We start from the raw sequence: 72,089 nt of genomic DNA, 5'->3' as shown, positions 1-72,089 counted from the left end.
TTATATTTCTGTATATAGGATAGATTTTCTATTTTTGGATTTGGTTTGCATTTGCCCCTCTTGCTAGCACTTTTGAGCCATATACCTTCTTTTCTCTAGCCATAATACAAGCCTTGAAGCCTTGGTTTCACTTTCTACCTTTAGTTTTGTGAAGCAATTTAGTTTTCGAGCTTGTTTTATTGTTTATGGGGCAAGTTTAGAATTATGAGTTTATTTGAAAAGCAAGTATGTGTTGTATATAAGTTTGTGCATAAAAGCAAATACATTTTGAGAAAGTCGTCCAAAGTTAAAAGAGGCAAGGACATTAAATGAAAAAAGGAAAAGCTTGAAAAAAAGAACGAAAAAAAAATAAAAGAAGAACGAAAAGCACAAAAAGATTTTGTTATAGTTGTTTTTTTTTTTCCTTTTTTTTATTATTTTGTGTTAAATAAGCTTGGGGGAATTATTTTATGAGACATAGTTGGTACTTTTGTTTTGGATTCATTTGGATCTTGTGGAAAAAGTTCCACCCGGGCTTCACATGTAGGTTTACCACCAGTTTAAAAAGTTTTCCACACCTTTACTCTCTTAGCCTGTATATTACAACCTTGAAAGTTCTTTTGATCCTAGAGGGTTAAGTCATTTAATGGTGGCGGGAAATAGGAATCAAGCCTATAGAGCGAGTTTGCATAGCCAAGATGTGTGGTAACCTTCTCGTGTTTTGAATTTCTTACTTATTTTCCGGTTCCTTCGTGGAATCATGAGAAGCTAACTTGAAAGTGGATTTGAAACTTGTAGAGAGGACGTGGTTTGATTGGTTGGAACAAAAGGTGGAATGTGTTTCCGTTAGTTCTCTATGCTTAGCATATGTTATGTTTCAATCAACCTTGGACATCTTAGAACGTGCATACCTTTATTTTTTTAGAAACATTGACATTCTTTAGTGCTTGTTCCATCATAAAAGTCAACTCAAGAACGCTTGTAACCTCTCTTTTACTTCGATTTGTTTTATTTATTTATTTATTGCTTTGCCTTGATTTTTGTCAAGAGTTATGGGTTAAACTCTTAGGATACCCTTACGAGAGCGTACTCGTCCTCTAGAGCGATCTAAGGGGTTTAAAGTGCTTCATGCATACGGTAAATGTATTCGTGATTCCTACGAAAGTGAGTTAGTGTATATTATTTCTCTTCTAGTTTTATTTGTTTAAATAAAATACATCGTTTTCCCTTGTGTTTGTTTTGTTTTGTTTTGCTCGAGGACGAGCAAAAGTTAAGTTTGGGGGAATTTGATAAGTGTCATTTATGTCACTATTTTTTTAGGAGTTTCTAGTTAGTTTTTCATTGTTTTGATATCTTTTACTTGGTTTTAATAAGGTTTTATTTAATTAGTTGTGTTTGCATGTGAAATGTCATTGTTGATCAATTTTGGCTTTTCTTGCATATTTTTGGTTGCTTCTTGCATTAGATAAACTTTATTGGTTTATTCTTATGTTTAGGAACACTTGGATAAGTTCTTTGCTCAAGATTGAAGAAATGTAAAACATAAAAGAACAAATAATGAAGAAATGTGCATTGATTTGCAAAGATCAAACTTTAAACAACTATATATTTTAATCTAAAAAACATTTCTAAGTAATTTTAATTGGAGATGAAAGCTTATCTCAAGAGCTTTCCAACGACTGGTCACATGCCTTATTCCGACGAGTAACAAAGAAGTTATGGTCTTCTGAAACGAAGCTGCTTCTAATAGGAAATTCTGCACGCCCGTGCTAGATGTTGCACGACCGTGCAGATTGTGCACGCCCGTGCCAAATGTGGCACGTCCGTGCAGGACTCTGTTTTAGCTTTTTGAAATTTCAGCTCAGTCTGCACGTCCGTGCCAACTTTGGCACGTCCGTGCAGACCTGTATCCGGGTCTTTTTCCTTGTTATCTCCGTCCTTTCTATTTGGGGTTGTATAAATACCCCTTGGCTTCATTTGTAAAAGGAGAGACATTTCATTCTTAAATTTTAGTAGTTTAGGGTTTTAGCGAGAGAGACTCTCAAATTTTAGAGAGAGAAAGTGAGAAAAACAATGGTATTCATGGATTTTGGATAATCAAATGAGGAATTTGATGATTTGAAGACCATGTCTTATCAATGAGCATTTCTTACTCTCTCTTCTCTTTATGCTTTCTTTAATTGCTTTGTTTATCATGTTTGAGTAGTTTTCCTTCTACTAGGTGTTGAGTGAAGCTTTGTAATGATTAATTGAGTTATTTGAGATAAATTTGATGATAATTGTGTGATTAAATTGATTGAATTGATGATGGCGTGTTGTTTGTTTTAGATTGAATTGATCTCCCATGATAGCAAACTTAATTGCATATTGGCTCTAGTTTTACAAGGGAATGTGAATTAGAATTGATATATTTGATTGCATTTTGGGTAAATTTCTTCTATGCACCTAGTCAATGAGGGATCTAGGCTAGGAATTTGAGAGATTACTTTTGAGTGAAGTCAATTCCTATTTTAATTCTTTCTTTGCGTGATTGATTATCAAATGGACTCTCATTTGCTTAATAGTTGTTCAAAGTGGATCTTTTCCCCTAGTAGACTTTATCATACCTTGTTCTTTATATGTGCTTTAGTGTAGTTGTAGTGTCCTCTATCCATAAACCGACTTCGACATAGCTTAAGATTTAGATCAAGAACAATCTAGCATTACCGTTCCTTGTGGTTCGACTTCGAACTTACCACTAGACTTGTTTAGGGGTTAGTTTTAGGATTTATAAATTTGTTTGTTCGTAGGGAGGTTAGCCAACGACCTAATTTCCCCGCGCTCAATGGGCCATTCACATATAGTGAATGGATGAATGGAATGAATACTCTATCATAGATTTTATGAAAATGGCAACTAGTGGGGCCCGATTAGGATAGTAAATACGAACTGCGTTCCGTTATGTATTTTTGTAAATCTAAATACGGTCTGCGTACCGTTGCGTATTTTTGTACCTTAATATTTAGATTAGTCCTAGTCGTAATTACTAGTAGTTGCATTATTAATGGTGATGTCTTGAAGATGGTGATTCTTATTAGACGAGGCCGAGATGATGTGATGAAGACCCTTGAAGACTCAAGGGGTCATGATAGTTGCAAAATGCATCTTGAATTGTTCTTTATATATTTTTGCTTATATAATTGCGATGTTAGATGCATGTTTAAGATTTCGAATGTTGTGATGATTAGTGTAATTCACTTAAATCAACCAACATAGAAACCCTAAGTCCCAAAGAAAATTGAGTTAAATTTGTCATTCCAAAATGACACTTACAGAACTAATGAGAATAGTAATGGGTTGTGCCAAAGTACATCATTACTACTTTCCTAGGGAAGTAAGGTATGTTGGTGGGCTTGCCAAAGCAAGGCATCGCATACATGTTAGTTTTGGTTAGACTCAACAATATCAGTAAGGAGTCCTTAAATTTCGTGGCAATGGAGATAAGACGTCAAGAAAGCATTAGATGCGACGTTTTATCGATCCAAGAGTAGCTTAGAGCTATTAGCAATTGGATTGCTTACCTTAAAATATTAAGTGTTAAGACAAGCCAAAGCATGCTTAATCACTTTTTGATTTTTGGGGTCTTGGAATCGTTTTATTCTCGCCTAAATGGGACAATTTTAAATGTGTGGATAAAGCGCTCAATAAGATTAAAAATTTTGCATTTATGCTTTAAATTTCAAACTTATTGGTCTATGAATGGTTTTTCATTGTAAATTCTTTTAATTGTAGAATCATGTCTGCAACTAATAACAACAACAACTTAATGTGCCCGGAACTCCCCGACAAGTCGGCTTTTAGCCTAAACTTGGTCAACTTCAAGGAATGGGAAGAGGAACTCAGGAAAACTCTTCGGAATTGTTCCATGGAGTACATTCTTGATACTCCCATTCCAAGCTTCTTATCTAAGGGAATCATGAGTGATAAAGCTCATGATTCATGGTATTCCAATTGCAAGAAAGTCTCACGACTAATGGCTAATTCCATCCCGGAAGAATGGCAGGAAAAGTTCTCCTCCTATTTTCTGGACATGTTCCTCAAAGCACTTGAGGACATTGTCAATGTGAGAGTCACTAAAAGTCTCAATGGAAACTACGATGGACTTGTGTTTGATGTGACTAGGTCACTCACAAACATGAAGATAAAGCCACCAAAAGAGGGTTGCCTTGCTAAGGAGAGGTACCGGCTTTGGTCAAGGGTCTACAATACCAAATTGAGACCCGGTATGCCCCTCGCTCTAACCTCATGTTCTTAGAATGACTAGGCTCTTCAAGCACATGGAGCTTCTCGGAATCCCATTGGAGGATGAGATGGCGGGTCATATCTTGCTTGCCTCGCTCCACTCGGGCTATGATGCACTTAGGATGCATATAGCTGCAGGAAAGGAGTCACACTCTATAAGAGATGTGATGCAACTACTTCACAAAGAAAACTCCTATGGAGCAACCAAAATGCCCTTGGGAGCAAAAAAGAAGGAGTTCAAGAACAAAGCAAAGATGCGATGCTTCTATTGTGGTAGGCAAGGCCACTACAAGAGGGAATGCAAGATCTTCCAAATGGATGAAGAGAAGAGGAATGTTTCATCTACCTCAGGTATCCTTATTAACACTTGTGTATAAGCTATTCATAGGTATTGGATACCATGTATGACTCACTTTATGCTCCCATTTTCAAAGACCAAGTGAGAAGGGCTTCACAAGTGGATGTGCAACTACGAGCAGACAATGAAGATGGTCTTTCCGTCGTGCTTGTAGGCACTTTATTTTTCTTTGGCTTGTAATAGAACTAATTCATGTTTTATTATGTTTTGCTTAACATTGAACATATTTTGATCTAGGGCGTTGGACGCCGGATTATTTGATCACAAGACTATAACAATGGTTTTTTGAATGTCTTGCTTATATGTTTTATGAGATCACACATTCTAAATGTGACTGGAAAAATGTTAATGATGCCACAAAAGAACTAAGACCATTGAATCGAATCAAACATACTTGTGGCATTGTTGTCTTGGTCACATTAACATCAAACGCATCAAGAAACTTCTACAAGAAGGTATTCTTTATTGATTCGACTTAGAGTCGTTTGAAAACTGCGAAGGATGCTTACTAGGCAAGATGATAAAGCAGCCATTCTCCAAGTTGGGAGAAAGGGCTAGTGACTTATTGAGTCTTATACACACGGATGTATGTGGACCAATGAGCACAACCGCAAGAAATGGTTATCGCTATTTTATCACTTTCACAGACGACTTTAGTAGATATGGCTATGTCTACCTTATGTCGCACAAATCTGAATCTTTCGAGAAATTCAAAGAGTTTCAGAGTGAAGTGGAAAATCAGCTTGGCAAGAAAATCAAAGCGCTTCGATCGGATCGAGGTGGCGAGTATTTGAGCCACGAATTCGACGATCATCTGAAAGAACATGGCATTCTCTCAGAGTTGACACCTCCCAGAACTCCATAATGGAAATGAGTGTCCGAAAGGAGGAATCGAACGTTGTTAGACATGGTCCGATCAATGATGGGTCTTAGTAATCTTCCTATCTCTTTCTGGGGACATGCAATTTTAACCGCAGCACTCACTCTGAACCGCGCTCCATCAAAAGCTGTCGAAAAGACTCCATATGAATTATGGACGAAGAAACCTCCACGGTTGTCTTTTCTTAATATTTGGGGTTACGAAGCATATGTCAAAAGATTAATTTCCGACAAACTTCACCCAAACTCTGATAAGTGTTTCTTTGTGGGGTATCCAAAAAAAACCAAGGGGTATTACTTCTAACACCAGTCTGAGAACAAGATATTTGCTGCTCGAGACGGTGTCTTTTTGGAAAAGAAGTATTTTTCAAAAATGACAAGTGGGAGGAAAATCGAACTCGATGAATTTCGAGAGAACGAGCACCAAAGTCAAACTAACAAAACTAACAATCAAAGTGCTTTGGAAGCAGCTGTTGACATTGGCCAGAGTCAAACCGACAAAGTGCAAAGTCAAAATAACATTGGAAATGCTCAACCTATTGCCCTGCGTAGGTCGCAACGGCCAAGATCTCAACTAGACAATAACCTCGGAGTTGTCTTAACCGAAGATCAAGACATCCTAGTTATGAGCCAACGACGTACAAACAAGCTATGACAAGCCCCGACTCAGCAAAATGGCAAGAGGCCATGAAATCCGAGATGGAATCCATGTTTGAAAATCAAGTCTGGGACTTGGTTGATTTGCCCGAAGGTTACACACCTATCGGTTGCAAATGGATTTTCAAATTTAAAACCGACATAGATGGAAATGTATATGTATACAAAGCTAGATTGGTGGCAAAAGGTTACAGGCAAATTCACGGCGTTGATTATGATGAAACCTTTTCGCCAGTCGCCATGCTTAAGTCCGTTCGGTTTATCCTAGTAATTGCCGCATACTATGATTATGAGATATGGCAAGTGGATGTCAAAACCGCCTTCCTTAATGGGAATTTGGAAGAAGCTGTGTACATTACAGAGCCGGAAGGTTTTATAGATCTAAGCAATGCTGGGAAGGTATGCAAGCTTAAGAAATCCATTTATGGATTAAAGCAAGCAAGCAGGAGTTGGAATCTGCGATTCGATGATGCCATTAGTAAGTTTGAATTTATCAAGAATACAGATGAGTCTTTGTGTTTACAAGAAGGTCAGTGGGAGTGATATTGCATTACTTGTCTTATATGTCGGTGACATATTGCTCATTTGAAACAACATTCCAATGTTAGAGTCTGTAAAGACTTGGCTTGAAAGTGTTTTTTAATGAAGGACTTGGGAGAGGCACAGTACATATCGGGCATCAAAATCTATCGGGATAGATCTAAAAGGATGATTGGATTGAGCCAAAGTACTTATATTGATAAGGTACTGGCATGATTCAACATGGAGGAAGCCAAGAGAGGCCACCTACCCATGTCACATGGCATAACTCTCAGCAAGAAACAGTGTCCGAAGACACCTGATGAGCGAGAGAGGATGAGTCTGATTCCATATGCTTTGCTTATTGGAACAATCATGTATGCCATGATATGTACTAGGCCGGATGTATTGTATGCCTTGAGTGCTACGAGCCAATACCAATCAGACCTAGAAGAGGCGCATTGGACTGCGACCAAGAATATCCTAAAGTTCCTGAAAAGGAACAAGGATAAATTTCTAGTCTATGGTGGGAGTAATGATTTGGTTGTTGAAGGTTATACCGATGCAAGCTTCCAGACTGACAGAGACGACTTCAAGTCACAATCAGGATGTGTGTTCCGTCTTAATGGAGGAGCGTTTAGTTGGAAGAGTACTAAGCAAAGCACAACAGCAAACTCTACAACTGAAGCCGAATACTTGGCAGCTTCGGAAGCAGCTAAGGAGGCAATTTGGATTCGTAAGTTCGTTGGTGAACTTGGTGTTGTCCCCTCAATAAAGGGACCAATAGACCTCTACTGTGATAATAGTGGGGCTATTGCTCAAGCCAGGGAGCTAAGGGAGCATCAGAATGTCAAACAAGTCATAAGGCGATTTAACATAATAAGGGAATGGAAGTCCGAGGGTGAAATCAGAATTTGCAAGATTGAAACAGACGATAATATAGCCGATCCACTTACTAAACCTTTGCCTCAAGTGAAACACAACAAGCACGTTGAGGCAGTGGGAATCAAGCACTTGGAGATTGGCTTTGAATTCCCTATTTGTGTGCTTTATTTAAGTTGTGGAGATCTTAATGTAAAACACCATGCTAAAATCATTCATTTATGGAGTAATTTAATTTTTTTTGTAAATTATTATTCCAATTCTATTTAATTGTGGTTTAGAATTAAATAATGAGTCCATTTTATTTGAAAATTCAAAATAGGGTATTAAGACCATGTCTTGGATAAAGAAACACCTATTAAGTGAACATTGAATATCATATCGAAATCATCCTTAATCGAGGTCATTTGAAAGTTGGACGACTAATGACCGCGTGATATTAGTGTGTAGTAAGATTTATAGCACCGTTTCTTGTGCTAAAAGGACATGATTGTCATAAATCATTTGCACAAGTATTAGTTTGGAACTATACCGAATTGACTTATGAGAATACTTTAAGAGATTTGACAATCGTCATAAGTATATCGCTCATTATAGCTATCAAAACCTCTTTCCTCGACCATGAGTATTGTAAGTTCTCTTGTTTGAGTACTAGTCCATTTTGATGTTGTCAAACGTCTGTCGTAAATGGGAGTTATAACGACAACACTCGGGTGGCTAGGTCCTCTTAGTAAGGGAAGCTAACAATGCAAGACTGGGAATGTCCCCCTATTAACAATAAGGAACATGTCTTTGTTGTTTACAAGGCCTCTCGAAGAGCGAGACTATGAAAATGCATGGCCGTGGATTTTAGAAATCATCTGCTTATTGACAGTCAAACTTGGAAATCGAGAAACACTTCTGGACGTAATAAGAATGACGAAGAATATTACCTTATAGTTCATTAAGAGACATTAAGTGACATAGGAAATAGGCTATACACTAATAGCGCACTTGTCTGGAAGGACAAGTGGGAGATTGAAAGGAACGGGGTCGTTTGAACAAGTGTACTATTCCGATAAAGGGTGCGGAATTATTAGAAAACTAAATATTCAGTGAGGTCAAGTGATCGGAATGCCTAGCTAGAGGCCGCTTCCGATCAATAATATTAATGCATAATTAATATTACAGCTTAATCTTGATTGAACCCTTTGGGTCACACCCAATCGAGTAACCGAACCGAAACGACGAACTAATCCAAAGGATTAAATGAGTCATTAGAGTATTACAAACAAAGACGTCGGATATCGAGCTTAGAGCGTCGAAACCAAGAGTCGTAAGTCGAGTCGAATTTAGGATTCGACGAAACGAGAAATCAAGCAAACGACAAGTTTAAGCTAAGTCGTAGCTTCGCATTGTCCTAGCCATGCGAAGGCTAGGATAGTATAAGGCACCACCCGCAATGCATGGTTGTGGCGCAAGCCAAGCATGCATGTGCGTGCTAGGCTTGCTGGGTGAGCATACTTGCGAGGCTGGTGCACCTGGTCCCACGCAAGCTAGCAGCTTGCGCGCCATGTGTGCTAGCATGCTGGTGCCTTGCACTCAACAGCAAGCATAGCAGCAGCTAGGCGCTGCCTAGCATAAGCAACGCAGCAGCAGCCCGCATAGCGTGCGTGGCCTGCTGGCTGTGCGTAGGCATATGCGGGCTGGCTGGCAGGCCCAGCCATGGCGCTAGGCGCCAACAAGGCTGCCTTGGCTGCCAAGGCAGGCTGCCAGCCAGCCTTTGCGTGTGGGAGCTTGTGCGTGTGGGAGCTTGTGTGTGTGGGTTTGCTTGGGGAGCAAGGGGAGGGTAGTCCCCCCTTGTGGTCCTCACCTAACCCCTTGCTCACCACTTGACACTTTTCGTTTGTTGATTCAATTGCATTTCAATTTGATTTTTGAATTAAATTAAATTGAATAGAATGCATTTTACCAACTCTCCCACATTGATGGGAGATTGGAATTCAAGGGCTCTTTTCCCTATAAATACCAATCATTTGGCATTGGGAAGGGACACTTGAGTTGAACTCAACAAGGCATCTCCCAATAGGTGAGAAAACCTTTAAATTCGTAATACTCTAGTATTATTTTGGTCTAGCCTCGACAAGCTTCGGGATAGGGGCCGTTCGGGTCGGGTCTTGAGGGTGAGAGCCGTTGGAGGCTTGCGCATTTGCAAAGCTCTACGCTTTCAAGTACGAGCTCTAAGAAAGGGCGAAATACGCATCAAGGATATGATCGTCTTTTATTTCTCTCTTTGTTAATTAATTATGTGATTGTTAATTAATATGCATGTTTAGTTACTTTAATTTATGTGCGGATTTTGGGCGGGTTTCCTTCTGCATGATATTGGACATCAAGAAACCCAACACTCAATAGAGACATTGTTATCAGTTGTAAACTTTCTAACAGAGATGAGATTTTTGATAAGATTTGGAGCATGAAGAACATTTTTGAGATGTAATGTGTTTTGATTTAAAGAAGAGTGACCATAACCATGATAGGAATTTTTCTACCATTACCGAAAACAATTGTATTGCTCTTATTTTACTACCATTACCAACAACAATCGCATTGCTCTTATTTTTACTCAAAGGAAAATAAGATGCTAAATTACCTGGAGAGTGAGTCATGTGAGATGTGGCCCCGGTGTCCATATAATAATTCGGATCATTCAAGGAGAGAGTATGCATTGCTTTCTCAATGTTGGTTGGCTCATAACTCGAAGAAGAGGACGGAGCATTGGTGTAGTATGCTTGTTGAGGCCGAGCACCAAGAATACCGGACTGAGAAGAGTAATCGAGAGGCCTAGCACCCCATTGGTTCGGGCCCGGACCTTGGGAGGGATACGGACAAGGTGGAGTAGCCCAAGGCCCTTGGTTCTAGTTTGCCCAAGGTAGGAACATCCACTGTTGTATCTAACCAGTTGCGGGCTGCTGCTGCAAAGGGCGCTGCTGGGGCTGCTATGGCTAGCCGGAGCGCAGCAGTTGTGGCTGCTGATTTTTCTGGCCACCGTGGCCACCACCACAACGGTTTTTTCCACCTTTTCCTTTGTTTTTCTTGCGACCCCGAGACTGCTGCCCCCCTCGATTTGGTGAAGGTTGTTCAGCCGAATTAGAGGTGTTAGATGTGCCTCCTCATGAGAGTCCAGAATTGAGTCTACGTTGCCTTGTTCCTCGAGCTCAAGCATGGAACGAAGGGTATCAAAGGATGGAAGAGGATCAAGATGTCGAACAGAAGTATGAAAGGGTTTGTAATCCTTTGATAACCCTTTCAAGAGTTGAAGCGTCATTCTATTAGCAGAAACCTTGTTTCCTAAATTCCTCAAACTGCCAGCTAAGGTTTTGAGGCGAGTACAATAGGGTTTCACACTGTAGAATTGTTCGAGCTTCGTGTTGGTGAATTTCGCATCAAGGTGTAATGCCCGGGCAGACTTGTTATTGTGAAATAAATTCTCCAAACGCTTCCATGTATCAAGCCTTGTCATCGGGATCAATAATGGAATTGAGAAGGTCATATTGGAAATAGTACCGTAAATCCATTGACAAACAATGTCATCAAGTTGTTGCCATAGAGCCTTGTCAGAAGGTTTGACAACCTTTTCTTTCTCATCAACAACCAGAGGTATAATATGGTCTATGACCTAATTTGCACGGCAATGGAGTTGGAACAAAATAGACCAGTTGTTGTATTGAGTGCCATCGTAATCAAGAATTATGGGAATGCAAGTCTTTATGTTTATGACAAGAGTAGCTGGGTGTATCTTCTGAGTTTCAGCCATGGAGGAAAAACCAAAAAAGTTGAAAAGAGAGGAAGGAGAAGAAGATAGCGGAAGAAAGAATTAGGATTTAGAAAACCTGGACTCGTGGTATCATGAGAGAATATGAGAATATTTGTCGTGTCTTTCTCATTGATTAATCATCAATATATATACAAGCGTATACTAAGGTTAGGGCTAAGGATACATTAGTAAATTACAAACTAATTATATACAAGATTATTTACATAATCTAACAATATATTTTAATTATTATTTATAGGAAATTTTGAGTTTTGCTACCACCAAAACACCCTATTTTGACTTTTACTACCTATCTAAAATTTTATTTTATTTTGCTATCTCCAAAAGTTACAAAATATAGTTTTTGCTACCACTTAACAAAATCCATTAGGTTCCGTTAATTGGGGCCCATTATCTTATTAAATAATGATTTTATATAATAACAAAAAAAAACTTTAAAAAAATTATTAAAAAAAAAAAATTCTCATCCACTGCCACCCCTCCCCGTCAGCCACCCCTCCACTTTCCTCGTGCCGGCTGTCGGCGCCCAAACAATCCCCCGACGCCGGCAACCGTAATCCCAATCCTAAAACCCTCAAAACCACCCTAACCCCAACCCAACCCAAACTGCCCGTACTCAGCAGCGCAGGACCTAACCAACGATTGCTCGACACTTTTGTCTGGTTGATCTTCTTCCACTTTTTGAAACAATTTTTGTTCAAGAATTTAATGATTTGAAACAAACAATTGATAAGTGATTCAACAGGAATTTCTTCAATGGCTTTGACATCCAAAGGAAAATAGCTTTCTTTTGAGATCCTTTCTTCAAATTCCCCAGTCAACTCCGATGCCATTATCAATCGTTCCAACTCCGATCCTTTACCTCAAAACAACAAGTCTAATCGCCCGAAGGCAAAAGCAAAAGCAGAATAAACCCACCCCTAATTCACCACCACCATTTGAATTTAACACCATTAATGAAAATGGTGGTGATGGTGGTGTTGCTGTATTGGAGGAAGAGTCGTCGATAACTTCACATAGTTATTCGACGCTGAGTTTCGTGGTTTGTGAGATGAGAGAAGAGAGTTTGAGCACATGGGTAGGGGAAAGGGAGGGGGTGGAGTCGCCGGCGCCGGGTGATCATTTTGGGGCTGGAAGTGAGGGTAGCTGAGGATTGAGGGGTGGCTGGAAGGTGGTAGTGAGGGTAGCTAGACGGTAACTAGGCCCCACTAACGGAAATAGTAACCATTTATGTTGAGTGGTAGCAAAACCTATGTTTTTTGCTTTTAGGTGGTAATAAAATAAAATACTACGTCCTTTTCATATTTTTTGCAACTTTGGAATATTTTTTATATCTCACAAATAATACCCCAAAGTTGCAAAAAATATGAAACGGAGGTAGTAAAATTTTAGATGGGTAGCAAAAATCAAAGTACAGTGGTGTATTTTAGTGGTAGCAAAAGTCATATTTTCCTTATTTTATATTAGGGGAAGAAAATGAAAGAGGTTTAAATTTTTATTATTGTGATTGGAGAATTTTAAGGGAAATAAAAGCAAAACAATTTTGAAGTATTTAAAGAAATTGAATAGAATAATGAATTACGAAATATATTTAGGCCCTAGACCCGTAAGAAGCCATACCGACTTATTAAGGTGCATATAGACATCCCGTCAAAAAAAAAAGTGCATATAGGCAATTGGTCAATCTATAAAAAAAAATGACTTGATTTTGTTACATTAGGTCTGTTGGACAAAAACTTTTCTTGGATTGATCTAATTTTCGCTCAAGCTCGTAGATAATCACCTCAAATTCTACGAGTACTATTTTCCTTGATTTCTCCATTTTCCAAAGTGTTTTACTCTCATCAGTATTTTGCTATTACAAGTCGGATTTAATTTCAAAACCGTTTGTAAATGGTTTTTTTTTTTTATGAAATCGTGCATGACATATATTAGGGTAAGTTAATCTACTTTATGGCTCCATTCAAAAAAAATCTACTTTATGGCGAAAATTAATTTTGATTATAGTTATACACATTGGTGTTTTTTGAGGGATAAATTTATTGAATTTATGGTTAATAATATGATCATATTTGTTTAACATTTGAATTGATTGTACAAGGTAAATATTATGTAATAAGGAGCTATCAATCACAATAATAAAAATAAATAAATAAAAAATAATAAAAAAAAGGTGATTTTTATTATTTATCGGACTGACTTTTAAACATTATTTTTTAGAATGATAGATCTTTAATGTACATACACCCACTTTATTTAAATATCTATGATTAATTTTAATGATGAAGTCTCTAAATTATACAAGTATCAATTAATATTGATATTTTATGTTGGTAATCACTAATCAGAATTAATTTTTAGGTTTGTTTTCAAAAAAAGAATTAATTTTTTTGGTAATTACTTTAAAATGTTAAGTCATTACTCAATGAAAACTATGTACATTTAAAAAAAATATTAAGAAAAAAAATGTACATTTATAATTACAGTAGGTAAATTTCTATCAATAAATTTAAATCTGACCGTTTAGTTTGAAATGGATTGTGGGAATGAAAAAAAAAAATTGAAATGCTATTTTCGGTAATTCTTGTTTTGTATCAAGTAATATTATTATTTATTTACCAACAGTAATTAAATTGCGGGGATAGTTCAGTTGGGAGAGCGTCAGACTGAAGGTCAAAAAAAAAGTTGGGAGATCGATCCACGCTTACCGCATTTATCTGACCCAATTTCGTCATTTTTTGATATCAACCCATTACTGAATTTCATCTATTTTTGTAAAAAAATTTCAAAATTGAAAAATATAATTAAACAACTTGATGATAATAATTCAGTGCCAATTATCAATAATATTAATAATAAAACTCAATCAATTTGAAAAAGAAAATGAAGGGAAATCCATTGATTTCTTCTTCATTAACAACAATTCAATATTCAATTACAAGAAAAGATCTACATATATGATTTTCACAAAACCATCCACAAAGAACTTTAAAAAAGTAAAAAAAAAAATGATGGGAGTACACAAGTAGTATCACACACAAACATAGTAGACAAAATTACAAAACTCAAACATGAGAATCAGTAGGCTTGTAGTAGGGAGGAGGAGCAGGGGAATTAGGGAACGATCCCGGGGGCGGTGCCGGGGCTCCCATTACTTGACAACGAGCTTCTTCTCTTCCTTTCTTTCTACCAAATAAGTAACACCCAATTCCCATTAGTATGCACAACAATATCAATGGCAAAGATATCACTACAACCAACCCCATTTCTTTTCTTTTTTTTTTTTTTTTTTTGGTTTTTTAGAAGTCGATGAATTATTTGATTGAGAATTGAATTGAAGATGGACAGAAGAATGGAAATTTATAGAGGAATGAATGATGGAATTTTGGGTGTGTTTTCTGGAGGAATATATTCGTTATTGAGACAAGAAGGGTGTCATGCTCTGGAAGTTACCTTGGTACTTTTTTAAAAAAAGTTTTAAATTGAGTGTAATAACGGCTATGTAGCTTAAAGTTAAGAGCCACGACTCACGAGCTAACGGATAGTATAATACTTATATTAATTTGTTTGTTTTGTTTTTGTGGGTGGAGCTAGAAAAATGAATTTTGTCATGACCCATTAATAGTGACTTGTATCGAGTAGTTACCTTTTTCTGTCAGTCAAAAAAAAAAAATGTGAGCCTATAGACGTAATGTGATAGTATTCTACTATGTAGTTGTTTAAATTGACGTCTGATGTTTAGGAAAATAGCCTACATAAAAGTTAAGATTAAATTGTTCCACATTGAATATATTGAGGGAAAAAGACTAAGCTAACATATTAGTTTGGTGAGTTACTTCACTTATCACCAATTGATATTAAGATGAAAGCTATTGAACATATGTACCATTAGTCATAATTTATTGATAAATAAAGTACGAGTGTCGTGCCCAGTGTCCAAATACCATTCTATCAGGCAGCAATGTAAAGTAGCAGAGGTAGGCAAAAAGGGATTGAAAGTGAACGATGAAACAGAAAATAAATAGAACACAAGTTTTCTTTAATTTACCGTGCGTCTATACTAGACTTGTCTCTAAAGAGCCTGCGCAGATACTCTGCGCGGCACGAATATGACACGACCAATTGAAGTGTCATGCTTCTTACTAATTCATAGTTTGCTTTAACTACATGGGTAGGCTTTCACTTGAAAATTGAGTCACATCTCTATTGTTAAGGTACTTTCTTTGCCTCTAAAAAATGACTAGATTTATTTTCTAGTCTGGACAGAATTTTGGCCTAGCTGGATGTCATGCTAACATGCATTGCCACCAAGAGGGGCAGTGACAACAGAATGTTGTAGAAAGAAGGCATCTCTTTCATTGGAAAGTTTGCATTTACATGCAAAGATGCAATTCATGCTATGGAAAGCGATTCCGCCAAATTTATTAACCCAAATTCATGGAATATGGACCATTTATGTCAATCTGTCATTCCTTTTTGATTAATCATAACATAGTTTCGATCTATCTAAATAGTTTATAACTAAAACGCACTCGTGATAACGTATGGATGATATAATTTGACAAGAAAGATAATCTCAAGTACTTGTATTTTAAGTGGATAGTTAATTGGGACTATTTTTTCAATGTAAAAGAGTGCGTAGATTTTGAGGGTGGTAGGTTTGAAGTAGTAATTGAAAGTGTTATAACAACTTTTTCATCATACGAAGTACTAATAGCTTAGATTATTAGTGTTGGAGATTACAATCATACAAATATTGATATCCTCATTTTATCTCGAGTTTTGTCATAATCTAATATAATAACCCTATCTCTATCATCTTCCTCATATAAAGCGGAAAATTATACGTAATAAATGAACTATCTAATAAAATTTCTTCTTACCTTGTATATGAACCAGAATTGTGTAAGAATATGATACTACACTGTCAACAAAGTAAAATAGGTTAATCTTGAGATTTACACATCTGATATCTTGATAGCAATTCACATAGGACACCTAGGGGGATTGGGAATTTTGGATTGGGGCTATTCATGAAAGAAAAGCTGGACTTTTGAAGGTTCTTTGGTAATTCTGAGACTGATACAACAACAATAAAAACAAAGCCTTAGTCCCAAAATGAGACTGATATTTCACAATTTTCAGTGGAAATTCAATATTATGAATACAATGTTAACAGATTTGTTCAAAACTAAACTCTGTATATTCATAATAGTGTTGATATACAAGGTTGGCAAGCAGGCAACCTTTATGTATTCTGCTTACTACACCCATAAATTAAACAATGCAAGTATACAACAACTCTCTATCCCCTCTTTTACTTCTAAAATCTAGTAACAAGAGTATGATTCATAGTTATCATACATTCAATACTATCATCATAATAACAAAAAGACCGAGAAGAAGAAATTAATATATGGAAAAACAAAAACTATGCACAAATAAATTAGTTGCAAGATGGAACTCTTCAAGCTGAGATATATACGCCCCAGAAGTGAACAAGCGATATCAACCACTTTTGATTTTTGATGAAATATGAAAGACACTGGCTTACGCTTCCGCTGCATATTTATAGTGGTCAAATGAGCATAATAGAACATCTGCCATGATTACCTGAAAGATAAGAGGCGTTATAGTTAAGTGCCCATTTCAACAATAGTTGCAAAGATCTGTTGAGTCACGAGTACTATCTTAGGATTTCTCGTTAAAAAAAAAAAAAAAAAAAAAAAAAAAAAAAAAACCTAATGCAAAACCTCTCAGCACTAGCTAATTTTCAAGGAAGAAAAGAAACAAACCACTTTAATTGTAATAGAACCAGCAGTGAGTTTAGAAGTTTTGCAACAAAAATCCAAATTTTAAGGTGTGATTAAGATATTTCATGAAAGCATGGCTTGAACCTCACTATGCAAGATTATCAAGTTGAGTGCATTGATGTGGTTTTTGGATCTCCAACAAGTAATTATACTTGCACTTCCTGCATCTCTATTTATTTGCATGACTTTCTGTGTCTCAATTTATTTATTACAAAGCCTCAGAGACTACCCACCAATTTTTTTTCTCCTCAATATATTTTAATCAATTAATTATTCTGCCCTATGGCAAAGAGCAGGAAAAAAAAAAAGGGACAGGGTGTAATTTTAAAACACAGACTACAGGCCATTACAAGGCATTTGACTCGATCTTGAAGAGATATGTTCAAAACTTTGATCTTTTACAATTATAACAATTATCTTTGATCTCAGTACAGGCAAAGCAGATAATAAGCCCACCCCCCCCCCCCCCTTTTTTTCTGATTTCAGAGTTCTCTAAGAAAACAGAATCAGGGTTCAGCTAAATGCAGAGGATAGCAGCACATAATATCAATACACACATATTTACATAGATTCCTAGCTATAGGGGAACACATCTATTTCCAGGAAAGATTAAAGATTATAGTGGAACTCAAGATCAACATAGAATTAGGTCCCAGTACAATTTCAAGGTTTTTGCTAATGGGCAAATCCTTTCATGCAAGAAAACAGACATAATATATGACATGAAGAATGTCAATAAAGCACTAACCTTTCTAGTGGGTGAAATTTAACATTTCTTCTGATCCCAATCTTCCGTAATTCTCGGAGGTGAGATACAATCTCCTGTATTAGGCCTTCCTCTCCATTTTTAAGTGTGCTGATAGAATGCTCAATAAAAGACTTGTCAGCTTCGAGTGCTTGTAATCTCTCATTAAGACAGGATACCTCATTAGCAAGAGCTACAATATCAGCTTCCTTAAGCATTACCGCTCCTTGTTCAGCTCCAGCAGACTTGGACTTCTTAAAAGAATGAACACGTCTTACCAGAGTCTGATGGCTTCCTGTGGAAATGAAGCCAACTTTTTCTGATTTAATGCCCTTCTCATCAGTTTCTATCTTCACTTGACTCCTTTCAAACAGCTTCGGTTCACATAAATCCTGTCCTTGCTCTTCTGATTGATCACCATTTGTCAAGTCTGAGTATGCTTTATTGCAGCAGAAAGCACTAAGCTTTTTCTCCAGATTAATTAGACACTCAGAAATATATTTCCTTTCATCTTCAATCACTAACAATTGATCTTGTGAACCAATCTTAGTGTTTTCATCCAAGGCATTACAATTGTTAGGAGCGCCTCTACTTTTCTCACTGTCACTAGTACATGCATTTGAAGTCGACTCCCCAACATTCTCCAAAAGTGACTCATCCGGATATTTGGTTCGGTAATACTCAAGCTCTGCTTCTAAATCTTGAATCTCTTTCTCTTTCTCTGTTACAAGGTCGTTATACTTATCTAGAGCTTCCATGTCATACTCAGCTTGCTCTTCCATCATCCTTAGGTCATGTGAGGCTTCCATTTGCAAGGCAGCTTTTTCCTCCTGTAGTCTCTGGATCATTGCCATTGTTTCATTTGCAGCAATAGAAGAAGCATTCCTTTCTTCCTCCAACTCTTTCAGCAAAGCAATCAATAACTTTCTGTCATGCTCAAGTTGCCGTCTCAACCGATCAAGTTCACTTTCTCCTTCAATTTCACTAACAATACTAAAGTCCAATGAGTCTACTCCAGATTCATTTCTATCAAGGGAAGTCTTAGAATCATTTCTTTCAAGTGAGCGCCTGTTTTGCAAAAGTTTCATCCCAACAGAGGTAGATGAATCATAAGCCTTGAGCTCATCAAGATTCCTAGAAACCCCAGGGCTCAATATATCACTATAAAGAAATTCAGATCCTCGAGACAATTGTGAGAGCAAAATTTTTAAATCTGCACTGACTCTTGGTGAGTCCTTTCCAGCCAGCTGCTCAGCCAGCTTACCAGACAACTGCCTACCCTTGCTGCTAATAGCTAGCTGATACGCATCACCAAGATCCAAATGACTAGGCATTTGCAAGCCACCATCTTTATGTTCAGACCTCGCCTTTGAGCTGTTAAGATATGTATTACTTTGCAAGCTCTCCAACTCCTTAATTTTGTCAGTTCCATGTCCCAATACTTGCACGTCGCCAGATTCTTTAATTTCCAAGTCCTTTGAGTCGTTGACATCCACTTTTTCCTTCACAATTCCATCTTCAATATTTGCTGCAAGCAGTAGCAGATCCAGGATTGTCAAATAGGGTGAGCACAATTATAAAATATTATTATTCAATTTTGTTTGTATAAATGCCCTCTGAAACTAAAACAATGTTATAGCTCATAAACTATAGCCCATTAGAAAAGTAAAAAGGTATTAGAAAACTGAGCAAATTATAAAACGGGAAATATTAGAAAAGTAACACGGAAAACTTAAGTCTAGTGTGAACTAAGACCCCATGACCTTCCAGAGATAAGTTAAGCATGTGGAGCAAAGGAATTGCCAGCAAGCTTGAGCCTTATCATTAGTAAGATATGCATCAACATATTTATACAGAGGGTATACAAGTGTCTACACTTTGCACTATATAAATCCACCACTTTTGCAAGTCAGAGGTATCAGTTAATACTATGCCAGGAACACCTGTAGGTATTGACAAGCCTAAGGCAAGAAGAAGACAATAAGATACGCTTCCTAGTCTCTCCATCACAAAATATCTCACTTCTGAGATTTCCAGAATACATGTTAATTATACTCTGATAATAACAAACTGTGTCAGCTTATTAAAAATCTTATGTTTAAAACTGATACAGGAGGAAAGAAATAATATGGTGAAAATCGTTAAACCCTGTGAAACACAGCAGCTCAAATTAATTACAAGTGAATTAACAATATGAACTGAGCGTTGTCAAAATGAGCTGACACTATAGTAACAAAGTCGTATTAGTTCTCTTCTTTTTTCCAATTACTTTCATCTCAAAATTTCACAAGGAACAACAAGGCACCAGAGAGGGGGGAGTTTGGGGGGGGGGGTGGGGGGGTAAATTTATATCTATATACTTCATTTATTTTTTATAATTTTTAAAATTCATTAATTTCAAATCAGCATTACCAAATATACAGCACAGAGAAGATAAAAACTGTAAAATGCGATAATTAGGGAAAATACAAGGAACAAATCTTCTCCACTTACATCCATCTACTGGAGAGCTGATAAAGACATTCAAAGGTTTTGGATCTCTTGATGCAGATGTATCAAGATTACTATGAATTTCTTGCCAATTAAGTTCTTCCAATCCGTGACCAATAGCAGAAGCAGGTGTCACTGATGGGTCGTCATGGGGATCAATGATGTTAGATTGCGCCAGATGTGATGTTTCTGAAGGTTCAGGTGATATAATTTTTAGATCAACTGGCATGTCACAGACAAGATCATCTTCAGATACAGAAAGAAAGGGTTTAATGGGTGTAGAATCTAATATGATGTCTCTTAAAGGATCATGAGAAATCAATGGTCTCGAGTCTTCAGCATCAGACATCTGAATATCTGATTCAGCATCAGAGGTGACTTTCAGCTCTGTGTATCCAAATTGATCCAAAGAAACCTCAGTTTTTCTTCCACTCTCAGCAGATGGTTGCAGTGACTTAGTTTCCTTTTTCAAATCGATAAGATCTTGGCAAATTTCCCTGCTCATAGGCAAGTCAGGGTCGGTGTCATCAAACCCAAGCGACTTAGTCTGAAGCAATGTTTGGGCATGACGTCTTGAGGTCCACAGCTCATTGCAACAGCAACAATGCTTCATGTTCAAGCCCTCGGTCTTCTGATCATTAATTACTGAGTCATCATCAACGCCACTAAGATCTTCTCCTCCCAACTTACCAACTAATAGCCTGTATGTTTCAGCATTGGATTTATCTTTTGTAGCAAAAGAGAAGAGACAACTTTCACACATCCCACGAACATCAACAAGCTTCTCATGAAAATGACAGTAGACCATAGATGAGATCTCCAACTTGTGTTTTCCACATATCATATCCCGGTAAAATCCAACCTTTTCACTTCCAAGAATGTGATCAATCCTTGAACATAGCAAACAAGGGAGAGGCAGTTCGCAATAATGAGCAAATTTTGTGATAAAGTAACCAAATAGCCCATAAACAAGCAGCATAACAATAAGCACCCATTCAAGTAGAGCTGATGCCAACACCGTCCTAAATGACCTACGGTGTTTTTGTGATTCGGATGACAACCGAAATATTCTGTCCATCCCACCAGATTACAAAATCATATGCAGAACACGGGACAGAAACAAAAACAGCAGAAGCACGTTAACTGACCCAAGTTGAATTTAGCAACGCCGGTGGAAAGCTGAAGCACATGTTCTAATGAACCAAGAAAACAATAACAGAGATCAGATCATACACCATCAACCTTAAACCCAAACTCACTATCTACATAAGCTAGCTGTTAATACAGTTCCTTTCCAATACAGCATGATCATGGTTAAACAATAAAAGATACAGTAGCTTATAAACTAAGATATAAATCACCAAATAACATCCTTCATGCAAGATAATGTCAAATTGTCAATGCAACAGTAAATCAAATACAAATCCCATGTGGGATCAAAATCTAGAAAGCAACAAAACTTCCTCAATTACGATCCATGCAAATATCAATCTGAACAGGGGAAATTCTAACATGATCAACCAAAAAAAGAAAGAACATGATAATATAATCACAATTTCCAAAATCCATCATCACATATGTCTGCAAATTCTAAACCCCACCAAACAAAAGTACAAAACCCATGAAAAATTACCAAATTTGCAGATTAATAACAATTAACAGGAACAAATTCTTACAAATTCAGTGGAGAAAACAAAAACCCAGAAACGATATATCCTCTGTTCTTGTACCCTCTTTCTCAGAAGCAAATCATCAAACAGTTTCAGTGCAATGGAGAATGAACAAAAAAAGCAGCCACTTTTTGAGTCTTGAGATAGGAGGAGAGAGAATGCAATTAAAATATGATCAAGGGTTATAATTAGTGAAGACAGATCTGCACGTAGTGATCAAATTAAGCCATGAAAATCAAAAAATTGAAAATGGGGTCAAAAAATCAAATGAATGGAAAATGCCGACTAAGGAAAAAGTCGGCTGACCGAAAGTAATGAATCCACCTTCAGAAAGCTTAGTTGGTTGGTAATGGTCTCATTAATATATTGTTTTCAGTCATTAATTTGTGGATTTTTTTATGTCTTTCAGATGAAAATGAAAGATTTGGGATTGGAACCTAGTAATGATTAGGTGGAGATCATGATTAGTTCAACAAGGGATTAATGTCAGTGAAATTTGGCTAAGGCCAATTCTAGGTGCGTTGTTGGGACTTACAAAATTAATTTTCAATAAGTCTTGTGTAAGGTGGGTGTACATTAACTTTATTGTAAGACAGTCAGTTTAAAGTTAAGTTTAACTATTTTTATGGTAAGTTTAACCACTTAAAGAGTAACTTTTAATTTGTCATTGATTGAATTTTATTTCAATATGTAATTTCTTATAGATTCATAATTACATAGTATAAAGACTAATATAATTAATTTACTACATTATAAGTTTTTGTAGTATATAGAGTAACTTTAAATACTTTTATGATAACTTTAACCCGTCTTACAATAAATTAACGTACACCCGCCTTTTTGGAGAATCTGTGATTGATTTTTATGTGATTTTAGAGTAACTAATGTGTTATTTTAGAAAAAAATTTATCAGTTACCTATATAAAAAAATACGTAGTACGGATTATATTCTTTGTGTGTATTTTTTTATATGCAACGGTTTGATCTGCACATTTACCAACACATAGTTCTATTCATTATTTAAAGTACAAAACCAATGACTACATATGTTTGATTTATAGATAATTACTTATTAAATGTGGAACAGGATGATTTAGATTTTATGGCAATTGTTAGGGGATGTTTAAAGCTAAGCATATAATCTAGTTATGAGTGAAAATGTGAGATGGAAGAAGATAAAGAAACATTTTTCATTTGATGGCCAAATTCGCTTTGTATTCATTGGTTTTGTTGTTAGCAGTCAATATCATCACATATTGAAAACAATTCGGTCGAATTGTTACTTTTAAATTAATGTAAGACTAACAAGCAAGCCTATTCGTTGAAATGTTGAATCAATGAAGCTATCATGCAAGCGCCATTCACAATTACGCTTAATTAAAGCCACATGAAAAACTTCCTTTAGGAATAACATAAACCATGTTATTTTCTTAGAAAGCTCCATAATTCCATCCATCTACCAATGTCACTAGTATCACATTAGAAAAATCACATACATCAACTTGTCTTAGTTCTAAAAAACTTAGGGGCCGTTTGGTTGGGGGTATTCAAGAAAGGGAAAGGTAATCAACTACCTTAAATCCTTTTGATGATGGTTGTTACACAAATTCAACCATTTCCTTTACCCCTTCTATTACCCCATTTTCCTCTACTTTGAATCCCACTGCAACCCTCCCCCCCCCCCCCTCTAGGGAACACTCTTACCCCCAAACTCCTCTTCACCCAACTACCTTAACCACCTTGTAACTACCTTTGACCAACCTTGAAAACACCAACCAACCACCCAAAACTACTGCCAACCACCAAAACCATTGTTGTCACCACCGTCACCGCCACCATAATCGCCGCCTAACTGAGGACAACCCCGCCTTCAATTGACCCAATATCACCGCCCACCGGAAATCATCCTAAACTCACCCGAAGCAACCTACCCAGCCTCCCTGAAAACCACTCTAAGCACACCCGAAGCAACCTCTATACTCCTTGAAAACCACCCTAAATCCACCCTCCACGAAAACCACCCCAGCGAAATCATTCTAAATCCACCCTCTCCGAAAACCACCGCACCGAAATCACTCTAAATTGGATAATAGAAGGGGTAAAAGGGAATGATCTCTTTGAATTTGTATCAAAGAGATTTAAGGTAGTTGATTACCTTTCCTTTTCTTAAATACCCCCAACCAAACGACCCCTTGATTTTATTGTTTTGGGGGTTCTTCGAACTCCTCATCTTAATTTTGATCATTATATGTCTCATTACCCCTTACAAGTTACAATGTTAATATAAGCAGAAAATTATAAATCCATGTTGCAAAGAACAAAATGACAATTGGCGAGACGTAGTGAACCACTATCCTATACGACGATTCCTCTCTATCCCGATGCAGTAGACATGAAGCGGTCGCCCTCCAAAATTAGCATGACATTGAAATTGTTGAGGTGAAATGAAAGTAAATTTCGTATTTTTATTGTATGTTTACAGAAGTTGTGGGTTGGGTCAACCCATACCCATATCTATTGAACCTAAGGTGTCTCTACTCATCTACTCCATCATTATATGCTTCATTTGTGAAATGTTTGTGCGGTGTAATAAAATATTTTTTACAAAAACAGAGGGGTGAATGAAAAATGAAATATTAAAATAATTACAAGGTCAAGATAATTAAAATGGGGCTATAAACGCAAATAAAGTACCGATCAACAAAAGCTAAGTACATATACACTAATAGGAAATAAGCATACTAACATGTTTCACCCTAGACACAAATAATAAAGAGAATAAATAATGATTGTCACACAATGACACTTGATCAACACTCAATTGACTCACTTAGTCACTTGACTTAATTTTCAATGTTACAAATTGAATGAGTTTCCACCTTTTCTAGACATATCTTGGGAGCAAGCCAAACTTGTATCATAACCTATATATGCCACTTATATAGTGACAAAATTTCAGCTCATAATAGTAATAAAGATAGTACAACATCTCGTACCACATTAGAAGTCTGATTATAATAAAACCATAACCACCCCCATATGTTTATATTCAAGACTCACACAATCAAAAAAACATTACATAATCAACTCAACATTCCTTTTTATTTGCTTATTAATTAGTGATCAAGAATATTATTTATTAATTAATCTTACCTTCATCCTTAGGGTGTGCACAACTAGTACGATTATATACTACTTCAATGCCTAAACACCTTAAAATCCTTCATAATAATTATCTGTCAACTCAACCAAGACAATACATGATTGGAATAAAATAATGAAGCATAGTAATTCCTTTACTTTTTCTCCCTTATTTTTTTTAAAAAAATAAAAAAATATATTTTAATAATCTCAACTTTAGCCAATTTTCATTAAATAATCACAACTTTGACAGTTTTCTACAATTTAAATAATCCCAAATTTCGATTATTTTGGAATAATCTTAACTTTAGGGGGTATTGGCTTTTATCAGGCACAAGTGACCGATAACTTGTTAAATATGTAATTTATTTTTATTTTTTTTTTGTTTTCCTTCCCTTTGGTCAACTCCCAACCACCACCCCTTTGACCTCCCTCCAAGCCACCAGCTACCACCTCCCCCTCTTTCCTATCCCCTTTCCCAGCCACCTCCGTAACTGGCACCTTCGAAATTGGCCACCTTTTCCCCTCTCCACCCCTCCCTTGAAACCGAAAAATGCCCACCCATGAAACCCTCACCCCCCTTGAAAAACCCCAAAACAAAGCACCCCATTACCGGAAAACCCAAAATGAACCCACCCACCATCGAAAATCCTCCACCACCACAAAGAAAAAGGAGGGAAAAAAAAAGGGAGGAAATTGGGGTAGCAATGTCAAGGTGGGTGTTGGAATGGTTGTGGGTGATTGATGGGGGATCGCGGCTAGGGGGAGGGGTGACAGAGGTAAGGGGAGGGTGGAAGGGTTAGGGAAAGAATGGTTGGCAGCGGTGCGGCTGGGAGGGTCGGGGCTTATTTGACTTTTTTTTTTTTTAATTTTTTTTAGCAATCACGTGTTGACAAGTATATATGCAACTTGTTATAACAAGTTGATGACCAATTGAACTTGTTATAATAAGTTGATGACCAATTAAGCCTAATAAATGACAACGCACCCTAAAATTGGAATTCTTCATTAAAATTATGGCGAATCATGAGGTTATCCTTGGGAAAAATCATGGAATGGATTTAGGTCATGACAGGCAGCTGGTCCTTGCCCATAATCATTCCCTAGGTCATGAACATGAACTGGGTTTAGGAGAAAGGCATGAGCCAGAACTAGGTTTAGAAAATGCCCACAACCATGATGAATTGGCTTTGGAACAGAGCCATGAACATGAATCGAGTGATGGGCATCATTATGAGCAAAGCAATGACTTTCATATGGAACATAAACCTAATAATGAAAGCCATGAATTTTCTTCGCAGAACAATGATTTAGGTATGGTAGAGCACAATGAGCTGACTGTTTCCGGCAATCAAGACCTTGATGAGGATTTAGAGTTAGATATTGATCAAAACCATGAAATGGGAATTGAAGCTATTGATGACATGGGTGTTCAGGAGCCAGAATATGTACTTAGTCATATTATTCAGGCCCGTTCTTTGGTTGTTAGCCCTAGCCATGAGATTCGTGTAGGGCAGGAATTTCCAGATGTCAAGAGTTGTCGCAGAGCTTTAAGGGACATGGCAATTGCTCTACACTTTGAAATGCAGACCATAAAATCTGATAAAACTCGCTTTACTGCCAAATGTGCTGCTGAAGGATGCCCCTGGCGTGTGCATGCTGCAAAGCTTCCTGGGGCACCTACTTTCACAATTAGGACCCTTTATGAGCTCCATACCTGCAACGGCATAGGTCATCTAGGCCACCAGCAAGCATCAGTTCAGTGGGTGGCTAATTCTGTCGAACAACGTTTGAGAGAGAATCCTAACTGCAAGCCTAAGGAGATACTAGAAGAGATCCATCGGGTACATGGGATCACCTTGTCATACAAGCAGGCCTGGCGGGGAAAGGAGCGTATCATGGCAGCTATGCGTGGATCCTTTGAAGAAGGTTATCGGCTTCTGCCACAATATTGCGAGCAAATTAAACGCACAAACCCTGGCAGTATTGCTTCTGTTTACGCTAGTCCAGAAGATGGCTGCTTCCAGCGGCTCTTTATATCATTCCACGCATCTATATATGGTTTCCTAAATGCTTGTCGACCACTTCTTGGTCTGGATAGGACCTATTTGAAAAGCAAGTACTTGGGAACTTTGTTGTTGGCCACTGGTTTCGATGGGGATGGTGCTCTCTTTCATTTGGCATTTGGTGTAGTTGACGAGGAAAATGATGAGAACTGGATGTGGTTTCTATCAGAACTCCACAATTTGCTTGAGACTAATACTGAAAATATGCCAAGGCTTACCATTTTGTCAGACAGGCACAAGGGTATTGTTGATGGAGTGGAAGCAAATTTTCCTACTGCTTTTCATGGATTTTGCATGCGTCATTTAAGTGAAAGCTTTCGGAAGGAGTTTAATAACACAATGGTCGTCAACCTTTTATGGGAAGCTGCTCAAGCTCTTACCATAATTGAATTTGAGGCGAAAGTTTTGGAAATAGAGGAGATGTCACAAGATGCTGCATTTTGGATTAGAAGAATTCCACCCCGCTTGTGGGCTACAGCATATTTTGAGGGGACACGATTTGGGCATCTGACTGCAAATATAGTTGAATCTCTAAATATTTGGCTTCTTGAAGCTTCCGGGCTCCCAATCATTCAAATGATGGAGAGCATACGGAGGCAGCTAATGACTTGGTTTAATGAACGCCGTGAGACCAGCATGCAGTGGACATCGATACTCGTTCCTACTGCTGAAAGGCGTGTTGATGAGGCAATTGAGCATGCTCGCTCTTTCCAAGTTCTTCGTGCAAATGAGGCAGAGTTTGAAGTTATAACAAATGAAGGATCAAATTTTGTGGATATTCGAAATCGTTGCTGTCTTTGCAGGGGATGGCAGCTGTATGGTCTACCGTGTGCCCATGCTGTGTCTGCCCTACTTTCCTGCAGGCAGAATGTACATCGCTTTACAGAAAGTTGTTTCACCGTTGCAACTTATCGGAAGGCATACTCACAGACTATACATCCAATTCCAGACAAGTCATTGTGGAAAGAGTTGTCTGAAGAGGACTCGGATGCTACCAGATCTGATGGGCCTATAATTAACCCTGCTACCAAATCTGATGGGACTATCATTAACCCTGCTACCAAATCTGATGGGACTATCATTAACCCACCCAAGTCTCTTCGCCCTCCTGGAAGACCTAGAAAAAAAAGAGTTCGAGCTGAAGATCGTGGCCGTGTTAAACGGATTGTGCATTGTAGTCGTTGCAATCAGACAGGTCATTTCAGAACTACTTGTGCCGCACCTATATGAATTTTTATCTGAAGATTGGCAAATTGGGCGGTGATTATTATGTATTTCCATATATTAGTTAAATAGAAACTTCAAGTTTCTTGTAAGCCTTATATTTATTTTATGCAACATTCTAGTTAGTTAGAATAGCTTGTCTATATTGGTCTCTTACCTATTATTATAAGGAAAATATGTGAACAAAGCATTAGCTGCTATATACCTATTCATAACGAATAATACAATTACTGTGGAAGAGCTTATTCATGTTAATTTCACAATAAAGATAGATCTTTTTATAGACTTCCAAATATGGGCCACACATGCTATATGTTGTGTGCAGTGGATATAAAGGCTGATGAAAGTTCTTTCCAGGTTCTTGGGTGAGTTAAATGGACCTTTAAGCCCTAATTGGTATTTGGTAATTAGTTGGTAGCTTATTGAAATAGATGTATTAACTGATTTGAGTAGTTGATTTTATTAGCTGGTTTGACTAACTGGTTGTATAAAAGTGTTTGGTAAATAGTTGTTAAAAAAGCTAGATGTTTAATAAGCTAATTTTAAAAATCTTCTAATTAAACTTTTTCAAAATATCTTTTTGAGTCCAAAAAGTTCTTTCAATAAGCTATTTACCAAACATTTAAATTAGCTTTTTTATTCGTTCGAACCTCTAGTAAGCTAAAAGGCCTCAAAAAAACTCTTTACACTAATAGATATGGCTTGAGGAAGGGTTCTTTGTGACATCCCATTCATAACTTATCTTGTTCCCATCAAAATTGGATATTGGAATTGTTGATCTTAATCTGCGATGCACGGGGTTTATCTCTTGATTAACCTGAAGATTCAAGCAACTCCTAATAGTATGTTGTGAACGTGTTTATGCTTCTCTGTGAAACAGGATTCCTTAGAAATTATGCATACCAATTTCAGTAAGCTATTTATTAAGCCTATTTGGTAATATATTTTTAGTAACTTTGTGGGAATTTATCAGCTCCGAACTAACACAAGTCCACCTTAAACGGGGATATTGCTTTTTCCTAATCTCTGTGCCGGTCAATTGTGCTTAACCTAAGACTAAATATAAATTAAAAGGGGATTACGCACGATTATTGTTAATAATAATCTTGATATTTAAAAGAATATAATGGGCTGACACAGCGAGCAATTTTCTTTAACCCAAAAAAACTGTCATAGAATGGGTGACTACGACTGGAGTCAATACGTTCACACAAAAACCTGAATTACAAGTTAGTATATCTAATGTCGCAAACACATGGTAACTTGAGCAGTCAAAAACAGTTTATAGTAATAATTGGAGTCTAACATAGTAATACAGCCTTTTCTATTTAATTATTCGGTAACACTAAATCTAAATGAACAAAGTGACTTGCCAATCTAATAGCCATAATTTCCACCATACACTGATCCATAAGCTCCAGGTTGGCTTGCATGTCCAGCACTAGACGGTGCAGATCCATACACTGAAGCAGGAGCAGCATAAGAATTATAACCTTGGCTATAACCCTGGTCCGCTGCACCGCCTGCTTGGGATGGAGCTTGGGCTGCTGCTGCCTCTGCCATGAAATTCTGCAAACCATGCACATCAAACAGCTTTCACTCAAAAAGTTAAGAAAAAATGCTGGGAGTCCACTTTTTTTAGCAAGGGCACAAGAAAAAAAACTAAAAAAAACTTAAAATATGTTGCGTGGATAATTTTTACAGGCCTAATATTTTTGGTGCAACAGACTACAAAATTAATAAGCTCAGAGTACACTTAAAAACAGACTGTACATCAACAAGTTAGTACAAACATTACCTGTATGAGCTGCTGAGCTGCTTGAACTTGTGATGCAGTTCCATTTATCTCAACTGTCATTTCTCCAGGAACACCCCTTGTTTCTTGTATGGTGACAGTAGCACCACTAGCACGCCGAATGTAGCTTATAGTGGAGCCGTTGGTACCGATCACAGCATCTGCATATAACAAAGGGACCTGCATGTGCTGCGTGATCTGCTTTAAGTGAGAAGAGAGTTTATGAGTTGTGGAAACTCATGCTGAGAATGGGCACTAAAAAAAGGGGACCACTAAAACCATGCCCAATGGGCAATGGGTAATTGGGTATATTCTAGTAAAGCTTTAACAGCATTAGCAATACATCAATCTCAAGTCATTACTTGTACAAAAATTCAACCAGGATCATCAATAAAAAATTAAAAACTAATGGTCCACTCAATGTAGTCACCCAATCAGGAAGTTCAATACACCAGCTTACAACACTTAAGATTCCTCAACGTCCCAAAATATAAATAAAAATGACCAGGCACTATCCAAGTAACGATCCACTTCACCAAAGCCACTGGAAATTACAGATTCGCCGTAATATACAAGTCAAAGTTCGGACATTGGACTAAAACCCCTAGATCTAGCATCAGTAGATTCAAATAAATGAGGAAGGGTAATAACTATGAGCGTTTGGCCTCCTATACATATATTGAAATACAACTCTTCTTTTTTATTAAAAAATTTAACAAGATTACAACTCAGTATCATAATTTTTTTAAAAACAATTTTAACAAGACTACAGCTTGAATCTTCAAAAATAATTTAATCTTCCTTTTAATACAGTGTTTCTTTTTAGTTAACACGTTTCTTTAGTCACGTTTGACAATGCACAAATTCAACCATTAATCTTTATTACCGATAATAAAAAATTATGAAAAGTTGATATTTTGAAAATATATATTGGGAAAAATCTAACAAGATCCTATTTTTCACTATGTATAAAGCATAAAACACGGTCAAAGGGAACTGTGTGAATAGTGCTAAAGTCAAAACGTGTCAACTAAAAAAAAGGAGTTAGTATATAAGATTCAAAGAGGGCTAACAATTTTGACAAGTGCATAATTATGTCTGATCCCACAAACAAGAAACTTCTGCATGAGTTACACATTGCAGATCTACACTACATATGCAACCCGAACATACTGCAATTTTGGCAACCTTGTTCAGTTTGATAGCCTCGATCTAAGCAATCCAGATTTAGGGACCAAACTACTTCCTCTGTTTAATAAAAACTTCAAATACTTGGAGTTGGCAACTTGGCACATGAAACAAGAGAAGAATGAGAAAGTTTTTCCACCCTTGATAATAAACCACCTATCCCTAATTACATCTCACTAAGGATCTAGCTACACACCTGCCCAACCACCCAAACCCAGCTCAAATCGGCTTTTCCGACCACCTCTACACTTTCCCCTTTCCTAAGGGCACTCGACCCTTCTTCTCTCCTTAACCTTATCCCCTAGCCATACCCTTTTCCAGTACCTTATTCCTCTCCCCTTTCTCTTACAGGCAAATATTCCCTTCGTTTGCACATTTTACAACAGTTGTTGAAGTAGATCTAGTGTAGAAGAAGAAAAGAAAAAGGAGTATATCTAGATTTTTAGTTGGCACAAGAGAGGGATGTTCTGCTTTCTCTCATCCTCAAGATATTTCTCCCTCATCAGTTCCAGTGAGGATGAATAATAGGGTAAGAATGACACCAGGTAGGTTAAATATTAGTAAGTGTGTTTACAAAGTTGGTGAGGGTAAGAGTGGGAAAGCGGTTTTCCGTGCAGATGGTGCTGAGGGAGAAGGGAGGGTGGTGGGGCTGACAGATTTGAGGGAGGCGGGGATAAATATGATATTTGGGCTCTGAAGTTACCCTAATACTCCCTCCGTTTTAGAATAATTGACACGGTTTGACTAGATAAACATGCCTACGAATAAGTTTGACCATTAAAATATACATTAGTAAAAATTACAAAAAAAAAGTTGATATAATGAAAATATATATCAATAATAGTTTGACAATAATTTCAATCACATTTGAGTTTTGTAATTTTAGTATTAATACATGGCAAAAGTTAGTAGTAGATGAATATTGCAAGAAGTCAAACAGTGTCAATTATTCTAAAAATTGAGGAACTCCAGTGTTGTTTTAAGTTGTTCGTATTGCAAATTTCAAAATAATAAAGAAAAAAAAGATATTTGAAACAAAATTGTCAGTACGCTTTCAAAGAGCACAAAATTCTCTCAGCAGTCAGCACCATGCATGGACAGTATTGATGTGGCAGCTGCTAATAAATCGGCGACACTGGCAAGATTTTGGGTTCTTAGTTAAGATCCTTTTATAGAGACAATCTCACGGCCACACTTAACAGCCACTAAACTATACTTTGTATTAACTATCAAATATCCCTCGAAGAATATTATAATCTAGACAAACTACACTCAAGCAGTTAAGCATCAGAAATTACAATCCAGCACAGCTCTCCAACAAGTTATTATTATACATAATTAGCATTGACATGAGAGTATACCCAACAGCATCAGTCCATATTCATATCTAACACAACAAAGCAGTACAATCACTTTCTTTTACTATCAGGTGAAGACAAGAGCACAGACCTGTGTGATCATAGATGGTGTAGACTGAGCATTAGATGAACCATGGACACCCATTTGAGGCTCTCTTCCATATGCTGATATTCCTTGGTGAGGCTGCCTATCAGGAGGGGGTGCCATATCTGCTGGTGGATAATAATTGTCAAGTTGACGTGGTGGTGGCATATATTGCATACCAGAACCATAACCGCCGTGTCCACCACCTCCACTTGGTGGAAGACCATGAGGGGGACCCCAAGGCTGAGGTGGCATATGCTCCATGGGAGCACTTGAAGCTTGCATCTGGATGAAGAAAGGCCCATTCCAAGTGAGTTATACACATTTGAAATAAACAGATTAAAATGACCATATCTATGAGTGGTTACCTGCTTTTCAAAAACAGGTATTATACTACGATCAACCAAAAACTTCCTCAGGTGTGTTGCAATCAGTTCAATGGCCCTGTGAACATCAACAGCTTCCCCAACTACTTCAACCACTCGATCTTCTTGAAGAGCAAAAACAGGAAGGTCCTCTGCAGCAATACAAAGTAAAATTTAGCATAGCATTGCCAAAACAAAATGCATAAACGAAACCCAACGACCAAAATCAGATAATACAAGTCTAAAAGACTTGCGGAAGGGAAAATTTAAATAAAACATACTACCTCTGTTTTTTTTTAGTTAACACGTTTTGACTTTAGCACTATTCACACACTTCACTTTGACCGTGTTTTGTGATACATAATAAAAAATATAGTCATGTGGAGTCTTGTTAGATTCATCACGATATATATTTTCAAAATATCAACTTTTTATAGTTTTTGCTTTTCAATTATTAAAGATATTAACGGTTAAATATGTGCATTGGCAAACGTGACTAAAGAAACGTGTCAACTAAAAAGTAACGGAGGAAGTACAATAAAATAAAATATATATAAAAAAAAAAGGGAAGAATGTGTGAATATAAGACATGTTTTTCCAACTAAATGAGCATATTTTTTCACTCACGAGCAAATGATTTTGGCTGAACTGTTATGTGCATACATTTTGTTTCAAAAAAGAAAAAATACTTACTCCATTATCTTAAAAGGCAATGTGGGGGACACACACCTGTTAGAATATGAGACGAGGGAGAAAAAAAAAAAAAAAAAAGTGGCCAAAGACCAAGATCGGATAACATACGACTTGCAGTAGGGAAAATAAAAAAAAAAATTAAAAAAAAAAAAAAGAAAGAAAGTGTAAATCAGATGATATAAAACCTGCATGTTTTAAAACCAAAGAGCAAATTGTTTTTGGCTGAATTATTATGTGCATACATTTTGTTTCAAAGAAAAATATACTTCCTCCATTTTCTTAAAGGCAATGTAGGGGTCCACCTGTTAGAATATGAGAGAGAAGAATAAAATAAAGTGTGCCCATAAGTTGAGAGAGATAGAGAGAACCATTGGCCAAACAAAGTAATAATGCAATTATATTTGCAACTAGTCAGTTGCAAATCTAGCAATTTAAGCAGAGTGAAGGAAGCATATACACATTCTAAGTAAAAAAATAATTGGGAATTCGATCCTTCTCATTTGAAGTAATTTTCACTGGATCTCCTCCCTTATACTGACAAGGCCTTAAAGAAAATTAAACAGAATAGCTTCTAAGAACTGATGCCATATAGTACCTTGTCCAAGAACCCTAACAATACAATTTGCAGTTTCCTGAATTGATTTAACAGTGGCTCCCTGCTTTCCAATCAAACTGCCAGCCTGGGTGGCAGGCACTAGCAACCTCGTTGAAACCTTGCTTCCTGCAGGAGGAGCCTGAGCCTGAGAAACATCAGCATCCAGTCCATCGACAATACGTGTATGAACCCTCAAAAGTCCATCCATAGCTGGAGGGAGAGGATTATCAGGATCCTCCTTAGCTGAAACCATTACCTATAAGCAGAAACATGAAAGCATTAAGAAAGGATTGATACACCTTTTCACTAACATTTCAGGAACTCAAATTTTAAATCCAGTAGTTTTTCCAAGAGTAAAAATTCCTGAGGGCAAGTAGCACAGGTCAACAAAAGAGAGCTAGAATAAAGTAGAAATTATAGGCGACTCTGTAGCCTAAAAAAATTTCAGAACTAGTAACAAATGCCACAATAGGAGTTCCTCACAAGGCCATGTTCAGAACTAGTAACAACTGCCACAATAGGAGTTCCTCACCAAGCCATGGCATAACATCTCCAAACCACTTCTGTTATCCACTTATACTAGGCTAGCTAATAAAATTTAACTCATTTTAGAAATTCAGATTTTATCAAAAAAATGACTTATCTCCCTGGAATCCAAGAATCTAAGAAAGGAATATCACAGGAAAAGGGGGGAAACAAGAAAACATAGATAAAATACTCAAACGATTAAAATAAAACAATAACAATAGAACATAGTGATCTAAACTTATTCACATACAACCCTCCAAAACTCTCCATGACCACAGGATAAGAAGATTAAATCAAGATTCTGGCAAACCAAACCAACCAAAGAGTCCAAGCAAGTGAGCAGTTAACAACACAAGGAGCTTTCATAATTCTTAATACATTAAGCTTCCATGTAACATCATAATATCCATCATGCTAAACCTAAACATAGAAAAATAGCACCTACTTGTCAGTTTCATACAAAATAAAAAATCTTGTCAAGGTGTAAAATACATATTTAATCAAACATGTTTATGCAATCATTACTATTTTCAAAGGTCAAGGTAAACTACTCAAATCACAATGATTGAATGGCTAGCATTTGAAACAAAAAAGTACTGTATGGCAGAATATCTCAGCTTGCTTAGTTAAATAATAGCTTGGTCAGTTGGTTTACAAGTTTTTAGTTAGGTAACTTCTCAAATTTTAGCATAACTGAGATGAGAAATACTGCAACAAGCTACTCGAATTTAAAGCTAGTTTGTGATATACTTGTTTCCCTCCACATAATTCCCACAGCTCAACAAGTTTTCCCAAAACTTTCAATAAAATTCAGATAACTATAACCACACAGTGCCCAAAAAGCAATTTTCAGCTGTTTAAATATGTCAGTGTTGATTTTATACATTTACTGCACACTGAAATATAAATAAGCCAAGCATGTATTAGTGCATGGTGCCCCAACAATGTTACAAAACAGTCACACGATTGGAGCCCACATCATTGTTACAAGTTTTCCAAAGCAGCAGATTCACAAAAACAAGAACCAATTCAGCATTTTCAAGGACATGGTCACTAGTGAAAGCAACATTTGCTGTTTACGAACTCCAGCAACAAGTTTTAAGCAGTTAAATGCCCAAATCATAAGCATATAATCTACCAACCAAACACCTACAGGGAAGCATACATACCAATACAAGAACATGACACACAAACACATGTTTCCATGCACATTTAATACATATAAAGGCAAGCACACTTGAAACTTAATGCACCACATGAAGCATGCAAGTAATCTCAAACACCTAAACATCGGCTTAATCACCTAATAATATTTCCTCCCATGAATTACTCCTAATTTAAATCTTCATCCAAAACCCAAGTGAAATGATTTAATCCAAGAAGCTTGCTCCTAGTCCATTATTTCTTTTAGTAAGTTAGACAAGAACCTAATATTCTCATTCGTATACCGAGTCATAAACAGTTCATGTTGTTCAACCTGGAATTAGCTCTCCTCAACAAAGCGTCATCTTTTAGAAGCTTCAACAATAACCAACATTGTTTAATAACAAAGCATCATAGTGTTCAACAATCATTTAGATAAGTAATTTTTTTAGATAACATATTCTTTAATACATTCCTCTTCACCACCACTAAAAAGATAAAAGTCCCATACTTCCCCCCGCTATATACATAATTACCCCACTATCTCCTTGACATCTACCTTATCAATACTAACCAATATCACATCTACCTTTTCACTTAGATGACAATAACCAAATAACTTACAATCAAAAACTATATACCTTGATAAGCACCAAGGCAAATGGGAACGAAGGGATTAGTAAACATATAAGAAAGAATTCATTGAGCCCTTGTCCGCCATTGTTTATATACCCAACAAAAAGGGCCACCCCCCAACACAACACACTCCCCTTCGAAATGGAACATAAATATAACATATCCACACCTAATCCCCCACCACCCCCTCAAACACCAAAAATAGGAGCTTCTACCACAAAACCATTCCTATACAACGTGCATGAATAAGAATAAAATACCAATTGAATAGGCAATCTTAATAAACAACTATACAATAAAGCATGTGAACTTAAACTACAAGCTTCTTTTTTGGCAAACATTGAGAAAGTAATAAAACAAAATTTTATTAAGATACATATTCTCATCAGGCTAATTATATATCAATAAAAGACACAAAGGGTGAAATTTGATTTACTTCAGGTATTATATATTTAGAATTTAATGAAATAATTGTTTGCTTATAAGTTTTCTTGTCGATGATCAGCCAGCTACGTTGTTTACTAGCCTAGCTTTAAGATCATACCTTATGATTATTCCTTTATTTATTTATTTTTTAACACCAATCACTCTGGCAACTGGCAGTTGTAAACTTAAATTTGTAACATTTTCCAGACATTAGTCATGACTAGTTTAGGCATCTTGATTCTAGTGGAGGTTCTTTCAGTTTTTACTTCTTTTTCTTTTTATTAAACTTGGTTCAACAATGGGTGAAAGAAGCTCAAAAAGCACCTCTGACTCGGTCATTGATCATAAACATGATCGAGGGAGTTCTTCAACAGAGATGTATAATGCTTGACATGACATCAGCCATCCGGGGCACTGATTTCCAGAAAACAGTGCAGAGCTTCTTACAAAGTACAACTCTATTTAGCCAAGTAAAAACTTTTTTTCAGCACTTGTAATGCTCATGCTGATCTCTGCAATCTGGACCTTTGATGCTTCATGTTTGGGATGGCATTGGTATCGTAGCCTTATATAATTGCCAACAGAACCTGCACATATTCATTTTTGTTATTGCAAAATATCAACTTTTTTTTTCACATTTTATCTGTTGATTATTGTGATTCCACTTTACTCTCACATATTTGCATTACATTGCTCATTGTTCATTGAGATAGGCTTCCTGATTCCATCTTCAAATTTTTATAGACTTCTTAGCATGATACGGTGATTCCAGTATCATATATCTTGTTATTCAGGTACTAAAATCTCAATGTCTGAGGTAAGCTTCCAGATATGGAACCCAGCAAATGTCTTATAACAGCCTTTTGTCCAATAATAAGCTTTAATTGTTGTACTTTGACAAATTACTTGAAAAATCTTTCCATGATAAAATTTACGAAGTGCTGGAATTATAGAACTTTTTTGTTAGTGACTTGATGTAAAATAATTTTAGTCAGCTATATATGATTGTTATTGTTTCTTATGCAATCAACCAACAAACGCTAAGAATGAGTAGGTCATAGTGAAGAGAGAGTATCTTATCATATGGTTTATGGATTTTGTAAGCGCCTACTAAAATCATTTGAACAATAGCTAGTGGAGTAGTGGGTGCATTAACAAGCAATTTCAATATTGTGGCCAACACCCAAACACTCTATAATCTTGAACAATGTCAATGCCACATTCCATCTTATATGCATTAACCAATTTAGAGATCCTTCACAGAAAATGGCATAAAGCAGTACTGTTAGACCTAACTGTTCTCATATTAATATACGAAGGGGATATAGACAATAAAGTAGGTAATCAACCTTGCATCAAGGCCAACCACACAAATGACTGAGTGAAGAGCAAGTAAATAGTGGCTTCAACAATTAGAGAAAGATGTAAAAACTTACAGCTCTCTCTTGCGATCCTGGAGGACCGTCCAAAATCTTGATACGCGCCCTGGTCTCCTCAACGATTTTCTTAATATATTCTCCTTTGCGTCCAATGATATTGCCAACCTTTTGGGCGGGTACCAACATCCTGAAAACACTCTCTCCAGGCCACCCAGGCCATTTCTTTTCTACTCCTGCACCTGCTGCCACATTATTTTCTTCATGTTCGTCCTTTTTCTCAAAACTCGAATCAACCGGAGCATCACCCATCTCATTAACTTCATTATCAGGGAATTCTCCTTTCAACTGATCCTCATCCAACTCGTGAATAGCCTGCTCTCCCTCTAATGTATGCTCATTCTCGTTTTCAGCATATTCTTGCTCAACAAAATTGTTTCCGGGCTCGTTCTCAGCAAAACTTTGCTCGTTTATAGCCAAGCTTTGATTCTCAGCCTCATTTCCAGCAAAATTATACTCTTCAGTCACATTCCCAGCAATAATTTGCTGTTCAAACTCATCAACACCAACATGATGCAATTCAGATTCCTGCACCGCAAAATTCTGCTCTTCGTTGTTTTCGACAAAGTTTTGTTCAGCTTCTGCCATTCTTACAAATCTACCAACAATAGAACCAACATTACAAACAAGAAATCAAAATAACAATTGACGGAAAACCATAACAATTCAGAAAAATAAAAATAAAAATAAAAAAAAACCTAAATTGACTAACAACGAAATTCTAGCAAAAACCCTAAATTGAATAAAATCAACGATTAACAATAGATAGTGAAATTTCTCATCAAAAACCTTTCAGCAGTTGTTGCCAATAGTTCAATAAACCAACTTCGTAAAACCCTAAATGGACTATACTAGCATCGTTATAATCTTTGAATTCACGATAGAAGAACCCTAACCCTAATTGAATAAAAGTAACGATAAACCCTAGGTTGTGAGACTGATATTCGATGATTTAGAACAAAATCTTACCTTAGCAGCTGGTTTAATGGAGGAGAGAGATTTGAATTGAAAGAAGAAAAAAGAGTAACGAAGATTCAAGAAGACGAAGAAGAGATAACGTTGTTTGTGAGTGTATTGTCTAGCGGCTTGTCACGGGCGAGGGCTGTTCATTATATATATGCAGCCTAGGTTAAGCACGACTAAAGTTGGGAAACTATTAAAAATGAAATAATTGTATGGGACATTGTAGACCCAATATTTGACACTCTTAAATAATAAAGTCACATTTTGGCTGATATAATCACTTTTTTAAATAATATAATTATCCGTAAATTTAAAGGTGCGTTATACTTATACTTTTGAACATTTAGTAAAAAATCTGAACAATTGCTAATTTTGAACATTTAGTAAAAAAAAATTTGAACATCGCAAATTTTGAATATTTAGTAAAAAAATCTGAACAATGTAAAAAAAATGTGAACAATCACAAATTTTGAACATGTAGTATATTAAATACAACACTATATAATAAACATAAATTTTTTGAAAGAAGTTTGTCTGACTCGTAATAATTCAATAGTTTTGTAATATAAACTGAACGTTTACTGCATATAAAATGAACATTTCTTTATAAAATATGAACATATAAAATTGGATGTTTATGTTCATTTTTTGTAACGTGTTCAAATTTTTTTACTAAATGTTCATTTTTTGTAAAGTGTTCAATTTTTTTTACAAAATGTTCAAAAATATAGACGTGGTGCACCTATTTCTATATGCATCATGGTGCACATAATAACTATTGATAATTATCTTTAGGGGTGAGCAAAAATTCTGGGCACCCGGAATTCGAACCGAAACCTGTTAGGAACTGACGGGTCCGAAATCGAAATTGGACCTGGTGGTTCCAATTCCGGATAATAAATTAAGGAACTGATTGCAACCGGTTCCAATTCAAAATCTCAATTTTTTTGGACTTGGAACCGGTTGGGTACCCGGTTACCCAATATATATTAAACTAAAAATATTTTTAAAACAAAAATATGTTAAATGTATATCTCGTTAGTAATATATATATAAGTATTGAACGCTTAAAATGAAAATGGATCAAACTAAGTATTATAATTTGTATTAAACTTTAACAATTATGTACTTGGGTACCCAGAACCGGAACCGGTACCGGTACCTGATAGTTCCAATTTCAATTCCTAAATTTTAGGACCCGGTTGAAGTGGTTCCAATTCCAATTCCGAATTTTAGGAACCAGTCCCAACCAATTCCATATCTGGTTCCTAAAATTTTGACCGAGTACCCGGTTTGCTCACCCCTAATTATCTTGTTGTGAGTCATATTTTGAATGATAAAGTCGTATTTTAAACAATTTAGTCCGATGATATAATTATCTTTCGAATGATATAATTACTGTTTGATACTTTTTTAATGATAATTTCACTTTTTGAATGATACATATACATAATCAATTTCTGGATGATATAATCACTTTTCAAATGATATAATCACATTTCATATGATATACTCAATAAGTTATTGTGCATCGGGTCTATTCTAAAGTTTACCTCCTTCCTTGACTCCGGACTTGTTCTATACTGTACAAATTAGGCCTTGTTCACTTCATTTTACAATAAAAATTATTTCATTTTAATAAAAATAATTTCAGTTCACTAAGATAGGTTTATTTTAGTGAAAATAGTTTCAATTCAGTAAAAATCAATGATTATATAGAAGAAATATAATAGAGAATCAGAAAAAATAATTTCAATTCTATATAAATAATTTCAGTTCAATAAAAATAATTTCAGCTCGATAAAAATTATTTCATTTCAGCAAAATAAGGTGAAGTGAACAAGGTCTTATTTCAAATATTTATGTTCAGACCAATACTAATCAGACTACATCAGAAATATTCTGATTAAACCAAAAAAATTCAGATTAGATCAGATAGACTTGTTAAATAATGACAAGAAGAATCAAACTAGACTAGACTAGACCAGACCACAGCAGATAAATCCAAATAAGATAAATATAGACGAGACTAGAAACATTCAGACCAAATCAAACCAGATCTTATAATATTAAAACCAGATCACCTTATTTTAGGTGAAGAGAACAAGTCCTACGTCCTAAATAATTCAAACATTATTTAGAATTAGGGTGGCTAATGTGCGCGCTATAGCTAGTCATGTTCGGGAACTCTTTTCAGTTTGGTCTTATGTCACAACTCACAAATTTAGTTATTGACAGCATTAATGAAGAAAAATAAATGTCCACGCACTATTTTTAAGAGTTTAATAAAAGAGACAGTTAATCTTAATAAGGGCAAATAATAAGTTAACAAACATTTATAATTATCCGCACACTATTCATAAGACTTTGTTTCAACTTTTTAAATTGTTTATTTACTTGGTTGCGCTTATTGAATATTGAGCTTGAGAAATAATTGAGTGATGAGGTTGTGGCAATATAAGGGCAGCCTTAAGGGTGAACAAAAAAATAGTTCACAATCAGTGAACAAGTGAATGGGTGGCTTAATGGTGATCTCTATAATTGTTCATAGTGAATGGTTGTGGGATCGATTGCTGCTGCAAGCATTTGGACGAATTTATGGATTGTGGGCCCCACCCATTTTTATTTTTTTTTCAGGAAAAAAAATAGAAAGCAGCGGCTGGGAGCGCGCCACTTGGCCCAGCCGCTGCTTGACACGTGTCACTGTTTTAAATAAATCCGTTGTAATTTTGCAACGGATATATTTTACAAAACACAAATAAAAAAAAAAAAAAAATTACCAACGGCTCTATTTTTTTCCCCTCTATAAATAGACACCCATATTGCTATACTTTCTTCAACTTTGAAAATCCATTTCTTTCTACTATATTTTTCTCTTCAAAAATCCCCTCTATAATTACCAATATTATTATTATTAATATTATTATTAATATTATTATTATTATTATTATTATTATTATTATTATCATCATCATCGTTATTATTATCATTTTTATTATTATTATCGTTATTATTATTATTTCCTTTATTATTATTATCGTTATTATTATTATTTTTATTATTATTGTCGTTATTATTATTATTATTAAATTTTTATTTTTTCCAAATATAAATTATAATTATGGATGCTTATACCAACCCCAAAACAAATAGAAAGAAGAAAAAAAATTTGGGTCAAAATATGATCCTTCAAGCTCGTTTTGCCATTATTAAAAAGCCGTCTTTGGCGTGGGATACCGACATACTCCACAATATCATGCTCGCCTGCATCATAATACATAATATGATCGTTGAAGATGAACGAGAGACGTATCAAAATAACGTTAATACCAATGAGTTTATGAATGCTGGAGGCAACGCTAATGAGGACACTACCGAGTACCGTACTGATCGTATTGTGGATATCGACTTATACTTGTCTCGTAGAACAGAGATTGAGGATCAACAGACTCATTTGCAGCTAAAAAACGACTTGGTCGAACATATATGGAATAAATTTGGTAACAACGAAAACTTAGGCAACTAGGTTTACAACAAATGGTTATCCCTAAGAACATCTTACAAAACGATGTGTAGTTGTTTTTTTTTTTAAATAAAATGTACTAGATTATAGTTGTAGAACTGTAATCACGATTTGTACCTCTTTTTTTTTGTTAATTAAAATTAGCTGCGTTGTTGTTTAAAAAATATTAATCACAAGAATTAGTTTTTTAAAAAGCTGATAAAAAAATGCGATAATTTCTTAATTAGTAATCACGATTAAAATATTAAATACGTCAATTAATTACATTGACATCGGGTTAATAAATTATAATTATGAAACAAAAAAGATTATATTTACAAAAATAAAATAAGGTGGGGTAGGGAGTATTGATGATGAACCATTGTTTAGTGTTCATTGTTAAGAGTGAATATTGTAAATGGTTTGTTGGGTTGATGTGGATGAGAGAGAAATGGTGATAGTGACCCATGAACCATTTATTTGGGTTCACCAATAAAGATGCTCTAATGGCCCTAATTTTGATATTTTAGTTTGGTGGAGAGTCCGCATTTAGCAACAAAGGTCGAGTTCTTGATTCATTTCGAGCTTCATTAACTTCAAAGCACTAATTTGTTCACAAGATTGGCTACGTGCCTACGTCGTCCATTACAAGCTCCTCCAATTATGCAGAATATGTTCTTAAGTTGGAAGAATGGGAGGACGGTTAGACTATAATCTTAGTCTTTTTGTTTTCTTTTACATCATTGATTATAGGAAAAATTGCCCGAAATAATCCCACCTTTGAGGCGTATGTTAAAAATAATCTCACCTTTGGGTTATTTTTAAATAATCCGACCTTTATATCCAATCCGCTTAAAATGGTCCCAACCGGTCCTGTAACTTGTTATAACAAGTTACCTGACACGTGGCGGCCTGTGATTGGTCCAAAAAAATAAAAACAAAATAAAATTTAAAAAATTGTTAAATTTTTGTAAAGAAAAAAAATATATTAATTATTTGAAAAACAACCCCCACCAGCCCACGCCACCCTCCCCCCCTACCCCATCCCCGCTAGCCTACCGCCCGACTCCCCTACGCCGCTACTCTAGCCGCCCAGATTTCCCTCCCCCGGCGCGCCCCCCTACCCCTCCCAAGCACCATCGAAGTAAAGCTCCCACGAATCGAACCGAATCACCATCCCCTTTCCCTCCCCCATGAAAACCCAGAAAAACCATTCCTCCACCCTCGAAAACTCCTTCTTCGTCTCAATCTCGGCCCCCTTATCCTTCTCCCGTCCCAATTCCGACCCCTCTTTCCTTCAACCACCCCGTTTCTTGGGATCTGGTTTGGTGGGGTTTCGAAGGGGTTTTGAGGTTGGTTAGGGCGAAGTTCCGATAATGGTTGATTGGTTGTGGTGGTTTAGTGGCGACAGAAGAGGGTAGGGGAGGGTCGGCGAACGGCGCGGGGGAGCTGGATTCTAGTCGCGGTGGGGTTGGCGGCTCTGGGCCTCGTCTAGGCCAATGGTAGGGGCGACCAGGCGGGGAGGTGGCAAGGGTCGTGGTGGGGCTAGGGTTTGGTTTAAATTTTAGGTTTTTTTTTATTATTTTTTTTATAATAAAGATTGATTCATAAATAAAAAATTATACGACATCTACAGAGAGATTTAAATTTAATAAATACATGACAATTGAATCAAATAAAAGCTTCCTTTCAGCAGAGCAACGATCGTTGTTGCAAATCGTACAATGTTCATACCCTCTTTTATATCGTTGTGATTTACAACCTTTTTCGACGAGGGGGCCTATCGATTTGTTGTAGTCCTGAATTTTTTTTTTCGTCTGATTCATCTTATTGTAATCGAAGGATTAACCTCTTTTTCGATCCCGCACAAATCTTTACCCATGAAACAACTTGTACCATACTAAACTCAAAAAACAAAAACAAAACTAGAACAAAGCCACCATAGGGACACTTTCTACACTCAAACCCACTATGGGGGTACTATTTATTGAACTCAATAACAAAAACATAAAGAAACTAAAGGGAAAGGGTCGGATATAGCCATATTTCCGGAGAAATTTGACTATTTTTGGCCTATGAAACACTTTTTTTTTAAGAACCCTAGAGAGAAAAAATAGAGAGGAGACGGTTAGGGTTTTTTTTATGGGATTATGGGTATTAAAAATAATTAACTAATGTTAATTACTAATAATCATTTCTTAAAACAAAATTTAAATTATAACTTATTTTTTGACCAATCACGTGGTGACACGTGTAAATTAAACTTAATAAAAAAAAATATATCTACTCAACCGGTTATAGGTCACTTGGGACCATTTTAGCGGATTGTGTATAAAGGTCGGATTATTTAAAAATAACCCAAAGGTGGGATTATTCTGGGCGGACGCCCCGAAGGTAGGATTATTCCGAGCAATTTTTTCTTGATTATAATCTATTTTATTTCATCTAAAGCTTTTTCTTTAAATCTTTTTAATCTGTTTATAGATCGAATTACACTGTATTTGTTTCTAACTCGTACACTTATTCCATGCATTGTTAATAATTTACATGTTAAGTATTTAACAATCCAACAGGCAAAGATTATAGTTGATAAGCTCTAATCCATTTCAGAGGGTGACTAATGAAGTGATGAATGATCAATTATCTTACGTCTAGTGTACAAATTTTTGTTTGTTAAAACTTAACAGTTTTCATTACTATGTAATACTTAATAGTGTTCTTAACTATGTAAAGTTTGATGGTTTTTCAACTTGTAATCGAAATCTGGTTTGTAATTTTTAATAGTGCATTAGAACATTATTTATAATTTCTAGTTGTGCATTAGAACATTGATTGAAAACTCGATGTGCAATAAACTTTTAAACATATTTGATTGTGAATCATTACGCATTTACGCATAGGGCTTAGTTAATTACAAAGAATCCCCGTCAAAAAAAAATAAAATTACAAAGATTCAATATTGGAAATAATTAACAAACTAAGAACGAGAAAATTTAATTAGAAATAGACAAAAACAAAGGCTCTTATTTCAATCATTGCTCCGTCATTAGTCATCAACGGTGACTTGTACAATTCCAAAAATAGAAGTGAAAGGCAAAATAAATAATAAATAATAAATAATTATAAATGAATACATATAAGGTTCACTAAAGAAGCAACCAACAACCATTAGTGACATTTCTCATAGTAATGTCACATTGACTGATGTCATTAATGTGCATATATTACCCTAATATATGGAGGTCTTCTCTCTATACCTTTAGTAAGAAATAATGGTCAGCTACAAATTGCTAGAAACGAGAGCAATGGTTGAAATAGCACTTGAAATGCATGCTCATAGACTATTTCTCCTTTGAAGTGTCACGAGCCGTGTTAGTATTATTGTTGTCGTTGTCTACGTTTTTATTGTCGTCATCTTTGTTTTTACTTCTTGGAGACATCAAAGAATCGAATTTTTCAGTTTTCTCTAACACTATTTCGATCTGGAAACATATATATATACAAAGATAAGTCATGGGTAAAATTATACTCCATAGCAAAAGACGACCATTTAGACATTTACAAGTAATGCATGCAATATCATCGATTGTTTATAAAAATAAGCATTCACATTTTTTGTACTTACAGTTTTTCCGTTTTTTGGAAAAAGCTTATAATAATTTATTAATCTAATTTAATTGATTTGTGTTGGTGAATGAAAGACATGCTGCATTTGATTATCATATTTTTAAAAAGCCAAAAAAATAAAAAAAAATTAAAAAAAATAAAAAAATAAAATTACCTTGGCTTTTTGAACCATCCGACCTTTGTTTTCATCTTTCATGCCAATAGTGGATGTACATACCTCTATTCTCCAAAGAAAAAAAAAATAGGTTCATGAAAGATACACTATAAATCAATGAAAAATAATATAAGTTAAAATGATAGAAGTGAGAGGTAGAGCAAGCCTATTACTCTTTTGACAAGCAAAACCATTATTCTTTAGAATTTCAGCAATGGTGACAACCGTTGTAATTGCTGTAATACACAAGATCAAAATGTGAATATTTTATTGTTAATTGAAATATAAGAAAGTGATCTTAATTGAATATACATTCACTACAAAATTATCAAGTTGTTAGAGATGTAATTAGACAACATATATGATTGAGAATACATCATGATTAGAAACCTAGTAAATAAATACTCCCTCTGTTTCATAATGTTAGTCACATATAAAATCAATCACATAAAATAAGAAAAGAAGAATATATTTGCTTAGAGCTATGTCATCAATCCACAACCAATTAATTCCAAAAACATTAAATTAGAAATGGAACATATTCAATATGGGTAGATTTTTTTGAAACGCCCAAAATAGTATATGGGACTAACATTATGAAACGGGGGAGTAAATAAATGTAATTAAAGTGCTAATATAGTAAGAAAGTTTGAATCATTTTTCTTCTAATTTCCAATTGGAGGACAAAAAAATAGAATTATAATGAATTCATATGTTCACAAGAACATACCCATGCCCAATGCAGAAAGCTCGACCTCATTATGTTGTTGTATGTATCTCTGCACCAATAAGGCACAACAAACACATAAACACTAATTAACATTACAAGGTAAATAAAAAAATATGACATTAATATAAAAATGTTGAAGTAAATGTTGTAACTATAACAAAATATATAATTTAACCTTTGCAAGGTTAACATAAAAGAACAAAGGTTTTTTGGTATTTGACACTTGAATTCTGTTCTTCTTTGTGGGCGAAAGAGGAGTTACAATAACCACTTCTGTCGACGCCATATTTTCTCTCTTTGTATTATCCTTGTTGTTTTATCCTTTTGCTAGCCTTTAATAGAAATATGAGAGATATTTCTTTTAAGAATTTCAACTTGATTTTGGTAAAAATGATTATGAAACGGGTTATAATTAAACTCAATTATAGAATGTATATTGATTGGTTATCAATAAAGGTGGGAACATATGCTTTTTTTTCTTAGTATTCATCTACCACGTGTTTGGTTAAATATAAGTTATTTTGGGGTTATTTATTAATCATATTTAGAAGCACTTGTTAAATAGTGTATGAAGAAAATATTCATCTTAAATTTCTTGTTATACTGCATATAGTGTCCAATTTAAGCATTTTGACTTATTATAGACAATTTATCTCTAAATGAAAGGCTATATATGAATATTGTCCTTGTAAATTTTGTCCCTAGCTTGATTATATGCACAATTTTTATCTTCCCTAAAATACCTCAGAAGTTAGAACAAAAAGCCTAAAAGATTTTAAATGAATGACTATATATGATAATTGCACCTATTCATCGAAAAAATAGTCATTGTCGATACATAAGTTAAAATGATATTATTACAAAGTTTTATTTGATATGAAATCCAACAATGTTACTTTATGAATGATTAAAGTGAAACTTCCTTTTATAAAAATCCAACAATGTTACTTTATGAATGATGTTACTAAATGTTGTTTTATTTTATTTTATTGTTGTTGTTGCATCTTTGATATGTATATACTGAATGATCATACATATTAAGATCATTTAGGCAACAACATTTGTAGTCGCTCTAATAATATTGGCTCCACTTCCCCTTTTATTGGTGAAACCATGGCACTCTAAAACGGACTCAACTTTTTCTAGCTATTGCGTATGATATTACATATTTTTTTTTATTGAAGGTGATAATTTACTTATTATAAATATTTTATAGGTAGTTGAACTGTCCGTGGAAACTTTAACACTTGATGGATGATGTTCAAATAGTGTTGAGTAGTTTGTGGTCGTACGTTCAAAATCATATTTTCAGAAATTGTGTACTCAGTAGACTATGTTGCATCCTTAGGTCATTGCCACGCAAATCTGCACTAGCATTGTGCCATGTTATCATTTAACCAGCATTGCGCCACGTCACCATAAGCATTGCAACAATTATTTTATGTCATTATTATTAATGAGAAAAAAGTATCCCACAGTTTCGAACAAACCTGATGGATATAAGATTACAATTCTTACCATCTTAGCCAATAGGAATTTATGTTTAATTGTTCTCTTTAAATCCTCCATTTTTTTTTTAACTAACATTGTTTTTCAAAGTAGCAACCCGGTGCAACGCCCAGCCTTGCAGCCCACACACTAGCTTTTATTTAATATATTAAAAAGCGTTCTTAAAAAAGTTTTTGTGCCACGTGACACCCTCCTCTTAGGTAAAGGTTTCAAATTTATGCCAACCCTTCAGTTAAAAAAATAAAATGTTGTTGCTTATAATTGAACATGTGACCCATTTAAATAAAAAGCAAGATTTTTAACCACCATTCCAATATAACATAATTAATTTATGTTTTAAAATAAAAGACAATAAAGTCTTACAAATGAATGTCCTCAAAAGTGTTGGACAAATTAGTTGTATCTTTGATGTCTTTATATTGTAACACAAACTATTTTGAAACAAGCAATACTATACCTTAATTCATTGATACTATACCTCAATTCGTTGATGAAATTATATTAATATAAACTATTTTTTATTCCAAAACTTTTAATAGTTTTTTCTTCAAATGTCAAGTAATAAGTTATGTAACACCCTAGGTCAACATGAGCCCATTAGTAGAGCCCCCTAATAGATATTGTCCTATCTGGGCTCTACTCCGCAAGGGTTTGCTTTGGTGCAGGACTTTTAGTTATTAAACCCTACACTAAGTCTAGGGAAATCTACCTACACCTCCCCCTCATGAGCCTCATCCACACTCTCCCGCTAGTTATTAAACCCTACACCCAAGTCTAGGGAAATCTACCTACACCCCCCCTCATGGGCTCATCCATACTCTCCCGCACCCAAGTGACCCAATTGCTACCTACCCCAAGCCACGTAAAATTTTTTTAAAAAAAATTCATTCACAATCACCACCATTTTCTCTCTCTTTCATTTTTTCTCTTCCAGGCTAAATTCATATTAGGAAATAAAATTTCGATTTCAATCAGTTTTTTATTTTTATTTTTTTTTACGAATTTTCGATCAGTTGAATATGTGTCAATAAGAGGCAATTGCAACAAATTAATTTTTTTTTGGTGTGTTATTAGATAAGAATATTGTTGGATAAAAAATTGAAAACAAAGTTCAATTGCCGCAATTTTCTAATGATTTGATCTGTTTCGTATGATTGTAGAAAGATAAATTTAGTTCATAGTAGTGAAAGTTCTTTTTTACGAATGTTTATTTTCAATTTGATAAATGTTCATATATATATATATATGTATATATATATATATATATATACACATATATATATATATACATATATATACATACATATACATATATATAAATATATATATATATATATATATATATATATATATATATATATATATATTAACTAGTACAAAGTCATTCACATGTTAATCAATGATTCATATAAATCTTCATTTGTATATTAGTACATGGGCATTCACATATATATTAATGTTCATTATATTTTCTTTTTTATAGTTTAGAATGGAAAATTCTTTGTATAAATGTTTATTTTTATATAGGTAAATGTTTGATTACATAATGTTATACGGTCATTTACACATTAACACACAATTATTAGAATTTTGATAAATCGTTATATTTATGTCATCTTCTTCTAATATTTTTCATAGATCTAATAGGAAATTTTAGTAAGAGTTTGTGATTACTTATAGTTTTCACGGAAATGATTCTTTTTACAATTATAATTGAATTATATTAATTTGTCGTGTGCTCTTATTATTTTATTAAATTGTTCGCCTAAAAATAAAAAGTTGAGTACAATTGTCTAGATTTTGATAAGTAAATAGTCGATTATTGCTAGATATTCATTCTCTTTTAGAAAAAATGTTCAATATTGATATATGTTTTGATCGCTCATCTATTAATAGATGTACATTCCCATTTAGTTAGATCTTCATTTCAATATTAATATATATTCATTCAAATATTATTAAATGATTATTCAATTTAATATTAATATATTTATATGTTCATTCATATTTTAAAAAATGTTCATTCAAATATTGAAATATATTCACTTGGATTATTGTTCATTTTCACATTAAAAAATAATGTTCACTTCAATAAGTTTGAAATTCAACGTATGATCAATCTCATATGAATATATGACAATCACTTAATGATAGCTTCACAATTTTACTCACGTATATATTTCATGTTCATTGATCATTATCTGCCATGGTCATTTCCAAATAGATAAATATTCATTTATATATTTATATATGTTCATTTCCATATTAAATTACTTCGATCATGTATTCATGTTGATTGTTATACAAATTGATGTTCGTTTTCATAGGAAAATTGGTTCATTTCAACACTTATTTTGTTAGTTCAAATTCAATATTTTGTATGTTTTATCTATCAAATAGAAAAAGAATCGTGGATATAGTGAGTAGGACCACTCAATAACAAGGGAAAAAGGAAGACGACAAAAAGCAAATAAACCAAGAAGACATGGAGTCACCAAACAACATGAACCGATAACATAAGCTTGAATTTTTTGAATTTGTATTGAGAAGTTTATTGTGTTTGATATTATATATGTGCGGAATTGTATTGTATATTTTGATATCTAATCTTTCAATTTTCGCCATTTACAATTTCACTTTTTTTTATTAAGAAGGAAATGGAAGTTTCCTTTTCCTTTAGTACTACTATGAATCATCACATCCTTCAGATGCATACATCTTGGTAGTATATATAAAATGTTCATATTAGAAAATAGAAAAGTAACATGTTCATGAATAAAAAGCTAAATGTTCAAAACAACTTGATTTGCATTGGTGATTGATCATTAACATAAGTTGTCAATTAAAACCTCCACTGACTATATTAATATTTGATAAACAAGTTATATTTCATATGTCATAATCCATACATTAATATATAGGTATTGTTTGCTGGGTATTATTGTAGAATTGTTTAAAAAATAAAATAAAATTGTAAACTATATAAAATTATATTAAAATGACCGCGTTCATTATCACATCGATCATTACTAGTTCATTGAAATCTCAACACTATATCATCTAGTAAAAAGAACATGACTAGCAAATTGAGTTGATGACTCCTTATTCCTTGAATGATATTTCCTCCAGCATTAGGAATATCTTGAATGTTCATTTACAAATTGTTATATGTTCATTTGTATGTAAAATTTATATACCCTTATATATTTTTTTTTTTAAAAAAGATTATATAATCCCTGGTAAAACCACAAACTTCACTAACGGAGATTTGATTAAGCTTCACTCTTTATTATTTTCTCTCCTTTTCAATCCTTTATATTTTCCCTCTCTAACCCACTCAAATTTAGCCACAACATCCATCGTTTCTCGTTGTCGTCGCTGCCAACATGACCACTATTGTCTCACCACCACCGCTACCACAGCACAACAACTACCATCATCTCGTCATCACCGCTGCCACAACAACAACATCGTCGCAAGTTGTTTGTAATTGATTCGATTAGGCTAGCAATTTACTTATTGAGTTGATTGCATGTGACTGCATGAGTTAGGATCATCAATTACTTATTAAGATATTATCGTGAAGCGAGAAATAGCGGGGTGTACAGATGTGTAGTGCGTCGTTTTAAGGGGGTGTAGGGAGTTTTGCCTACACATGAGTGTAGGTAAAAATTTGTACAAGACTTTGGTGCATGTCCTGCACCAAAGCAAATCCTTGCGGGCTAGAGCCCAGAGAGGATAATATCTACTAGTGGGCTCATGTTGACCTAGGGTGTTACAGATGGTATCAGAGCCGGGACCCATTTTGGTGTCCTGTTGTGCCTTTGGGATGCAGGCTCCTTAAAAGAGGGGAAAAGGTGCCTATGGCGCTCCCACATCGGAAGTTGAGGAGAACGAAGCCTTCCTTATATAGGGGTTGATACCTCAACCTAGTAGAGGCCTTTAAGGTAGGACTTCTTGTCCTGCACCAAAGCAAATCCTTACGGGCTAGGGCACATAGAGGACAATATCTACTAATGGGCTCATGTTGACCTGGGGTGTTACAAGTTATCACGTTATGATGTCAAATTAAATTTTCATTATTAGACAAGAAATACGAAAATTAAAACTTGGTACATGGCCCTAGAAACTCACTAAGGAGCATTCCTAAGAAAGTATATGTGACAAGTGACACCTTTCTCCATGTACTAGAAATATGTCACATCATACATTTTACTAGAAACATATTTTAATGGCAATAAAAATGTTTATCACAAGGTTTGAAGCTTAGAAATCAAGACAAATAAGAAATGAGTTATCATTCTTACCATCTTTGCTATCTTTTAATTGTATTTCATATTCAATAATAATATACTAAATACTTTGTATACAACTTCAATTGAGAACGCTTATCTATTTTAAATAGTTATTATTGTTCGCTTTTTTTAATTATATAGTTAATATTTTATAACTCAAATAATACATATTGATATATAAAGTAAAACCTGATGCATTATCTAGGCCACACAACTTCCTTACCTACCATACTCAGCTTAGAGACTCTTGGATTTGGAAAAAGATTCTTCAAATACGACCTCTTCTAATCAGAGGTCTTCGCTGGAAGGTAAGGAATGGTTCTTCTATCCTTTTTTGGGTTTATATTTTGGTGTGCGCACACCAACCTTATTGCCCTCCTCAATTTGGACCCTGTTCAACTTCCGAATATTGATATCACAGTGGATGAGTTCATCACTGATAATAATAATTGGGATTCGGGATCACCTAGGGAATCATGTGGCCAGCCGAACTTATAACTTAGGCTCTTGCTCGGCCTTCCTTGCCGAAGCTATTGCCCTTCGAAATGGCCTCCTTCTTGTTAGGGAATTTAATATTTAAGATATTTTTATTAAAGGAGATAATCTAACTATTATTAGTATTTTGCAGGGTCATTTCAGCTGTCCATGGAAACTTCAGTTCCTTATGGCGGATGTCAAGGCTATCTTGGATTTTTTTTCGAGCTTTCAGGCAAGACACATCTATCGGGAAGGAAATCGGGCAGCAAACTATGTTGCCTCCCTCGCCTACTCAAGTCCGACTCATCAAGATATAGATCTTTTTTTGGATAGCAATTTTTCTTATTTTACTCCTTGATAGTTTAGATAACGGTCTTGTGAGAAGGAGTACCTAAACTCCCCGATGTATCTTACTTTCTGAAAAAAAAAAATCAAAAGTACAGGAATATTGTTGAAGAACTATTTAGTTTTAGTTTTGATATAGTAATATAAACGAATAATATTAAACTATTTAGTTTATTCTATTTGTTGTATGATTTAATATGTTTATACAATTTTATTCTAGTCATAATATTATCAGCGCGTATTGTGTGCGGCTGGTCACACTATGTGACCACTTCTAAGAGTACAAAATAACCCTTACGACACTTGTTTCGGGGTTTTTTGGAATCCCTCACGATACAGGTCTTGAATACATCCGGACGGTCTTGGACACCTGCAAAATAACGAATATTCCGTCTGACGAAATATTCGCCTCCGACAATCAAGTTAGAAATCGGAAAATGAAGTAATGTAGAGAGAGAATGTAGAGAGAAGTTGGAGCTATTTAGTGCTCTTTAATGATATGTCTTAATCCACCCCTCCCATCATAAATTATTGGGGTACTTATAAGGGTGGGAATGTGTGCCACTTTAGGATTTGTGCCCTAAAAAGGTGGATTCTGATTGGCGGCGCAATCAGGTAAGGACATGTGTCCTTTGGGGGCGCCATTTTGCGGCTTTCTCGGGATTTGGGCCTTTTGAAATAAGGAGGCCTTTTCTCTCATTTAGGTGCTCTTAGGTTTGCCACGTGTCATCTTCTTATAGGGACACATGTCACTCTTTAATTGAGCCACATGTCACTATGGGATTGGATTACGTGTTGGAATAATTTTTTTTTTACCCTAAACATTTGCCCTTCTGAGGGGGAGACTCGTACCAAAAAGGCCGCCTCCTCTGATCTTTATTTAGTCGGTATCGTACGAATGTCAAGTTGATGGAGCATCATCATTAATAGGAGACAAACAGCACCGTCCGTCCATCCATGGGTTTTTTTCCTTTGGGCTGACTGCCTTGGTCGGTCCACCTGATTTCATTAGTGGACTTGAGTCTTAAAATCAGGCGGCCGGGTTGTGCCGACTGGCTTTAAGGGGAACACCTGTCCTCCGTATTTTCTGGAATGACAGTTCGAATTCTGCTGACCTGGCTGTCTATTATAACGCGCCGTTAGGGTGGCCGTTCATCTTCCCGTCTTAAATGACGGAGCGGTTATTTAACCGTTCTAGCTTCTAGATTAAACTTTTCAAAAGTTACCGTTTGAGCTTCTGGGCGGGAAAAGTGGTTTTACCATTTTTCCCTCATAAGTTTTGCTTATAAATGTTGTTTGACTTCATTTTGTCACTTTGAAACTTTGCGTTTTCTAAAGAGAAGTTAGAGCTTTTAGAGAGAGAAAGTGTTGCTTTTTCCTAATCTTCGAGAGCTCCGCCGCGTTCTTGAGTTTTCTGGTCAAGTTTTTGAGTTTTCTGGTCAACCTTCAAGATCTTCAAAGACTTTCAAGAGTTTCTACACGTACAGAGGTAACTGCTTGCCTTTCCTTCTTCTTTTTTATACTTGTTTTATTTTTTAAACACGAACTGGCACAACACTCGGCTTCGTTCGTTTCTCCTCATGAGACCGGCCGTTTGGCTAGGACTGAGGAGTCTAGAGTGGACGGGCTCCTCTGTATGAAGTGGGTCTATTTCTAGTGCGTACCAAATCACCCCCACTTATTCTTCTCTGTCCCTGCAGTTGAACATGGCGCGTACAAAACAAACATACGAGCGAGATCTCTCTAGACACCCTGATGAAAGTATGGTGGACCCTCTAGTCCCCTACGATCTGAGCAACACGGACGGGGAGGACACAAACATAACCACTGTTAGTGGTAGTGTGTGCTCTGTAATAAAAGTGACCGCCTCCCTTACTGAGCGCCAAAATCAGCAAGACACTTCTTCTCCTACAGAGGCGTCCAGGAAAAATCCGATACAACGCCTCTCTCAATATACCAGCTCGGTCTTGATGCCGTCTAAGCTGCCACCTACTGGAAGGCATCCTTCCTCTTCTCAGGCGGACGCTAGGGTGTCCTTCCAAAATCCTTAACAACCCTCAATCCAAACTACCAGGTCGGTCAGGCCTAGACTAGGCATTCATATTGCTGAACCGACCGAACTACCCCCTCGCAGCGCTCCTCCTTCTGGAAATTAGATGGACGCTAGAGGAAAAGAAGATAAGGGCAAGAGACCCTTAGTGCGTGAAGGCACCATTGTCACTGAAGGCGGCCAGGGCTCCAAGGGAGGGAGCTCGGCTGAAGCTTCTGAATTGGACACAGTGTTTGTCCTCTGAATTTGGCTCGGCCAGGGTCCCTGCACCTCAAGCCGCCAAGGGAGAAGCTGAGAACCCAAACGCCAATCAGGCGGCCGAGGAGGCCAACGTCGATAATTTTAAGGACCCACCCGCCTGTACAGTGGGCGACGTTGCCTTGGCTTTCTTGCATCTAAACTTTGAGAAGTTCAAAGAGTTCCTTCATTTGGGAGAAGGCTAAAAAATCGTGGCGCCCACCCGGTCTCACTCAATGGCCTCCCGGGAGAGCAAGAGGCAGTGGAAGAAATGTTTTAGTATCTACCGCGCTACCTTGGAAGTGGGCCTTCGCTTCCCCTGCACCCGTTCGTCCAGGCATTGCTGGACAAATACAACATTGTTATCTTCTAGCTGGTGCCGAACATCTGGGTAAATATTTTTGGCTATCGGGTGATGTGTTTTCGGCAAGGCTTCAACCCAAATGTCCCAGTTTTTAGTGAAATGCATTCGATGGTCCACTTGGATTCCGGGACGGATGGCTGGTTCAACTTGAGCGCCTAGAAAGAGTATCTGGTGGTTCTGAACAGGCCGTCTACGTGGCGAGACTGGAAGCACCGATTTTACCGCATCAAGACCAATGACGAAGAATTTAACTTGCGGATGAATCGGTTTAATGCCGATCCAATTCAACTTGGGCGCGGGCAGCACATACCCTCAAAGACACCCGTCCACCATGACAACTACTTTCAACTAGAATACTTTAAGGTAAAAAAAGTTGTGAGGTATGGAAAGACGGTGACCGTGCTGTCTAGTTGGATACCTCTGGCCGACTGGCTTAGGAGCCCGGTATTCATGTCGGCCTGTGGCCTATACCGGAACTACCCTCAAGGTGGAACCTTATGACTTAGTCGTTCGAATGCTTTTGACATTCTGAAGATATTGTAACACCTTTTTTTCTTTAGACGTAGCTCTTTAAGTGCTGAATCCGGAACAGAAGGGAGAGACTGACATGTCCGAGCTGGACTGGATGCGGTATAAACTCTGCCAGTAGTAGCACGAAAAGGCCAGGAAGGTACTGATAGGTTTTTTTTTTTCTTTTATTTTTTGTGCCAAGCTGGTATGTTGGGAAGGGTATCCTTTCCAGGTTTTCCCGGACATCATTATTTAACTTCGTTTGCCGAGTTGGTATGTTGGGCAGGGTATCCTTTCCAACTTTACTCGGAAATTTGTTTCACTTATTTTTTGACTGTCTTGTTTCTTTCAGGAGGCCACTCCTACCCCTCGGACGAAAAGGAAGCAGCCGTCCTCTACTTCTAAGGACGGCCAGTCGTCCAAAGCTAGGAAGACAACAACCTCCAAGGCTAAGTCTTCCCCCAACGCAGCCAAGGTTACGCCGCAAACTGCTCCAAAGCAATCTAAAGGAGAGTCACCCCAGCTGTCACCTAGTGGGTCTCCAAGCCCGTGGAACTGCAAATTAGGGCGGTCCACGATAAGTCCGTCCATACGGACGATGGGGGTAAGTCGTCCTCGGCTAAAGACCGGCAACTCGGCCTCGACTCCGCATGTCGAGGTAGTGGACAAATCTAAGTGGCAGAAGGCTGCTTCTCAGTTGGCCGGAGAGCAACTCGGCCGTAATCAAAAGGAATGGGATCAACCACTGCCCCCTCCTTCGTTCAACCTTCCAACTCCTCCATCTTTCTCGGATGGTATGTTGAACATTCGTACACTTCTTACTTATGTTTTCATGAACTTGTTTTTTCAATCTAACATCCTTCTTACTCTGCGCAGACATTGTTGAGGAGATGCATATGAAGCTGCCCGGCTAGTCGCTCATAGGGGCTGACCGAAAAACTATTAAGGAGGCCATGTAGTGGGCCGTCCCTAAGGAGCAGCGGGATAAATTCCGCGGCATTAATGAGGGCTTCCTCGGCCCCATGATAAACTGCAGCGCTGAGGTAATGCCTTTTATCAGCACTCAACTTATTTTATGTTCCCATACTTGGTTTATTTTCATGTTTTACTCTTGCTAACTTATTTCCGTCCGAATGCAGATCTCCCTCAGGCTCAGTGCCTTCTTGGAATGGAAGGAAAAAGAGAACGAGAAGATCAAGGCGGCCTGGGCCACCATTACCCGGATAAATGATGAAAACACCGGCACACTGACCCTTTAAGAGATTCGGCACTAGGCGGCCTCAATGCTTTATCGGATAAGGCTGCTCGGCAGACCGAGGACATCGTCAATATTGGCGATGCTCTCAAGCGGGAGTAGTTGCCCAGGGAGGCACTTCAGCTGGAGAGGGACGAGGCGGTTGTAAACGCCACTTAGTGGAAGGAGGGCTTCGAGGCCTCTGAGAAACTAAGGAATGAGTTGTCCTTGTCCCAAGAAGCTCTTTAGACAGTCTTAGACCAAGTAGACTCTCTCAAACTTGAATTTGAGCGCTTAAACAAGTCCATTGAGGACTTGTCTGAGCAGCTGAAGACTCCTCGGCCGATTGATCCTATGGAGGCCATTTGCATTGAGCATAAGGCCGAGGAAAAGCTGAAGAGACGCTTCTACGAAGCTTTCTCCGTGATGGTCGAGGAGGGTAAGGCGGCCTACTACCAAGAGCGTTTTGCTCGCCGTCTTAACCATGTCTGCCTCAAGGAAGAGGTCGTGGCTGTCGACAAGCGCCCTCCCGAGTTCATAGAGACTTCCTTTGACTCTGAGGTCGACGAAGATGATAATGGAGAAGAGCAGGAGCCTGCTAAAGCTGACAAGGAGCTGGCCAAGGCCAATGCTAATGGAGCCCTGGCCGAGCGAGGAGCTTGCGTCACCCTGCTGCTGTTTTCAAGCTTTTTGTACTTTAACTTTTATTTCTTTGTTTTGAACAATCTCAACTTTGGCTACCTGTTTTGAGCGGTCTTGTAATATAATCTTTTTTTATTTTGCCGTTAGTGCTTGCAAGCCTAGGTATGCCCTTTCCCTTAGGGTAAAAATACCTTAGGCAATTTTTGGACTACCTTATGTTTCGCCTGTCCGACCAATCTATGGCCGGATGGAGTGATTAGCCAATTTGACTTTTATGGCCGAGTTGCCTGGCTAGGGGATGCCCTTGCTAGGCATTTTACTTGGCCGCTTGATCATGGCCCTTTAAGGGCCGGGCTACTATGTTTTAAGCAGCTTCGTTTCTCTTTTTAGGCGGCATTGCTTGTTCAACCCTGCCCTTGTTAGGGGCCGAGCTGCTATATTGCAAGCCACTCTTGTTTCTGTTTTTGGGTGGCATTTCCGCTTCTACCCACTTTATGAAGTAGTCAATGTTTGACTTTTTCATTAATATTGTCAAGATTGCATTATTTTTTGGCTGTACGGCTTTAATTACATTGCTCGACCGTTTAAACCTAGTTGTATATACAACTTTTGGCTAAGTACAAAAATTTATACATAATATTTTTTCAGAATGTCCGTATTCCACATACGGGGAATAGGACGGCCATCTAAGGCTTCAAGACAGTAGGTACCATCTCGTACTTCTTCCTTAATCTGGTAGGGCCTTCCCAGTTAGGGGTTAGCCTGCCATCCTCTTTTGCTTGGCCTACCACTTCCATTTTTCTTAGAACCAAGTCTCCAATCTTAAGCGGTCGCTTTGACACTTAGCGATTATATGCCCTTATCATCCTTAGATGATATATTTCGTGTCTAAGTGCCGCATTGCCCCTAGCTTTTGGAAGGAAGTCTATTGCAGCCTTTATGGCCTCCTAATTGGCCGATTCATCATATAGCATCACTCGTAGAGTGGGATCATACATTTCAATTGGAAGCACGACTTTAGCACCATAGACCAGAAAAAATGGGGTCTCCCCTGTTGAACTCTTTGCTGTCGTTCGAATGGATCATAACACATTGACCAACTCATCAGCCCATAGGCCGCCCGCTTCCTCAAGCTTTCGCTTGATGCCATTGGAGATCAATTTGTTGTACGCTTCAACCCGACCATTAGCCTTTGGGTGTCCGACCGAGGCAAAGCAGTGTGCTATGTCGTGGTCACTTAGCCAATCCCTGAGATGATCAGTCTCAAACTATGATCCATTGTCCAGCACCATTGATTGCGGCACCATAGACCAGAAAAAATGGGGTCTCCCCTGTTGAACTCTTTGCTGTCGTTCGAATGGATCATGACACATTGACCAACTCCTCAGCCCATAGGCCGCCCACTTTCTCAAGCTTTCGCTTGATGCCGTTGGAGATCAATTTGTTGTACACTTCAACTGGCCATTAGCCTTTGGGCGTCTGACCGATGCAAAGCAGTGTGCTATGTCGTGGTCACTTAGCCAATCCCTGAGATGATCAGTCTCAAACTATGGTCCATTGTCCAACACCATTGATTGCAGCACACCTTTATATTCTTCCAAATGAAGGCAGATACATATTTCCATTTGATTCCTCGGACGGCCTCAACTTCTACCCACTTTATGAAGTAATTAACTGCTACTAACACGTACCGCCTCTGCCCTGACACAGGAGTATATGACCCTAAGATGTCCATGCCCCATTTTGCAAAAGGGAGAGGACTACTTATGGCCGACAAGCTGTTTGTCGGGCGGCGAATAAGGGTTGCAAATCTCTGGCACTTATCACATTTTTTCACCATTTCCCTGGCGTCCGTATTCATGCTCGACCAGTAGTACCCCAGATGGGTAACTTTCTCAACTAAGGCTCGTCCGCCTATGTGGGATCCGCAGTGGCCTTGATGGAGGTCGTCCAGCACCTCATGCCCCCTCTCGGGCGTGACACACTTCAAGTAAGGCTTTACAAATGACTTTTTGAACAAGTCCTCTCCCTTCATCTCAAACCATGCCGCCTTTTTCTTCATCAGCCAATTCTCCTTTGGGTCGTCCGGAAGAACTCCATCTTTGAGATAGGAGATTATTCCGTCCATCCATTTGGAGTTTCAATTAATGATTTGCACAAGCTCGGCATCGGTACTCCTTTTTTCCTTGACTTCCCAGAACACAGATCTCGGAGTATAACATGATGTCGAGGAGGCTAGGTTGGACAGGGCGTCCGCTTGATGATTCTCGGACCGAGGGACTTGTTACAGTGTGAAATGTTCTAGGGTCTTGGCCTCATCTTTCACCATTTGTAAATACTTCATGATTGTTGGCTCCCTGGCCTCGTAGTCACCATTCACTTGGCTGACTATAAGCTGAGAGTCCGAACAGGCTTTAATCTTCGTTGCCCTGGCCGCCTTACACATTCTAAGGCCGGCCAGAAGGGCTTCATACTCGGCCTCGTTGTTAGAGGCTTGAAATTGAAATCTCAAAGCATATTCAAACTTATCTCCCTCGAGAAATAGATATATGATACTAGCACTGCATCCGGCCGCTGTTGCACTTCCATCCACATAAACTTTCCAGATCTGATCCCTTTTCGGCTGTAAATCCGGCTGTGTCATTTTGGCCAAGAAGTCTGCAAAGGCTTGACCCTTGATTGCTTTTCTGGGTTCGAACGTGATATCAAACCTCTTAATTCTAAGGCCCATTTAAGCAGTCGGCCACTGGCCTCCAGTGTTGTGAACAACGTCTTCAACTGTTGGTCCGTGTAGACCACAATCGAATGAGCAAGAAAGTATGGCCTTAACTTTTTTGATGCTGTGAAAACCGCAAAGCCGAATTTCTCAATGGGTGGATACCTAAGCTCGGCATTGTGCAGAATGTGGCGGATGAAATACTGATATGTTCATTTTATATAGTGATTTATCCCCGTCCCTTGGTCATTTTTAGGAGCATTATTGGCTGTCCGGAGTCACTTTTATTACTAATATGCGTTTTCTAGTATTTTCATAGTTTTGGTACAATTTTATAGAAAATTACAGATTTGGAGCATTTTTTCGGACGTATGATAAGCCACTACGAGCATTAGAGAATTATGACCGTATTTCATTGCCCGAGAATGCTTGGAGTCATCAAATCGGGGATTAAGGGCCCGACATAGAAGAGATCGAGGCAATGGACCAAGTATTCGAGATCCAAGAGGAAATTCAGAATTGGGCCAAGAGAAATAGCCCGCAAGTGAAAAGGTTCGGCTTGCCCGAACACTCGCCCGACCAGGCAAGCCCTCGCCCGGAGGAGCGCCCGACCGGGCGCAAATGAAGACTAGAAGATCAAAAAGGCGCGCCCGACCGGGCGCGTGTTTCTGAAGAGTTTAATGATTTAATTTGTTTTATCTTTTTAGCCTAAGTATAAATACGTTTTGTTTTAGGAAGTTAAGCACGTTTTTTACACTCTTTACTTAATTTTCGGATTTAGTTTAAGCTTTTGTTAATACTCTTACTTTCTCTCTCTACACTCTTGAGATTTATACTATTCATCATTTCCGTTTATTTTGGTAACGATTTCTTCCCTTTTATTTTCAGTAATTTTATTGCTTAGATTAATTATGTCTTGCTTAATTGCTTTGATTAGTTTAGATTTAATTATGTGTGAGTAGTTTAATTCTAGGGTTATGGGGATCCATAAATAATATGAAGGGGTAGTTTATTATTGTTGATTGTCAATGCTTGATTGATTTCCTATTGATTGATTTAATGCTATGCAATTAGATTAGGCCTGGTTTAATTGTACGAGTTATGCAATATTGATTCGAGATTCGAGAGATGAGAATTGATGTTTAGGCTTAGTTTCAATAGGCAGGTTAATTTATAAATGGTTAAGTCAAGATTCGAGAGATGCGATTTAATAACGGTAAATTAATTCTGTGATTGTAATAGGTAGCGAAAGCCCTTTATAATCTGATTAATTGATGCATTGGTAATTGATTGTTGTGCTTTACCCTGGAATATTATTTATTGGTGAACCTATACCCTAGGCCTTCTATTATTGATTTCCTCCCTTAGTTTAATTATTTTCCATTAGTTTAATTCTCATTAAAAACAATTTGGTTACTTGATAATTTAGATTATATTAATTGATTAGGAATAGAAAGACTTGTTTCCCTGTGGATTCGACCCTACTTCCCTATCTATTTTAGTTAGTGGTTTTAGGAATTACTTTTGATTAGGTGATATGACTTTAGCGTGTCAAATACACAGGGATCTGATGGCCGTCCCTTTCAGCAAGTAGGATGGCGCTCAAGGAGTGATATGAATTGGCCAAGTACATGTATAGCTTCTCATCTTTGAGTGGACTGACGAGCCGAGGAAGTGTATGCAAATGATTCTTCAACTGTACGAAGGCTTCCTCGGCCTCCTCTATCCACTCGAACATTGCTTTCTTCTTGATATTCTGGAAAAAATAGCGACACTTATCCCCTGATCTTGACAGAAATTGTCCGAGCGCAGCTAAGCAACCGGTCAATCTTTGAACTTCTTTTATGGTTCTGAGCGATTTCATGTCTAAGACCGCCTGGATCTTCTCAGGCTTGGCCTCAATGCCGCGCTGATCAGTAAAAAATCCGAGAAATTTGCCGGATTCAACACCAAAGACATACTTCTTTGGATTTAACATCATCTTATGCCGCCTGAGTTCGGTAAATGTTTCTCGGAGGTCACTCAGATTGAAATAATCCATATTTTTATAACGGCAATTTCATGAAATGCCACTGAGTATTTAAAAAATTCATCAAATGCCATCGCGTTTTTCAAAATTCACCATATTCCACTGAGGTTTAGTAGTACAATATCACCATATGCCATATCCGTTAGTTGACTGTCAGTGCCCGTTAGTTGACCCCACCACTTGCCACGTGTCACCTTCTGATTGGTCCGTTTTTTAAAAAAATAATTAAACAAAAAAAACCAATAGAAAAAAGGAAAAAAAAAATCAAACCACCAGCCCACAACCACCGACAGCACCTCCTCCCTATACCCACCCCCAAAACCACCACTCTCCCTGCTACACCGCCAGAATCATCCCCCCTCCCCAGCCCCATCGCCGAAACCGGCCTCCTCAGCTCCCTCCCCCCACCCTTGTAACAACCCCTAATCAAATCTCCGTCCCCGCAACCGCCACCCCCGTAACCACCAATCCACCATTATTAAAGTTAGATTGAATTTTAATATCTTGCTCTTTGCTCCCTGGTAATCCTAACCTAAGCTCAGTTGCTTCAAGATGGAGGTCGTTTTCGTATGTCTAGGACCTTGCCATTAACACATAGTAACTAATGCTGCTTGAATTTAATGGGTTCAGTTTTCGGGTTTTTGGAGCTGTGTTTGATGGGTTGAATAATTAAATTGATGTTTGGGGAGTAATTTTGTTGTTTTTTTAGTGTTTCTATGTTTTGATTGATGCTAAAATTGGAAATATCCTCCTTCTCCTAGAAGGACTTGATTTATAGTGCGTTTGAATTTATGTGTTTTCGGGTCAGGTTGTAGCTGGGATCAAGTTTTCGAAAAGGGATGGGGAAAGGGGTTTTGGGTGGGGTGGCCGGAATCGGAAACCGACGGGAAGGGGAAGGGTTTTGGGTGGGGTGGCCGGAATCGGAAACCGACGGGAAAGGGATGGGTTTTGGGTAGGGTGGCCGGAAATCGGAGAGGGAGAGGAATGGGGGTGGGGTTTTGGGGTGGTAAAGGAAGGGGGGTGGGTTTCAGGGTGGTGGAGGAAGGGGGTGGGGTTTCGCGGGTTAGGGGGACGCGACGGGATAAGGGAGGGGAAGATGAGGGGTCGCCGGCGGCCGGCGCGCCTCCCGGTGCTAGCCCCGGCGACAGGGGGTGGTGGTGGCTAGGGGGTTCGACGGCAGGGAGGAGGTGGTGGCTGGCTACCTCTGAGTTACCTTTTTTTTAAAAAAAAAAAAAAAGATTTTTATTGTTTTTTTTGTTATTTTTTATTATTTTTTAAAAATATTTTTGGTTTTTTTTTAATTTTTGTTTAATTATTTTTATTTTTAAAAACGGACCAATCAGAAGGTGACACGTGGCAAGTGGTGGCGTCAACTAACGGGTACTGACGGTTAACTGTCGGAAATGGCATATGGTGATATTGTACTAAACCTCAATGGCATTTGGTGAATTTTGAAAAATGCGATGGCATTTGGTGAATTTTTTAAGTACTTTGTGGCATTTCATGAAATTGTCGTTTTTATAATATCTATATCTATATAAATTATTGTTATTTATTTTATTTATTTTTATAGATTAAAATGATTCATTTCATTTTAAAAGAAATTAATTATTTAAATATTATGTAAGTGTGCATAAAATAATATGGGTCATTAATTGAGGTAATAAAAGTGTTTTGAATTGGGTCATCTTTATTTAAATAGTTGGATCAACTTATTGGGAAATTGAGGATACTTAAGAGCCCAACAAGTTGGCCCCGAAGGAAGAAGTCAAGGGAGAGTAGGATTTGGTAATGGGAGTTTTGTAATTATGAGTTTTGTTTTAAAAGGAGAGTTTAAATACTTCAAAACCTCAAGATTCTTAACTCAAAAATCATTATTGTCAGATTTCACAAAAAAATTCCAAAGGTTTTCTCTTTATTTTCTCTCTCCTTTTTCTCCTTATTTTTCCTCTCCTTCCCCACGCCTCTCTCTCCCTCTTCTTCTCCCCTCACGCCGGCAGCCACAGGCGCCACCACCAGCCACCGGCGGCCAGCACCAGCAGCCGGCGCACCGCCATGCGCCACCTCCTTCTTCTCTTTCCTTTTGATTTTTTGGTTTGTTATTATTATTAAAAAAAAAAAAAACTCTTTCTCTTCCTAATTTAATTCTATTGTTTTTATATATTTAAAGTATGATTTTGATTATGTTTTGGTATTGATTTTGGGTATTTGATGTTGCTAAATTATTTATATAATTTTAAGATTTACATCCAATTAAAAACCTCAATTTACAAACCCTAGAATTTGGGAATTTAATGTTTGTGGTTAGGGTTTGATCCTAGGTTGTTGTTGTTGTTTAATAATGGTTTAAATATGTTTTTAATCAGTTTAAACCCCTCAAATTAATGTTGAAATTTATCTATGCACACTACACTTTGATTATTGAGTTATGGTTTGATTATCCATAATATGGACAAAAGATTTTAATGATTTAATATGATTTTCCTAGTCTATTAGTGATGTTTTATATTATATAAGTATGCTGAAAATTTATTTAAGTCATAAAAATTAAGTCTTTTTGAAAGAATTTGAAGTACCTATTTAAAGAAAAGGTTTTATGGCTTTTATGTCATTAAATTGGTTAATTAGCAAGGTTTAAAGAGTATTATAGTTGCTGAAAATTTGTGAGAATAGTTGATTAATTATAGTTATGTATATTTATTTGTAGGAAGATTCGAGCTAGGTGATTTCTAGCTAGTGTGGCCGAGTTTAGGAATTTTTCAAGGTACGTATGTGCACAAGAATATTTGTGTATGCGTAGTATCATGCTAGAACTTGTAAAGTATGGTTTAAGTGATGAATTAGTAGCATGTTTGGTTGGTTATATGCTTGGAATTGTTGTTGGTTGAGCATGAATTGTTATGCAAACATGTGAATATGTTATATGAGGAATGATACAAGTTGAGTATGTATGAATCATGGAAGTATGTTTTATTTTCAAATATCAAAGAAGCATGTATTTAATAAGCAAGGCTTATATATGAATTAAAGAGCTAAAGTTAGAATTATTGAGCATGATTCATGAATTAATTTCTCACCCATTTATTATTGGTGTTGAGTCAAGAAGTTAGTTTATTTATTTACTCGCTCATGCAAGTTGAGTTTGAGTCAAGGAAGTTTAGTAGTGCGTTTTATGCACCAAGGTAGTAATCGTGCAATTTTGTGCACAAAACTAGGCAAGGAACCTTAATTAAAATAAATAGTATGTGCTCACTAATTAATTTAAGAATGAATTGGAAGTATGTGTTGAATGTTATTATGTTTGTTCTTGATTGATTGGTTAGAGTAATCACAAGTTAAATTGGTAAATCACGTAAAGTGTAAGAGGATTCGCACCAAAACTTTTGGAACGTATACACCTGGAGTATGAACATATGGGGGGAGTTATGGGGTTTTATATTTAACCATAGCTTTTACAGGGGTACAAGACGCTGTACTTTCTTTTATTATTATTAATGCGCTGGAATTCCGTCACAAGGTGACATAGAAGGTGCCAATTGGGGCAGCTCCCTGATTGGAAGCTCAATATTTAAATGGGCTATTTTCAAGGAAGAAAACTCGTTCGATGCATAATCCAAAATTATTAATAATAATTAATATTGCTAGTAATGAGTCAAAGGTAAGTTGACTTGTGATTGTGTGGCAAGCATGTTTTTAATTATTATCTTTATTTTGATGTTAGGATATTCATGTTAGTGTGGTGCATATGTACTCAACTTTGCTGATTCGTACTATTGTGTTTGTGTTTGGATTTCCTTTGGATTGGCCCTACTATGACCCATTTATATGGTGAGTAGAAGGTTGAATTAAAGAGGAAGTAACAGGTACTTGAAGCATGAAGAGCATGATGGGAAATAGTGCATAATTTTGATATTTTTGAATTGTTGGTTATCGTTTATGGACTAACATTATTATGTTTGTTTTTAATTTGTTTTTAAAGAAGGGCCATGTTTGAATTGGTTCCAACTTGTGAATGTTTTATTTTACAATTGTTTTGAGGTTGTGAACTCAAGTTTTATTTTTTAAAGTTGGTTTTTATTTTTAGACTTCCGCTATGTGACTTTGAAAATTAGCCTTAGCCGTTATCACGGTGGCAGTAATATTTTGGTTATTTCCTAAAAAGGGTTTTATTTAGAGTAGAAAAAGTATTTTAAAAGAAGGAAATTACCAGGGTATTACACAGATGGTCGACCGGTCTTTTTGATTTAACAATCATATTATCAATATAAGCCTCCATGTTCCGGCCGATCTGATCTCTGAAGACCGTATTCACAAGTCTCTGAAACGTAGCGGGGCGTTCTTCGGGCCGAATGGCATAACTTTGTAGCAATATAGCCCCTGCTCGGTCACAAATGCTGTTTTTTCTTGATCTTCCTCCCACAAAGGGATTTGGTGGAATCCGGAGTATGCGTCCATAAAGCTTATCAGGGCATGCCCGGCCGTTGAATCAACTAGACGGTCAATTTTAGGCAAGGGAAATCTATCCTTAGGGAATGCCTTGTTGAGGTCAGTGTAGTTTACACACATCCTCCAAGTTCCATTCGGCTTCTTGACAAGAACTACATTGGTCACCCAATTAGGGTAGTAACATGCCGAATGAAACCGGCGTCCAACAACTTCTTAACCTTAGCTGCGGCCGCCTGATTTCTTTCTTCACCATGATTCCTCTTCTATTGACAAACAGGTCTTACAGCCGGATTCACAGCCAGCTTGTGAACAACTAAGTCTGGACTGATACCCGACATCTCATGGACTTCAAATGTGAACACATCTCTGAACTCTCTTAACAGATTCACCTAGTCATCTCCAAGAAAACCCATGGACATAGTGCCTACTTTTATCGTACGATCAGGCTGGTCTAGGTCAAGCACTATGTCTGTATGATCGCCGGCCAGCTGTGGCCTCAACTATTCTGGATGGCCGACTGTCATTAGCTGCTATGCTTGCTCTATCTTAATCAACTTACGCTTCTTGCCGACCTGGTATGCTTGGAGTGACCTTTCTTCATAATTTTGCACGGATGCAGTCACATGTGCGAGTGTTGTTGGCTTCACGGCCAGCAAATTGCATTCTTTTGCCATCTTCTGATTTCCTTGAATGGAACCTATCTTCCCATCCGACCGCTCAAACTTCATCAGCATTAAATGAGGGACGATTAATGCCTTTGTTTTCATGTCAAAGTCGGGCGGCCGATGATAACATTGTAGTCAGTGAGCTCCTTAACAACTTGGAAGCGAACGACCATGTCCCTTCCTTCTCCCTTCTGCCCAAATCGGACGGGTAAGTCTATACGTCCGACCGAGTGGATAATACTCCCACCGAACCCAACCAACAGGTGAGTGATATCCTTTAGGGCGTCCTCTGGGAACTTCAGATTTTTCAAACATGCTAGACTGATAATGTCGGACGAGCTGCCTGTGTCTATTAGCACTCGTCGAACCTTCAAATTGGCAACTTTCAAGATGAACACCATGGGGTCATTGTGAGGGGCCTTGATTTTGCCTCGGTCTGCCTCGCAGACCGTCACTTCAGGAAAGGGCTCGATCTTTACCCCTTCGGTGTGCATTACATTTTCGAAATTCCAAGCATCTTGCTTGATTCCCTTCATGGTTGGGCCGCCTACAACAAAGCCGCCTGATATGACAGCCACAAACCTTGAGTCTGTGCTATTTCCATCATCATCTTTTTCTTTTTCTTTCTTCTTCTCGGATTTGTTGTTTGTCCGAGAGTAGGTGAACTTGGACTTCAAGACGTATGAATTGAGCATGCCCTTCTCGGCCAGCTTATCTAGCAACCTCTTCAAATTGTTGCAATCGTTCGTGTTATGCCCCACATCCTTGTGGTAATGACAGTACTTGTTCTTGTTTCTGTGCTGGGTCGGCCTTCTCAAAGGCTGAGGCTTCTCGAACTCGAACTTATCTTTAATTTCCATCAAAATTGAATAACAATCTTTGTTGTACTCATACTGTGGCTCATACGTCTTGGCTTTCTTTAAATTTGTCTGTTGGCAGTCGGCCACCTAGACATCTTTTCTCTTATTGCTTCCTTCCTTCTTATTGCCAGCTGAGTCTTGCTGAGAAGATGGTTTCTTCTCGGTGCCCTTGGCCGGCTCCTCTAACTTTGTCAACGAATAGAAATCAGCTGCCTCAATATATGATTCGGCCTCCTGCAGAACACTTGCGTATGTCCGAATGTTTTTCCTGATTAAATCAAACTTGAAACCATTGTGCCTTAATCCTCGGAGTGCCTTAATCCTCGGAGAAACTCCGAGTTGGCCATTTTATCCGGCAGATTCTAAATTTGTGCCTTCTTTATATTGAACCTCTGTACGTACAAACGCAACCCCTCTTTCTTACCTTAGACGATGGTCGCCAAGTTAAGATTAGTCTTGCGGGGTGGTATATTGTAGGAGAAGTTTCCAACGAACAATAAGTTGAGAGGTGTGAAGCAATTGATGCATTTGGCTCGCAGACTATTAAACCTGTCTTGAGCCAAACCCTTGAGGGTGGTCGGGAAGCACTTACACCAGGTGGCATCATCCACACTTTGTAAGTATATCAAATTTCTGTACGAGGTAACATGCTCTTCTAGGTTGCCCGTACCATCATAGGCACGCACGAGTACGCTCTTCACTTTAGCTGGATGAGGAGAGTTAAGAATTTCTTAAGAAAACGGAGGCGGCTTGTCACCAAGATTCAACAAGCGCATTTGCCAATCAATAGGCTAAGGTTGTGCGACCGGTCTCCCCAGGTATGTTGCCTGGTCGTACGGTTGGCCATACCGCCCGTACTGCCCATAAACAAGGGGAGTATGCGGCAAAATTGCACCATAATTCTGGGGTAATGGAACTGGAGTTGGAGTACGGTGAGCTTGGCTCCTGCTGATCCTGGCCGAGCTGGTATGTTTAGAGAGAGTGTGGTTGGAGAAATCATCCGGCATGGTGGGAGTGGAGGCAGTGTCCGAGTAGTGTGCCTGCTCCCGCCACTTGTGCCGGAGATAGTCTCTAGCATCTTTCCAGCGTTGGGACGGTTCGTTCGGCTGCCTCTGAGGCTGCTTTGTCTACCCCCCAGCCGACTGTGTTTTCTCAAGTAGCCTGGACCAGTTCATCCGAGGCACCCTTGGTGACCTTGCATTTCTTCTAAACGAAGTGTTCCCGACATCCTCATTGTTGGTCGTCTTGCCCTGGGGTTTCTTTCGGACACCCTCTCCTTCTCTTCTAGACGGATGTCTAGAAGGAGAGGGGATCTTACCCTCAAACTCATTCTGAAGCTTCTACAAGGTAGCCTTCAAGGAAGCAGCTGTGACTGGGGGATCCTCCGCCTCATGGAATGAAGCGGTCAGAGGATCGCTAGTGTTGATTGTTGCTATGATATTCTCTACGTGCCCGTCCTCACCAGGACCAGGTGTCTGACCATCTTTAGCCATTTCAGATGTGTATCCCCACAGATGGCGCTAAATATTTCGGGGTTTTTTGGAATCCCTCGGGATACAGGTCTTGAATACAGCAGGACGGTCTTGGACACTTGCAAAATAACACATATTCCGTTTGACGGAATATTTGCCTCCGACTATCAAGTTAGAGATCGAAACACGAAGTAATATAGAGAGATAAAGTAGAGAGAAGTTGGAGCTATTTAGTGCTCTTTAATGATATGTCTTAATTCACCCCTCCCATCATAAATGATTGGGGTATATATAGGGGTGGGAATGTGTGTCACTTTAGGGTTTGTGTCCTATAAAGGTGGATTCTGATTAGCGGCGCAATCAGGTAAGGACATGTGTTCTTTTGGGAGCGCCGTTTTGCGGCTTTCTCGGGATTTGGGCATCCTGATGTAAGGAGGCCTTTTCTCTAATTCAGGTGCTCTTAGGGTTGCCACGTGTCATCTTCCTATAGGGA

General features: G+C 37.2%; 4 protein-coding genes across 6 annotated transcripts; 1 reads left to right on the top strand and 3 right to left on the bottom strand.

Annotated features, from left to right (window-relative positions):
- Window positions 1-16,552: 16,552 nt before the first annotated feature.
- Window positions 16,553-22,555, bottom strand: LOC110737136 (probable myosin-binding protein 6). Its single transcript, XM_021917507.1, has 4 exons — window positions 22,097-22,555; window positions 20,424-21,613; window positions 17,934-19,458; window positions 16,553-16,985 (listed from the first exon to the last, which is right to left on the bottom strand). Exons 2-4 carry the CDS (start codon window positions 21,496-21,498, stop codon window positions 16,982-16,984), a joined length of 2,604 nt encoding a protein of 867 aa, XP_021773199.1. The 5' UTR covers window positions 21,499-21,613; window positions 22,097-22,555; the 3' UTR covers window positions 16,553-16,981.
- A 2,749-nt stretch (window positions 22,556-25,304) lies between these two features.
- On the top strand, window positions 25,305-28,770 carry LOC110737135. The gene has a single exon (XM_021917506.1). The coding sequence runs from the start codon at window positions 26,248-26,250 to the stop codon at window positions 28,525-28,527; it is 2,280 nt and encodes a 759-aa protein (XP_021773198.1). The 5' UTR covers window positions 25,305-26,247; the 3' UTR covers window positions 28,528-28,770.
- An 898-nt stretch (window positions 28,771-29,668) lies between these two features.
- Window positions 29,669-39,876, bottom strand: LOC110737134 (flowering locus K homology domain-like). 3 transcript variants are annotated; one of them, XM_021917503.1, is made up of 7 exons: window positions 39,739-39,876; window positions 38,770-39,367; window positions 34,601-34,856; window positions 33,316-33,464; window positions 32,954-33,232; window positions 30,320-30,517; window positions 29,669-30,090 (listed from the first exon to the last, which is right to left on the bottom strand). In XM_021917503.1, the coding sequence occupies exons 2-7, from the start codon at window positions 39,355-39,357 to the stop codon at window positions 29,899-29,901; spliced, it is 1,662 nt and encodes a 553-aa protein (XP_021773195.1). In that variant the 5' UTR covers window positions 39,358-39,367; window positions 39,739-39,876; the 3' UTR covers window positions 29,669-29,898. The 3 variants fall into 3 exon arrangements, with proteins under 3 accessions (XP_021773195.1, XP_021773196.1, XP_021773197.1); XM_021917504.1 differs by having other exon boundaries at window positions 30,320-30,514; XM_021917505.1 differs by having other exon boundaries at window positions 30,320-30,505.
- Window positions 39,877-46,282: 6,406 nt separating this feature from the next.
- Window positions 46,283-48,115, bottom strand: LOC110736083 (uncharacterized protein At2g34160-like). The gene is made up of 5 exons (XM_021916223.1): window positions 47,921-48,115; window positions 47,746-47,794; window positions 47,189-47,251; window positions 47,016-47,080; window positions 46,283-46,716 (listed from the first exon to the last, which is right to left on the bottom strand). Exons 1-5 carry the CDS (start codon window positions 48,029-48,031, stop codon window positions 46,576-46,578), a joined length of 429 nt encoding a protein of 142 aa, XP_021771915.1. The 5' UTR covers window positions 48,032-48,115; the 3' UTR covers window positions 46,283-46,575.
- Between the last annotated feature and the right edge of the window lie 23,974 nt (window positions 48,116-72,089).

The sequence above is a fragment of the Chenopodium quinoa genome, unplaced genomic scaffold, assembly GCF_001683475.1.
Source record: "Chenopodium quinoa cultivar QQ74 unplaced genomic scaffold, ASM168347v1, whole genome shotgun sequence".
NCBI lineage: Eukaryota > Viridiplantae > Streptophyta > Magnoliopsida > Caryophyllales > Amaranthaceae > Chenopodium > Chenopodium quinoa.
The sequence above is the reverse complement of the archived record's forward strand: the minus strand, read 5'-3'. Positions and strand labels throughout refer to the sequence as shown.

Coding starts and splice junctions, on each gene's coding strand:
- LOC110737134 (XM_021917503.1), bottom strand. CDS start 39,357: ATGGCAGAAGCTGAACAAAACTTTGTCGAAAACAACGAAGAGCAGAAT. Junction 33,465..34,600: donor TGTTAGGGTTCTTGGACAAG/GTACTATATGGC, acceptor GTATTGCTGCAG/AGGACCTTCCTGTTTTTGCT. Junction 30,091..30,319: donor CAGCTCAGCAGCTCATACAG/GTAATGTTTGTA, acceptor CATGGTTTGCAG/AATTTCATGGCAGAGGCAGC.
- LOC110736083 (XM_021916223.1), bottom strand. CDS start 48,031: ATGGCGTCGACAGAAGTGGTTATTGTAACTCCTCTTTCGCCCACAAAG. Junction 47,252..47,745: donor GCTTTCTGCATTGGGCATGG/GTATGTTCTTGT, acceptor TGTGTATTACAG/CAATTACAACGGTTGTCACC. Junction 47,081..47,188: donor TGGTTTTGCTTGTCAAAAGA/GTAATAGGCTTG, acceptor TTTGGAGAATAG/AGGTATGTACATCCACTATT.
- LOC110737135 (XM_021917506.1), top strand. CDS start 26,248: ATGGCGAATCATGAGGTTATCCTTGGGAAAAATCATGGAATGGATTTA.
- LOC110737136 (XM_021917507.1), bottom strand. CDS start 21,498: ATGGACAGAATATTTCGGTTGTCATCCGAATCACAAAAACACCGTAGG. Junction 19,459..20,423: donor CAGCTCTCCAGTAGATGGAT/GTAAGTGGAGAA, acceptor TACTGCTTGCAG/CAAATATTGAAGATGGAATT.